This window comes from Miscanthus floridulus, chromosome 9 (genome assembly GCF_019320115.1).
Source record: "Miscanthus floridulus cultivar M001 chromosome 9, ASM1932011v1, whole genome shotgun sequence".
In the NCBI taxonomy this organism is placed as follows: Eukaryota; Viridiplantae; Streptophyta; class Magnoliopsida; order Poales; family Poaceae; genus Miscanthus; species Miscanthus floridulus.
The window spans coordinates 80,833,151-80,905,239 of record NC_089588.1 but is presented as its reverse complement, the minus strand read 5'-3'; the positions used below and the strand labels follow the sequence as shown (position 1 = coordinate 80,905,239).

The 72,089-nt window shown below is 42.6% G+C and overlaps 2 protein-coding genes and 1 pseudogene across 2 annotated transcripts in view; 2 read left to right on the top strand and 1 right to left on the bottom strand.

The window, feature by feature from the left end:
• The window catches only part of LOC136480154 (uncharacterized), a 4,446-nt gene extending 3,778 nt beyond the window's left edge, over positions 1-668 (top strand). Inside the window, exon 3 of the mRNA XM_066477787.1 lies at positions 1-668. This exon is cut by the window's left edge and continues 742 nt beyond it. Coding sequence (XP_066333884.1) covers positions 1-668 — 668 coding nt within the window.
• Positions 669-48,780: 48,112 nt separating this feature from the next.
• Positions 48,781-58,643, top strand: LOC136484369 (uncharacterized). The gene is made up of 7 exons (XM_066481608.1): positions 48,781-49,796; positions 50,203-50,633; positions 57,274-57,607; positions 57,697-57,879; positions 58,162-58,216; positions 58,307-58,426; positions 58,515-58,643. Exons 1-7 carry the CDS (start codon positions 48,781-48,783, stop codon positions 58,641-58,643), a joined length of 2,268 nt encoding a protein of 755 aa, XP_066337705.1.
• A 3,721-nt stretch (positions 58,644-62,364) lies between these two features.
• LOC136482249 (thioredoxin reductase NTRB-like) lies at positions 62,365-64,967 on the bottom strand (annotated as a pseudogene).
• Between the last annotated feature and the right edge of the window lie 7,122 nt (positions 64,968-72,089).

Genomic DNA, 72,089 nt, shown 5'->3' with positions numbered 1-72,089 from the left:
TAGGCTGTACACCTTTAAAAGCCCTCTATGGTTATGATGCTAATCTGGGTGCCATACCAACTCTTACACCAGACACCACTCCTGAGGTTACCGAGGTCATTCAGAACAGGAAGTTCCATCTTCAGTCCCTGCAAGAACATCTAGCCAAGGCTCAAAACAGGATGAAACAAACTGCAGATACTAAAAGAACAGATTTTCAGTTCACAGTGGGGGATCAGGTCCTGCTGAAACTACAGCCCTATACTCAATCATCTGTGGCCAACAGGCCCTTCCCAAAATTGGCTTACAAGTACTATGGCCCTTATACCATTCTTCAGCGTATTGGTCAAGTTACCTACAAGCTACAACTGCTAGAGAACTCCCATATCCATCCAGTGTTTCACATCTCCCAGCTCAAGCCCTACACCTCGGATCACTCCCCTGTTTATGACACTACACCGGTGCTCACAGATCTCGACGCTGCACAAACGATTCCTCGGGCCGTCCTGGAGCGCCGCATGGTGAAGAAGGGCAATGCGGCAGTTCCTCAGGTAAAGATTCAGTGGACAGGGCTACCAGCATCAACATCGACCTGGGAAGACTACTACGTCGTCAAAGCTCGTTTTCCTGATGCTCCAGCTTGGGGACAAGCTGATTCTCGCGCCGGGGGAGGTGTCACAACCGCGTGAAGGCGCCAAGCTGTTCTATTTATGCATTGTTGCTTTTACGTTTTCATAGTAGAGTATGACCAGTTGGGTCCACTGGACAGAATTTGTAAGCAGCATAAGTGCCTGCGTTACTCTGTATGAACACTCATACAGACATTCAGTAATACACACGACGCCAAGGCAGGGGCTTGCCCGTCGGCGCCAGGGTTCCGCCAAATCCCGCTGTTCCGCTCACGTCGTCGGTGACCCGCCACGGCCAGGGGTGTGACACCCGCCCGATCTGGTGTGCCCCCGGGCGGTGACGTGGGCCAACACCCGATCTAGCGAGCCCCTAGCCAGAGACGTGCACCGGCGCCCGATTTGGTGTGTCTGCGGCTAAAGAGGGAGAGGCATCGCGAGAGAGACCAGGGAGGGAGGGTGGCGCGGTGAGGCTCGAGCACAGCCTTGAGAGGAATGAAGGGGATTCCCTGGAGACTATTATATGCTAGGGTTTTCTGATCGGGATCATTTTTAGCCATCAGATCAAGAATCGAGTGGCTGTGGGTGACTGGGCTGATATGGGCCCCAACAAAGTTATTTTATTTTCTTTTTTTTACAGAATTAAGAATATTTAGGGATAGCAAATGATTTCAAACAAAAAGGTCACCAACAATGAAGTTATAAAATTCATCTAGATTTACAACTTTTGTATTGGTCATTTTTCCATCCGACTTTGTATGAATAATTCAAAATTTAAATTACAAAATAAGAGAATTTTGAATAGAATTCTAGGATAGTAATTGATTTCAAATGAAAAAATCGTTAACAAAAAAGTTGTAGAACTAATCGAGGTCTACAACTTTTCTTTTGGTCATATCTTCATCCAATATTGTTTGAACAATTCAAAAGTAGGACTATACATCATTCATTACACATCTCTCACTTAGCCATATAACATTTGAGAGATGTTACATTTGTGAACATCATTCAAATGTGAGAGATGTTACATTTGTGAACAGCGTACAATAGCACTTTGTTAAAATTACATGAAACTTCTATGCAATGATTAGACACCAAAAATATATTGTCATGCAAGTTTGTAGATTTTTCTAACCAATTTTAGACATTACTATATTCATTTTATGGTAATTCAACAAATAATTACAATAATAACTAAATTTGGTCAAATAATTCTGAAAATTGACACACCAACATATTTCGGTCAATAAGCACTCCATAAAAATTTCAAGCAATTTCAATAAAGTGGGACTATACATCCTTCACAAATAAAAACATCTCTCACTTAGTCATATATCTATGTTGAGATGTATTCATTTGTGAACAATATGTAGTATTGTTTTGTTAAAATCGATTGAAATTTTTTATGCAATAATTATACATCAAAGTCATGTTATCACGCAAGTTTGTAGATTTTTTAAGCATTGTATAAAAATTTTAAGCGATTTCAATAAAGTGGGACTATACATTCTTCACAAATAGAAACATCTCTCACTTATCATTTAACTATATGTGAGATGTATCTATTTGTGAATAATGTGTAGTATATCTTCAAATGAGTTGGGATAATAAATGGTTTCAAATGAAAAAGTCATAAATAAAAAAGTTGTAGAATTCATCAAGACGTATAATTTTTATTTTAGTTATTTCCCATCTGACTTGTTTGAATAATTCAAAATTCAAATTTTAAAATATGAGAGATGTATAACTTTTGTTTTGATCATTTCTACACTGTCCAGGCTTCTATCAGGGTGGATCGATCTCTGGTCACTGGTTCGATGTGTTTTTATAAAAGATTTTTCTTCTCATTTCTTTTATTTTTTATAAGCAAAGGATGGCTAATGACGCCATAAAACATTCATGGAATCACAAAGCTGTGGTTTTGGTTGCCGAGAGAGAATCCTATAAATATAGTATTATTATACAATAAATTATCGAATTCCTTTTGTAGGTCAGTAGTAATGCGTGGCTTTGTTGATGGTTTTAGTCAAGGTTCGATCGCTCATGGGCACACAGCGTGTGTTTTTTTAAAAAAATACGGCGCGGCCCGGCTGTTTAAGAAGCCCATCTCCTCTTGGGCTTCGGGTGCGGGATATTTTATTGTTCATCTAATTTTGGTTCAGGAATAAATAAAATTAAACACTAGCATAGACATAAACACATGTTCAGTGTGGTGGTCAAAGCTGTTGGTGGTTAGGTGTGAGGTTCAAGGTTCGATTCTTGAGTGGGGGTGCGGTTTATTTTGTATTTTTTTGTGAATTTGTGTGCGCAGGGCTACTGGGGTCAATTTGTGTGCGTAGGCCTACTCTGCCGCCCCCGCGTGGACACGAGCCTACCTGTTGGCTTGGGCTATCTTCACCTGGTAGAAAATAGATATATACAATAATTTGTATAGAAAATAATTACATGCTGATATCCTGATTCAAATCTTGTCACTGTCTTATTTTTATTTTATTTTCTACAGCTTTTAGCTCTACCTTACGAAAATTATATCTTTTTTATATGACCTAAGAGGAAGATGATTTTTTTGTTCTATTTTCCGAAAATAACTTTACATATAGAGCTTTTTCATATGACGTGAGATGAAGATGATTTTTTTTGTTTTTTTCAAAAATGGCTAGAGCCCATTAAAATACAAATGACAATGGGACCAAATATCTAATTTATAAGTAAATAAAAATAGAAACTAATATTGTCAATAATTTATGACAACTACAAGGTAGCATGTTATGACGGAACATAGATCATCATAAACAAACTACTTCTCTTGGTTATGATGATTTTTATTGCGTCTTAATGACGAACACAAAATTTTTGTCAAAAAGTTATTCTCCTCCTGAAACTCTTCATAAAACAGAATGACTTATTGACGAATTGACTCATCGTCACAAAAAAAATGTCATAGATCCTCAGATTTCTTGTACTGGTGATAGGTACTTCCCCTCCATTTCGACAACCTTGAATGGGACTGGCGTCCCACCGATATGTCGTCTTCGGACACTAAGCAATATTAAAAGGAGAAACATTAGAAAGCGGTATGTGTGACTAGAAAATAGTTATTAGGATCATTTACTAATTCAGCACTGCCACTAGTGCATCTAGATGATGAAATGGTTTTTTCTTCGAGTCCCACACCTCGATCAGATTTTTGGCAAGATTGACACAAATGAAAATGAAATGGTTGCTGCAATCACAGAATCCTAATTATCAAATAATCTTAACGAAAAAAGAAGCATAAAATTAAAAGCCAAAAACACATACTCATAGTTGTAGGCTAGAAGTATGTGGGTTTTCTTTTTCATCGTGAATTCATCGAAAACAGCAATCAATCTCTGTTTCAGGTCTTCCATGTCACATCCATAGAGGCCTAGACATGTCCTCTCATTGACTCGCAAGGGATCCAAGAAGCCTATGTAATCCCATTTGCTTTTTACAATGCAAAATTTTGATATACACCTATATAAAATCATGGGAAGTGCTCAAAAGGTAACAATTTGTCTCGAGAGAGTAGTTAATTGTAATATTGGCATGTAGGGTACGTACATAGTCCATAGCGTCAACATTTGAACATCAAGATCATGTTTCTGGTATAGCTGGAATAAGCACTCCCACTCGACATCGAACTTCTCTTCTTCGGGATAATGAAAAACATGTGGCGAACGGATAATAACCTCAAAACCAAAGTCGTCCGTCTCTGTTGCTTGACCCATGTAATATTCATGCAACTGGCGCATATATGTTGTCAGATTTTTATACTCATCATCGGGAACCAAAAGATTGCCCCTTTCATACTTCATTGCTGGTGTTCCCATCCCTTGTACATCATAATAGATGTTCGCGACCTCTTCCATGGTTAATCATGGGTTGTCTTCGATGTACTTCTGTATGTTCCTTAAATCTTTATTGTGTATTTCTTCATCTCTTGTTGTAGCGTATTAATTCTGTGTTTGCCTTTCGAATTCGGACTTCAACATATACGAAGGCAGTGAGGCATAGAGATTGAAGAAACTAACATAATCTTCCTTCGAGATGTGTGCTGTAAATTTTTCTTTCATCAAGGTGGTAACGCTGCCACTGAACGGCCTTTTTCTTTTTTGTTGGTCCACTTTGGGAGCATTAGCGACCAAATCCAAGGACCTTTTCTGTGACTGCGAGGATATCCTTGATCTTGTTTTGGGTTGAGGTGGAGGAGGTGGATGATGACGAGAATTCTATTTTTCCGGCGCTGATGAAGATGGAGGAGGAGGGGGAGGAGGAGGAGGAGTCTCTTTTCTCGAGGCTGATGAAGATGGAGTCAGACGAGGAGGAATAGAAGGAGACCTCTGTCTTCTTGGGGGTGATGGCTCCGGATGAGGAGGGGAGTGATCTCTGTTGGGAGATGGTGAGTGATCATCGCGGGTGGGCGAAGACTCGCAGTCGTCCTCATCATCAGAGGACAATTGATGGTCAAGCTTAATGAAGCGCTTGCACCAGGCCACTTGAGAGCCCTTGTTTTGACCAAGTTTTGACCTGTCTTCTGCTACGGGGTACTCAATGGGTATCTTGTTAAACTTCTTATCAAATATTCTGTCAATTGTGACACGAGCGTACCCTAGTGGAATTGGGTGGCCATTAACTGTCCTGTCTCTTGTAGGCCAGGCCTGGCCGAGCACCACCTTGTCCTTTGTCCATTCCTGATGGATGTACAACCTAACATTGACGGGTTCAGTGATGTCGTCCACCGGATGAGGTAGATTCACCTCTTCTTCGTCTAGGGGGGTTGATCGGCAGCTGCTGCGATCCCTAAACTGTGGGCTAAAGGTACTAGGAGTAGGGTTTTGTGGGACTACTGACCCCTTGGACAGCAAAATTTGATCGACTCGCGCTTCAACAGTTGCCTCAATCTATGCTTCTATTCTATCTTCCATCTCTTTTAGTCTCCTCAAATACTCTGCCTCATATTCCGCTCTACCCCTCGAGCGGCTCCGGTAAGTGTTAGATTCTTGGGGGAATGCTAGTTTCTAAGGAACAACACTGGTTCCTCTAGTGCGACTAGGGTGCTCCTTGGTTCTGAGTGCTTGGGTGAGCATGTCTTTCTCCCTATTAGAAGTGTGACTCCCTTGCCTCACCTCCTCAGTTACCTAGGAGATCCTCTGGATGAGTTCGCTCATGGGTTGATTTGAGGAGCTAAAGCTCCCGTCCTCGACGTGCCGTACATTTCTCCCCATACAGTATAATATCGGTCTGGGCTCCCAATCGTCGGTCTCAACCTAAACGCCTTCCTCAGCAAGGCGATCCATCTTTTGAAGTTCTGCTTCAAATTCTGGCATCTTTTTGGCGTAGCCACGAGAGCCGAGATGATGAGGATTCATCGCTTTCTACGAATTCTCCTTATTCTTCCTGCTCAGTTCTAAGTACTCCTTGGATAACCTATATTTCTTGAAATCCTACCAGAAGTCCTGCTTGCTAAACTGTCCACCATCGAAATCTGGCTCTTTATTTTGGAGGACAAAATTCTTGTACAATGTCCCCTTGAAATTCTTGAAGCATGTCCCCATGATTTCTTTTGCTTTTTCTTGACTAACTCCCTGTCATACTCGGCTGGGAAAGTGAAATACTCTAGGATCTTGACATCCCATATGTAATCCTTCTCGCTTTTGGGAACCCTCCACCGATCATCATCTTTCCCAATCCACTTGCTGTACTTAATCGGGATGAAGTCCCTAACAAGTAACCCAAGGATAGTCTTGTATTTGGTCAAAGCTATAGGTGGTGAGATTGGATCCCCGAATTCATCGAACTTAGTAATGTGCCAGTGTGCATTCCTACCAATAGGAATCTTTGACACGCTGAAAGGTCCTTGTTTGGTTTTGGTAATTGAGTGACAACTCAGGTGGACTAATTGTGTTTATGTGAGATACACAGGTGATTAGTCCACAGGTACATGTGTGTGAGCAACATATGCCATTGAGGTGAAAATGGCTTGGAGATGTTGCAAAGCTCACACATATGATGGTGAAGGAGCTTAAATGCACATGAGACATGACATTGAGTCATGTGATCAAGGTGGAGAAGATCAAGACAAGACTTGGCTTGATGGACCGGTTGCAAGCGTGAAGGGCAAGTCGAAGGCTTTGGAGTGATGGACCGCGTGGCGGTGAAGCTTGAGCAAGACTTGACGCCGATGGACGATGGCAACGGCGAAGAGCAAGTAGAGTCAAGATCGATGAACCAATATGATCATATGATGATATGAAGTGGATCATATCATTGTTGATCGTGTTGGTGCATGTGTTGCATCAACATTGGAGGAGATGGAATGGAATGCGCAAGGCAAAGGTATAACCTAGGGCATTTCATTTCACCGGTCATAGGTGTGTAGAGAAGTTTATGACCGGGTTTAGGATAGATGGCCGTACTATCAAGAGGGGCAAACTTGTTTGCATATCGGTCATCTAGTGCCACTCGAGTGATCTAACTTTGCATTGTCACTAGGATCGAGTGGCGTGGCAAGTTGAGTGGCTAACATCCTTTGGGAAATGATTGTGAAAATGCTAACACACATACACATGGTGGTGTACATTTGGTGGTGTTGGCACATTTACAAAGGCGCTTTCGGGAAAATGGAATGCCTATTTTCTATTACGCCAGATGCAAATTCTGGTGGTTAGCACATTGGTGCAAGGGTGAAGAAGTTAGAAGTGAAAACAAGTTGGTCGCGAAGATGCCGGCGTCGGTCAACTGACCGGACGCTGGATCTGAATGCACCAGACGCTAGAAGGCTGCGTCCGGTCAGGCTGACGTATGGTGACGCAGTAACTGGAGTGTGACCGGACACTGGCTGCGTCCCATCGCGTTCGATCGGACACGTCCGGTCATGCTCAGGAGCTTACTGGAAACGACCGGACGCTGGGGGTTCAGCGTCCGGTCAGTTGAGAGCTGCTGCGTCCGGTCAAGTCAAATGACCGTTGGAACCGGGACACGTGGTTGTCTGCGAGCGATCGGACGCTGAGGTCCAGCGTCCGGTCAACACGACCGGAGCGTCCGGTCGGCCCGACCGTTGCACAGTGAAGGGGTAACGGCTAGTTTAGCCCTTGGGGCTATAAATAGAAGTGGCCCTCGGCCATGGCTGGTGTAGAGCACCTCAAGGGACTTAGTGTCCATGCTTGTGAGTGCTTGGGAGCCCTCCATCACACACATACTTGATAGTGATCATTCGATTGTGTGAGTGAGCGATTCTAGTGCGATTGCATCGTGAGGTTGCATCGAGTGGCACTAGGTGATCGAGTTGCAAGCCGGTGGTGCTTGTTACTCTTGGAGGTTGCCACCTCCTAGACGGCTTGGTGGTGGTCTCCGTCGAAGCACGCAAGAAGCTTGTGCGGCGCTCCGGAGAAGTGCTTGTGAGGGGCATTGTGCTCGCCCCGCGGGAGCCGCGAAGAGCAACTCTAGTAAAGCGTGTCATTGAGCTACCCTCACTTCCGGGGTAGGTTCTTGCGGCGCCCGACGTGCGGGCTTAGCGGGTGATGCTAATTAGCCGCCGAACCACCAAGTGAGCGGTCGACACAACGGGGACTAGCGTGTTGGCAAACACGTGAACCTCGGGAGAAAAATCATCGTATCAACTTTGTTCTTCCCATTGGTTTGCATCCCCATTACACAAGCTTGCAATTACTTTTATACATATTAAGCTTGTGTAGTTGCTCTTGTAATTAGATAGCTTGTGTAGCTTGCTATTTACCTTCTTGCTTGTGTAGCATAGAAGTAGCTCCCTTGCGTGGCTAATTTGGTTTTAGCAACCTTGTTAGTCACATTGCTTAGTTTGTGTAGCTAAGTATTTGCGCTCTCTAATTAGGCATTGGTTGCCTTGTTATTGAGCATTTCTAGTGAGCTTAGTTAGCTTTGTGCTTTTGCTTACTAGCATGTGTAGGAGCTCCCTTGTTGCTTAAAGTACTAGTGGCATAGGTTTGTGTAACCTTGCTCCTAGAATTGTTTTGGAGAGCTCTAGCTAGCCCGGCACCTTTATTGCATAATTGTTATCTTTGTAAGGTGCTAGTGAACACATATAGTGGGGTATAGTCTTGGCTAGACCGATAGTCTTAATTCTGCATTTATATCGGTTAGCCGACACGATTAAGTTTTAGAAAAGACTATTCACCCGCCATCTCGACCCTTCACACGCCTCGCTTGGATCTGGCCTTCCTGCTACCCGAACCCTCTAGCTCCTCGGCTGGTGGAGGCTCCTACTAGAGACACTAAGTAAGCTATGACCCTCTCAATTGATTAGCATGTGTGGCTACATAGTGACATGATACCAAAGTTACCTAGCCATCTTGGTCATTTTGACCTAGATTGAGCAGGCCGGACGGGGTCCATCGCTGCTCATTCTCACCGACCTGATTGACACCATCATCATTTGTCGGATCATGCGGCTCTTCCATCCCAGCGATATCAGTCGCTTCTTGTTGCCGATTAGTTCTTCGGCGATGGGGTAACAGGCAACGATGAGTCATGGCTATGACACGATCGTGGTTAGTTTTGGCCGCGGACAACTACTAATAGCATATGTTCATATATATAATATGTTTAATGCAAAGTCTAATAATAATTCCACATACAATAAAGTCAAATAATAGGATATGTTCACCTAGAACAAATTCATTGTTTGATTGACCACATACAACAAAGTCCACCTACTCTTCTACGAAACTAAGCCTACATCAACTTCCAAATAAGAAAAGCGATGACCATAGCCATAAATAAAAGCATGACATCTTTCCAAGACCAAGGATCAATTCTCCTAATCTTCACATCTCTGGCGGGTGGCTTCTCTTCGATCTCTAGTGCCAGCGGATGGCCATGGTTTGCATTCATTAGACCATAGTAGGCCGGTTGCCCATGGTTTGCAAGGTAGGCCGGATGACTATATTAGGCCCTCAAAGCTTCAGCTTTTGTGTTGCATTTTTGTGCAAATTACCAGGGTAGCGATTGACTTGAGCATAGCAATCTTCCCAGGTTCGATAAATCCTAGGCATGTGACCAACATGCACTACATACCATACCATGGTTGCCTATACATTTAAGTAAATTAGGTTGTCATTCAAACATGATGTATTCTTATACAATTTAATATATTTATGAATAACACATGACCATTGCATAGATAGGAGTATTTGGAAAATAGCTATTCACGTGCCTTAGTAATAGTTGTTAGATATAGGAAAGATATAAAGAATATTTTTTATTCATTAAAAACCAAATGATGATTTAGAGAGCCAGTTTAAGACTTTTGGATATACTCCTAGAGATGTCTAAGAGTCTTAAGTCTCACTATAAATCCCCCAACCATCGGTGCGAGGTTCTTTCACAAGTATCAGTGAAGGTAAGCATCTTTCCAAATTACTGATACTTTGATCTGAAACTTACATGGTTGGTAGGGGAAAGTATACATCTCATACTATCCTAGGAAAGTGACATGCAAAAACTCATAATAAGATGGGATTGCTAGAAAATATTCCTAGTTTAATGCACAAGGCTACATAACTATGTATTACTTGTAATCTTGCATAAGTTAATAATTATGCATCTTTATGCTGATAGCATGGAGAATTCCATGACAAGTTTGGACATATATTAGTTCTATAGGTCTAAAGTATATATACTCCATCCTCACATCCAAAAACATTGAGCATCAGTGGCATAGTTCCAAAAACATTGAGTACCTGCCTGATGGGAGCGTAGTTGCAATTGCAAGCTACGAGGTGAGGCCAGCCATTGGTTTCACATATGTATCCGGCCAAGCTCCAATGATGCACAAGATGGTTTCATATAGAAAACGTAAGTTTGTTTCACAGAGAAAATGCAAGTACTCTAAAAACAAACTACCATTAATGTTCAGAGAGCAATTTCTGTCAAGTATTATGAGTCCCTGCTATGTTTATCCAGGTAACCAAAAATAAAATTACGCTTTTGTTCTTATCAGTATACTGATGAATAGAGTTGAGCAACATGCTACTAAGTAACAATGTACTACTTACTAGCAATGCGTCCAGAAACATAAAGAAACAGATAGCACACACTGTGTGGCAAACCTAGGTTCTAGCATTCACAGCTGCATGATCAAACTATATGACAGCACACACTGCATGATCAAACTGATTCAAGTAAGCAGCTATGGGACATTTCATTAGACACGTAGCGGGCAGTGAGCCACACACTCATCGTGGGGGGGGGGGGGAGCAGCTATCTATGCGCTCCTGAAGGCCTCAGCGGTGGGATAGACGGCGCGATGCTCCGGACAGTGCAGTGCTTCGGCTTGGCACGGACGTCGCGGTGCTCCGGCTTGGGGCGGTGGATGGCGTGGGGTGGTGCTCCGCATGGGGCGGTGCTCTGGCGTGGGGCGGTGGACAGCATGGGGCGGTGCTCCAGCGTGGGGTGGTGCTCCGGTGGCCACTACAAAAAATCTGGGTTTGTATGACAAACTGAAAATGTCATGGTAAATACAGGATTTGTCATAAAAAGAATCTTATGACAAAAAAGCAGCGTCATGCCGGTCATCATATAACGACTGTCACAAAATGTACCTTGTGACGATAATATAGAAAGCCGTCACAAAATGTGATGACCTTTTGTGATGGTTTTGATGTGTTGTCATATATTATTGTCATTTAATGACGACAGTAACTATTACATATTGGTTGGTCAACTTGTCACCTAATACATGAACCATCACAAATTGTACGCTAGGAGCCCTAATTTAGACTTGTTATTGTGACGATAGGGCAGATCTTATGACATTTACGTTGTGACAAATGTGGCATTACCATATGTAATAATTCAATGACGAATGTCACATAGATGTTTTAGCATTCTCATCGCAGCTCATACATATCAGCCAAGCCATCATCCATATACATTCTAGAGAATAAGACAGAAGACAATTGCTTGCAGGTACCAAGAGATAGCATAAAGGATTTTCCTAATACCAATGGAAGTGCCAAGAGATAGAAGATTCCCTCATCATTGTCTATAGTTGGAATGAATTCATCAATGAGCACATGTGGTCTTGAATCTCCGAGGCCAACTCTTTGTTCCAAATGTTCAAGCAACTCCAATTCAGAAGGATCAAACTTGACTCCAGCAGGCAGCCCAGGCCACTGCATGGCAACCTACAGAATTTGAAATGTAGGAAAAACTTGCTCAGATATGTAACATCTACAACTGAATATGATCTAAAAGCCAAATGCCTATTCTCCAACAACCTAAATAGAATAAATATACTCACATCGCTGTTATCAATAACATAACTGCAGTTTGGGCATTCCCTCCGTGCTTCTACAATCAGTTCACTTATCTGGCAATTAGCGGCAGGAGTTGCGTATCTTATTTTCTTTGCAATTCCCCTTAAAGGTATCAGCCATGACCTATAACAAAAGGAGCATATCGGTGCTGGTCCCTAAAGAAGTACTTGCACAAGATAATTTGAAGACAAACATGCTCAAATAGTTGAAATTTTTTGTAGTTTTAGCTAGTAGTATATGTGTAACAAACATGCTCAAATGTTGTAACCACAGGAAGCAAACCTAGCAAAAATGTTTATAACACATCAGGGCAGAGCATATGCTCTGTTCCTTTGCTCCTTTTCTTTTTTTACTTATATCCCCAATCTGTGCATGAATGCAAAACCGATCATGATAAATTCTGACTCGAAGCAGTGTGCTAGTGCAATTAGAAGTAATTGCAATCCAAGATCTTTTAAAGCTAATCCCAGTTGCGTGCATATTAATCAAATTAATAAAAAACTACATATATAGAATTTATGTGGGAATTGCTTTGCAGGCTGAAAGGAAATTGGACTGGCCCCTGACTTGTGATGCTTAATTTTAATGAGGACTTGTGGGCATGGGCATTTCTCAGACTGAACTGATGCTACTGTACAAAGACAGATCAGAAAGGACATGGTGAGCTCCTGCTCATGCAGAAGACAGAGCTAAAAATAATAATTGTGGTTCAATATAACACTTGTATAGAATAGAAGTGCAATCAACAGTTATGTCCCCTCCAACCGCAGATATTATTTTCAGATGGAGACAAGATGCACAAAACACACCACAGGATGTGAAGCTGTAGTTCTGTTCTGATCAGCAGCTCAGTGCTATCTATTTTTGTGGCATGATTCAGTGTCACCTAATTTAGGTTCTTTCATCTGGTTTAGTGCTAGTCTTTTTTTTAACTAGTGTTATCTAGAAGGAACATATATCCTTCCTTTCAGAGTAGTAGCAAGGGAGATATTGGTCGAGCAAATTACCTTTTGAGCAAATCACCAATTCTCAACCAACGAGATGACCAACTCCTACTAGGGTCCATCAGAGAGATAATCTTGCATAAATAAAAGGCATATCAATTAGCTATTGTGGAAACTGGACTGCATAAATAACATCAGGGGCATCAATGCTTTTTACAAAGGATCATTCATCATTCAACATCAACATCTGTGCATCCCATTGTTCTAATGCTCATACTACTCATAATCCCGTTGTGCCTGAACTAAACTGCAACATCCAAAGACACTGCAACGTGCAATAGGATTCAATGCTACAACGCAAAAACAAAAACATCTAGCACTGACTGGAATCGAGGGTACCTAGTCACAGGCACTCAGCTCGGGGCTCATGGCGACCTGGTTCTTGGCTGCATCTCCGAGGAGCGCTCGCCTGAGGAGCTGCAAGTCTGTGGGGCCAGGCGAATCTGCGCCGCTGGGGAGTCGCTGGGACCGGTCGTGTCTAGGCCGCCGAGGAGTCGTGCGGGCTGAGCGAGTCCACGCCGCCGGGGAGTCGTGGAGGCCGGGCGAGTCTGCACCACGGAGGATTGGCGGCATGCTGCGAACCCTAGACGTTGGAACTTGCAATGCTCACCATGGTGTAGGAAAGATACAGGATGGTGAGCTTCTTAAACTCGAGTGCAAGGACCTATGAGTAGAGGGAGAGGTCAAAGCCACCAGACCTTGTTGAATTGGATGCTGGTGAACTACGACAGATCAATGAGGAAGGCCCGCACAGGCTACCGACGCCGCCGCCTGGGAGATGGATAGGGTCGTGCGCCTACACCGCCAGCCGAGAGGGAGAGGGTCGCATGCCTGTGCCGCCGGTCGAGAGGGGGCGCGAGGAGGCGAGAGAGCGTGGGAAGGGTTTGGAGAGGGGGTGTAGCTTCAGTTGTGACGCAGGTGGATTTTGGGGGCATTGAGAGAAAACAGAGGAGATGAGGACAATTTTGTTGATGTCAAGAAGGGAAAAGCGGGCTAGGAGGGAAGCGGGGCAGACTGGATTGAAAATTTGGAGTTGGGAGGGAGGAAGGGAGGGTGATGAGCTTGTCGGCGAGAGAGACGAAACATTAGGCGGCGGCGCTGATTTGGAATTTTGAGAAGAAACACTGAAACAGAGTCTAGGTTTCACGGGTGAGGTTAAATTGAGTATTTGAGACACTAAACAAATTTAAATAAAAAAATTATCAATTACAAAGTTGTATAACTTTTCAACATCTACAACTTTTGTTTTTGGAGTTTCTCCATCTGAGACCTTTTACAAAATTTGAATTTCAAATTTGAAAAATTTAAACATAGTTTTCATTGACAAGATTTCAAATTAAAAAGTTGTCAACTACAAAGTTGTATAATGTTTTGGGATATGCAACTTTTATCTAGGTTATTTCTCCATCCGAGATCGTTTGAAAAATTCAAATTTCAAATTTGACAAATTTAAACATAGTTTTTCGTGACAAAATGATTTCAAATGAAAAAGTTGTCAACTACAAAGTTCTAGAACTCATCGAGATCTACAACTTTTATTTTGGTCATTTCTCCATCGAACTTTGTTTGAACAATTCAAATTTTAAATTTCAAAAAATGACAACTTCAAACAAGATTTTGAAATAACAAATAATCTCAGCTGAAAAAGAGAGCAACAACAAAGTTGTACAACTCATCAATATCTACAACTTTTATACTAGTTATTTGTTCATCCGACAAAGTTATATTAACATCGTTCACAAATTTTACATATCTCTCTTATAATTTATGAAACTATGAAAATAAAAGTTGTAGAACTGATCAAGATCTACAACTTTTATTTTGGTAATTTGTTCATCCGATAAAGTGATAGTACCATTGTTCACAAATTTCACATATCTCTCTTATAGTTTTATAAACTATAAGAGAGATATGTGAAATTTTTCATCATCTTTTCAGCTGAAATGATTTACTAATTCAAAATGTTGTTTGAAGTTGCTATTTTTTGAAATTCAAAATTTGAATTGATAGAACAAAGTCACATTAAAAAATGACAAAAATAATAGCTATAAGAACACAATAAGTTGATAGAGCATGATTTTAGAAAATTTTAGAAAAAAAGATCATTAAATTTGAAGTTAGTACGAGGAAGAAAGACTAGTTACAAGTTTTAGCTAGAGATTAAAAAGAAAAACTGCACTTGTTCATATGATTTGTGAGAACTTCGGTATATAAGAACTTCGAACAGAATTTTGGGAGAGTAAATGATTTCAAATGAAAAAGTTATAAACAATAAAGTTGTAGATCTCATTGAGACCTACAATTTTGATATTGGTCATTTCTTCATACAAATTCATTTGGGTAATTTTAAATTTGAGTTTCAAAATTTGATAAATTCGAATAGAATTTTGACATAGTAAATTGATTTCAAATGAAAAAGTGAGCAACAACAAAGTTGTACAACTCATTGAGATCTAAAACTTTGGTGTTCGTCATTTCTTCATACAAATTTGTTTGAACAATTTAAAGCTCTTGAATTTGAACTCAAAATGATTTACAAATTAAAAAGAAAAAAGAAAGGAAAAAGAAAAAAATATCTCTCGGCCCAACTCTTTTCGGGCACAACCTGTCTCCCTCCACCCGTGCCCCCTCTTCCTTTTCACCTGGGCCAAGGCCTAGCTCTGAGCCCAACGTTGCCCACGCCATATCCCTCTCTCACGTTGGGCTGTCATGTTTGAAATAACAAACAATGATGCTCCATAGCCGTCACATAAAAACAACACATATCATCATAAAAATGCCACCGTCAACCGCTTCCTGGCTACTTACATTTTGTGACGACACTTGGTACCTTTATGTGACAAAACAAAGAGTATCGTCATAAATAGTTCTGGCTCTCCTGATTTTACGACACTACAAACTTTTGCGTCGTATTATGATACATTATATGACAAAATTTTGCCCCGTCATGAGGATTTTTATCATAGAAAGAAGGATTTCTTGTAGTGGGCGCGAGGGGAGGGGTTGACGCGGGGTTGAAATGAATTGGGATAATTTCAACCCGCGCCACTTTTATATCAGTAGCTCATCACTGCCGGGTCTGCTTGTAAACCGACAGTGATGGGGCACATCACTACTGGGTTACTTCCCAAACCAGCAGTGATGTGCTGTAGCAGTTAGGTGTTAAGTTAGGTGTTAAGTAGGATAAGTTTTCATTTTCTTTTGAACTCCTCCTACTGGCACAATGGTTAAGACCCCTCAACTTAGCCCCCGAGACCCGAGTTCGAGTCCCAGGCGGCCCAAATTTTTTTTCTATTTTATAAATTATTAATTTATTTCGAGAAGTAGCTCATCACTGCTGGTTTTGTTTGCAAACCAATAGTGATGGTGTACATCACTGCCAGGTCATTCCCCAAACCGGCAGTGATGTTGTGTAGCAGGTAGGTTTAACTTAGGTGTTAAGTAGGATAAGATTCTGTTTTCTTTTGAACTCCTACTGGCGCAATGGTTAAGACCTCTCAACTTAGCCCCCGAGACCTGTGTTCGAGTCCCAGGCAGCGGTCTAAAGGTCAAAAAGATAAAATAAATATGTTGCATCCCTAAATTGAATCGAAGCCTACAAGTTCTAGAGCAGCGGACAAACCATTGAGCTATCACCTAATTTTGAAAAGTTTGAAGGAATTTATTCCTTTGAGTGATTATATGTCCCTGCTTTGCGCGTAGGCCCTTCAACTCCCTGGCCACACTAGTCACGTGGTTCCCATATGAAGAGCTGCTATTTTAATTACCCGGTCCATGAAGCGCGGTTCCCATGAAGAGCCCTTCAGTTCCCCACGAAGAGACGCCACATTTACCCATCCATCGGCTGCTCACGCCGGTTCCCAAACGCAGGGACGCTCTGTCTTCCCAATGTAGGTGCGCTCCGTCTTCCCAACGCAGGCGCAATGGTGGTTCAACTACGGTTCCCAATGTAGGCATGCCCCGTCTTCCGAGGGGTGCGAGTTATTGCACCATGATCAGTTCCACCACCGACACACCTATATAAGCTAGGCCCCCATGCACACAGTCGGTCGCCACACCACCACGCGTCAAGAAAGCAAAGCACCGCCCTTCCCACACACACCTCGCCCCGGCCCTCGACCCGCCACCATGCACAATGCCTCACCACTTGAAGACAACATGGGCCAAGCTAAACCCATCATCCTCACGTCGCCCTCCGATGCCTCCACCGATGCCGTCGTCCGAATCGGACCTCGAGGTGAACCTCGAGGATGATCCGGACCGTGAGACTGCATTAGAGGAGGAACCGGAACCTCTTCTGGTGGAGGAGGTCATTTTCAACTCATTGGAGATGGCTCGGAAGGAGGAGGAGGACCGACACCTCCGCACCATCACATAGAAGGAGACCGATGACTGCATCCTAAAGTGCGTCATTGAGATCTCCAAGGAGGAGCAACGCCGCCGCGAGGAGGAGTGCTGCCGCCAGGAGGAGACCGAGCGGCGTCTCATGATGGACGCGGAACAGCGCCGTTGCAGGGCTGAGCGAAAGAAGCGCGAAGAGGACCGGCAGTAGGGGGACGACACATGCGGCAGCACCGGTAGTAATTAGTAGCACTACTGATTAATCAATGCCTTAGGTCGATGTAATAATTTACTGGTGCTAAAAAACCATGTCGTCAAATCCTTTGTTTGATCATCATCACCTTTGGTTGATACTTTACATTGCATATGACCTCTTGTTTTATTTGCTTACATATTAGGTGTTGCGTTTTGTATGACCTTGTTTTGCTTACCTCGTTGTCACGAAGACCGTAGTATATGATATGCTACGTACTGGAGATCGAGGGGGCCAATAGGATTGTTGCTCTTCTAGATAATATCGTGTTGCAGCATGTCTGTCATCTGTCACATCACTACCGGGCCATTCTTTAAACCGGTAGTGATTTTCGTGTGTGGTTACAGCATAAGTAAATTATCTTTTCCACATCTTTCGAACACCTCCTACTGGCTCAACAGTTAAGACCCCGCGACTTAGCCCCCTATACCCGTGTTTGAATCCTGGGCAGCCCAATTTTTTTGGTTTAATTTTATAATTTATTAAGCGGTCTAAAGGTCAAAATGATAAAATAAATAAACCATGGCACACATCCTATACTAGCGCAGCAGTTAAGTGTCTGAACTGTGTAGCTCGAGACCCGAGCTCGAACCCGAGGGCTGGCACAATTTTTTTAATTTTTTATATATCACTGTCGGTTTTCAAAATAAACCGATAGTGATAACAAGCATCACTGTTGGTTTTTTCTCATCACTGCCGGTTTCCTAAAATCGATAGTGATGTTTATATATATTAAAAAATTCTTTTATATACTGAATAAATAGAAGCATATGTATTCCTATGTCAAACTGACTTGAATTTTTTTTGACAAGCGTGTACACACAAATTAAGATTCCACACAGGATCTTAGGTTTTTCTAATCATTTTTTATTAATTATATTTTTCTGTGTGCTGAATGAGACAAAAGAGGGTGAATTTCATCTTGGACCCAATAGATTTTTTCATCCAGCTCCACAAAATTCTTATCCCTAAGGCACATTAGAGCCTGTGTAAAAGTTTGGCACTATTCTGGATCTTTTTGTGGGTAGACTTAGTTCAACCTATAATTAAACGGTCTCGTTGCGTGAAAATTCAATTAAACCTTAAAAAGTAGCAAACCTTCTCCAAAAAATCCAAAACTTGATGTTTCCTTCACACGTGGCACGTGCAAGCCTAAGAAAAAGTTTGAGACCAATACAACACCAGAATGCCTATGAACCACAGAAACCTTGATAACCTACGTGTATAGTCATGGTTCGATGAAAGAGCACATGTACCTCTATGAAGCATGTATACTCCGCCTATGTCGAAATGGCTTGAAATTTTTTTGGCAAGCATGTACACCCAAATTAAGACCCCACATAGGATCTTAGGTTTTTCTGTTCATTTTTTTATTTATTATATTTTTCTCTGTCCAAATGAGACAAAAGAGGGTGAATTTCATCTTGGACCCAATAAATTTTTTCATCAACCTCCACAAAATTCTTATCCCTAGGGCACATTAGAGCCTGTGTAAAAGTTTGGCATCATTCTAGATCTTTTCGTGGATAGACTCAGTTCAACCTATAATTAAACGGTCTCGTCACATGGAAATTTAATTAAACCTCAAAAAGTAGCAAACCATCTCCGAAAAATCCCAAACTTGGTGTTTCCTTCACACATGGCAAGTGCAAGCCTGAGAAAAAGTTTGAGACCAATACGACCCCAGAATGCCTATGAACCATAGAAACCTTCATAACCTATGTGTATAGTCATGGTTCGATGAAAGGGCACATGTACCTCTGTGAAGAATGTATACTCCGCCTATGTCGAAATGGCTTCAAATTTTTTTTGGCAAGGATGTACACCCAAGTTAAGACCCCACACAGGATCTTAGGTTTTTCTGTTCATTTTTTATTTATTATATTTTTCTCTGTGCCAAATGAGATAAAAGAGGGTGAATTTCATCTTGGACCCAATACATTTTTTATCCACCTCCACAAAATTCTTATCCCTAGGGCACATTAGAGCCTATGTAAAAGTTTGGCACCATTCTGGATCTTTTCGTGGGTAGACTCAGTTCAACCTATAATTAAACGGTCTTGTCGCGTGAAAATTTAATTAAACCTCAGAAAGTAGCAAACCATCTCCGAAAAATCCTAAACTTAGTGTTTCCTTCACACGTGGCACGTGTAAGCCTGAGAATAATTTTGAGACAAATATGACACCGGAATGTTACACGAATTGTATGCATGACAATAATTAAACACACAAAGCCGTACATATTAAAATAAGAACCCAATTAAACTAAGACCTTGAAAACCTAGCTAAATAAACATTAATTACTATCAGAATCACTGCCGGGATCGATCGGGCCACGTACACTAACATGCCTTTGTAGCCATATATGGTAATTGATGTCACGGATTATGTATCCGCTTGTATCGATGAAGTCCAATGCCCTAATGAGTGCACTCTCTTGTGCCTCACAATACCGAAAGAATGGTCAGCCATAGATGTAACCTACTAAACGACCACTACCCCTATTAGTAATCCTTATGTAGTACTAGCGTCCTTCTATAGTGAGCGGGCCGAGGTTTCCGTTGTAGAAGTCCCAATCATACCCGAGTTGCTCCGTCGCTTGGTCTAGAACCGCCCACAAGCCACATGCAGCATATGTAAGGTCCTGTAGCGCAATCTGCATGTGGAGAAAAAGAAAAAAATTAGAGAATGTTATTACAATAATAAACAACAAATAACCATGACTCAGGTATAAGTGACCATTTTACCATATCCGTATGGTTGTAGCTCGCAAACCATTCGCTTGCTTGCGGGACGGGAATATCACCAGCATTCAAAGCAAGTGCCTTGAAGTGCGAGAAATCAGGTACATCATAGCAAATACGTCGAAGTGCCTCTAAACAAATGTGCAAGGCACTTAATTGGGCGCTTATCACGTCTGGGCTCTGTATTCCCGTTCCGTGGATATAGTTCCGATGATTTGAACCCCTCACAGGGATGAAAAAACTAAGTTCACACGTCCATAGCCAACCACTTGCATTAGATGCCGTGTTCTTGACGATGTCCGAGATAAAGAACCAGCTAAGTACTATTCGCAGCCAATCTATTGGGGATATAGTCTATGACATATATGCATGCAACAATGATATTAGACTAATTACAGTTATTTGTTAGCATCAAAAAACAAAAGATATTCGAAAATATTTCATATAATAGCTAGAACAAGGAACCGTGGAATGGCCACATTAGGAGCAAATGACTCATCGCTAAGGTGGAAACCTGGTTCTTATGGTGGGGGAGGTCCATTGTTCATACCACCTGATCGATAAAATGCAAAAAAAATTATGAACATAAAATATATGCACAAAAAATTCTTCCAAGTAAAATGTGGCAACATAATTAAATATAGATCGAATGCAAGGAATGAGAATATATATAAATGTAGAATGCAAAGAAACATGAATATAAATATAGATCAAATGAATATAGATAGAATATTGGAGAAGACAACATATCAATACCATTAAAAATGCAGGAGCCATGACCAAATCACATAGAGAGAGAGAGTGGATATCTTGAGAAGTGAGAGTGAAATGTGAGAAATGAGACTGAGAGAGTTCATGGGTAGGTGGGATCGATGTATGTGGCCGATAGTTTGTTTTATATAGGGGGGCATGGACATCACTGTCGGTTTTTAAATAGAACCGATAGTGAAAGTTACTATCACTGCTGGTTTCTAAATAGAACCGATAGTGAAGGTGCATATATGTGAAGAATATATTTATTTAGATACTATAGTGGGAAAGTTTTAACAACAACGATATATTTATTTAGATAGTAATGAAATACATCAAAAATTTACAAAAAATTAGAAATAAGTTACATATACAATAACAAAGACCGTACACTAAAATTCCATATACGATAACAAAAACCTATTTGCATAAAGGTCAATGTTACCATCAATGTGTATCAACACATTACAATTTAACCACCTCAATAGCATTCTTCTAGCACCAACTAGGGTCAAACAACAGCACTGATGTGGTCTACGAGCTATACCGGTTGGAGATGATAAGTGGCATCGATGAATCCATGCCTCTATTGTACATGGCCTTTTTCTTGGTACAGTCTAGAGCACATCGGATTCAGCTCGACACCACAGCGGATGGCTCTGTGAACCTCGTGGCATCTCCAATCTTCGGCGTTGCTCTATCTTCAGTAGCATTCTTCTGGTACCTCATGTGTGCACCATTTTGGTGGACTACGATGCATAATGATATCTGTGGTTTGTTGTGAGAGGAAAACATTATATCATGGCTAATAAGGCCTGGCTGAAACCAACATGCATGGAGAGACTAGCTCCTGGCCGAGGGCCATTTTATAGGGGCTAGCAGTCGTGGTACATTTTTATTTCTGAACTAAAGTTGTCGGGGTAGGTGGGAGCAGTGTTCCAATGGTAGTGGTCATGGGAGCACTATTGGCATATGAGGAGCATCTACATATCACTGTCGGTTTTAGTTTAAAAACCGACAGTGAATGGGGCCTACTGTGTCGGTTTGAGCAACCGACTGTGATAGAAACTATCACTGTCGGTTTTAAAACCAAAACCGACAGTGAAGGGCCCTGCCGCTAACTTTAGGTAAAAAAATATATTAAAAAATAGTGTCGGTTTGGAGCCTGCCATCGCAGCCTTTTGTAAAAAATATAAAAAAGTTTGGCCCGCCTAAGATTCGAGCGCGGGTCATGGGGTCGAGAGTGCATGGCCTTAACCGCTAAGTTAGGATAGGGAGTTCGGTTAGAATGATTTTATTTTTTCTTTTATCCCATTGTAATGCACTACTAAATAATAAATGCAAAATCAAAAAAGTTTGGCCCGTCTAGGATTCGAGCGCGGGTCTCAGAGTACAGAGTGCGCGACCTTAACCGCTGAGCTAGAATAGGGAGTTCACTTATTTTGCTTTTCTTTCTTTATTTATTAATAGAAATAATGCAGTTAGTTTATATTCTAAAATAACACAAAAAATTGTGTCTTGATTAATTAATTCTATGATAATGAATTAATGGTCTATAATTATCAAATAATAGTGTTTGTGAACATCATCTTAATATTTGATTACATAGTCAATAATTGAATTGTAGAGATGCGCACAAAATATAAATTAAATATTCAGTGCGAATTACTGATACAACGTCTGCATAATGATTACATAGTTAACAATAATCTAACTATCTTTAGGTCCATCAACAATGAGGGCCTCATTGTGATCAATTCATACGTAAGCAAGTTCGTCACCCTCTTGAAGGATAGGTAGGGGTATGTTCGCCCCGAATGGAGGCATTTCCTGATAGTCCCTATAGTCTTCTTCATCCGTCACTCCATCGACATCGACAATCTTCCTTTTTTCCTTCTAGGACTTCTTTTATCCTTCCTTTTATCTTGTTGTCCCTTGTATAGAAGACTTGCATAACATCTCTTGCAAAGACAAAGGGGTCGTCTTTGTATGTGGTCTTAGTGAGATCAACGGTAGTGAACCCTTCGCTGTCAGTGTTGATTTCCTCAAGCCAGACCCACTGGCAGCAAAAAAGAGCTGCCTTCAACAGACCATAGGCTAGCTCCCATATCTCCTCTATGAAACCATAGTATGTTGCCTGCACGTTGCCACTCTTGTCGTGAGCATCAAAACAAACACCACAATTTTGGTATGTGCTCTTTTCATCTTGTTTTTTTGTATAAAATGTGAATCCATTGATCTCATACCCTTGGTACTTAAGATATGTACTTGAAGGTCCCTTGGCTAAGGCATCCAGTTGATTACCCAACTTTATTCCAAGCAAGCGACATCGCAACCAGCTGACAAATTCCTCCTTATGTTTTTATCTAGCCAAGCCTATGACCTGCTCGGATATAGAGTTTGCAGCGATTGCCTGTGGTCATCAATGTATGGCATCACACCCTCAGCTTGCTAGAGAATAGCAAACTACGCCCGTCTAAAACAAACAGGGTCGTCTACTGTAACATATTTCTCCCTGATCGTTCCTTTGCCATGTAGTCTTCCCTCATGATGAGATTCTGGAACTCTGACCCTTTTGATGTCTAGATAATATGTGCAGAACTCAATGGCCTCCTCTGTTGACCATCCTTCAACCATGCCCCCTTTTGGCCTGAATCTATTCCTAACATACCTCCTGAAAACTTTCATCAATCTTTCGAAAGGAAACATCTTATGCAGGTACATTGGGCCAAGGGCTCTAATTTGGTCAACAAGATGAATGAGCAGATGCAATGAGATATCAAAGTAAGTTGGCGGGAAATGCATCTCAAGCCTAACGAGAGTTTTGGCTATGTCCTGCTGCAACTGCTCTAGCGTGGACACATCAATGACCTTTTTTGAGATCGCGTTGAAGAACGAGCAAAGCTTTATGATTGGGGAGTGGACATTTGGGGGGAGGATACCACGTAGGGCAACAGGGAGCAGCTAAGTCATAATGACATGACAGTCATGGGCCTTCATAGGGCCATAGTTGAACTTGAGTTCTCTCATGTTCACTAGCCTCTTCGGGTTCGCACAGTAGCCCATCGGGACTTTGAGTTCATTAAAGAAAGAAATAAGCGCACGCTTTTCTTCCTTCTTTAATGTCCATGACACAACCGGAAGTTCGAACTGGCCATTCTCTAGCTCCACGGGATGCAGCTCCTTCCTGATTCTCAAGTGTTGCATGTCTAGGCGTGTGACTAGTGAATCCTTCGATGTCCCCCCGGTGTCCATCAAGGTGTTAAGAGTGTTAGCACACACGTTTTTAGTGATGTGCATGGGATAAAGATAGTGGCGTACACTCAGAAATGGCCAGTAAGGTAGTTTCCAGAAAACCGATTTTTTCTTCCAAACACTCCCATCAGGCGCTGCTACTGCATTGTCCCCCTTCTCAAGGACAACCTCTAGTTTGTTGAGTTCTTGAAGTATCGCAGGCCCGTCTCGATATTTTGGAGCTAAGCGTTTCTCAATAGTACCGTTGAAATCTTTTCTGTTCCTGTGGTAAGGGTGATCCTTAGGTAGGAACCTACGGTGTCCCGTATAAACTATCTTTGAGTTATTTGGCAGATTTACCATATTGGTGTCGTCCAAGCACTCGACACATCCAGTATAGCCTTTTGTCTTCTCTCCGTACAATGAACCTCGACCTAGCAGGTCGGTGATTGTAGCGATAAGTACTCCCTTAATCATGACATGTTCCTTTTTGTACTCGTCCCAAACATCCGGCACACCCTTTTTAAACATCTCCACTAGTTCATCGATCACTGGTTCCAAAAACATATTGATGTCGTTCCTAGGCTGTCTTGGCTCTTGGATCAGTAGTGGCATCTAGATGTATGACCGCTTCATATAAACCCAAGGTGGAAGGTTGTATATACAGAGCGTCACTGGCCAGGTGCTATGATTGCTTCTAACCTAGTTGAAAGGATTCATCCCATCTGTGCTCAAAGCAAACCAAAGGTGCCTTACCTCTCCACCGATGTCCTTATAGAACATAGTATTGACAGTCCTCTAGTCATGCCCATCAGTGGGGTGCCTCATCATTGTATCTTTCTTATGCTCTTCGCCATGCTAGCAAAACAGCTTGGCTGACTTTGCACATGCAAACAGCCTATGCACCCGGGGAGCTATAGGGAAATACCAAATGACCTTTACGGGACCCCCTCTGGTCTTGGTACCCTCATCTGACAGCCCTTCCTTGTACCGTGGAGCTTCACACTTAGGGCACTTGTCCAAGTCTTTGTATTTTTCTCCACGGTACAATATGCAATCATTGGAACACACATGGATTTTTTCAACCTCGAGGCCGATGGGGCAGATCATTTGCTTGGCCAAGTGTGTCTTTTCTGGCTACTCATTTTTTTCTAGGAGCATTTTCCTTATTATACCTAACAACTGATCAAAGCCTTTATCGCTCAATCCATTTGTCGATTTGAACTCTAACAGCATGATGTCGGCTTCTAGTTTGCTCATTGGACAATTCCTATACAATGGTGTTTTGCCATCTTGTCTTATTTTCTCTAGCTTTCTCAGCTGTCTTTCACTAAGACATCCGGTCTCTACATTACATAGCAGCTAAGAAATGCCATCGTTATCCTCGATGTCGTCAGCTAGCGTGTTCCTAAACACATTATTAACTATGGCCATTGGTTCCATGTTGACACCGGGTTCCTCATCAGCATCGTGGATGGCTACGTCAGGCATGTCCACATCATCATCGTTTTCACACAGAACATTCACACCAACCTCGCCATGCATAGTCCATATCGTATAGTTTGGCATGAACCCCCTGGTAATCAAGTGCGATCGTATAGACTCAATTTGATGAAAGTTCCTATGATTCTTGCAATCTTTGCATGGGTAGAAGACATGGTTCCCATTCCCAGCATGGGCTTTGGCATCGGTGATAAACTGGCTAACGCCATCCATGTACCACTTGTCCGTTCGGGACAGATGCATCTACTCTCGATCCATCTCTACACAAAAAAATATTGAGATAGTAATTACAAAGAATTAATAAGAAATCAAGCTTCATGAACAACAATTGTAGCTCGAAAGTACCATTTTTGGAAAATATTATTGTACACTAATTATTGAAAAATTGAAATTGGTAGCCCCGGCCCTGTAAATTGGAAATCGTAGTAAAAAACAATTATTGCACAATATTGAAGAATAGCTATTCTACTCTACTTCTAAGAACTAATTATAGCATCACATACTAACAATGATGATCTTGACCACCATGGAATAATTAGCTAGGAATTTAAATGTGTTCATAGACACCAACCTTTTGGATGATGGATTCACCACAATTTGAGCCTGGCATAAATGTCCAATTGGAAAAGTGCTCTCTAGAATGGAGAAAGAACTAGAATGAGAATCAAGTATTGTAGCCATCAAAACAAAGCTAATTAAGCAACAAAATCAAAGGAGTCGATGTTTGTTACTAACCTTAAAGCAAAAAGATCAAGCCATTCTTCAAAATCCAAGCACTAGCTTCATGGTGAAGAGCAGCCGCAACAATGGAGGGAAGGGTCCAAATGTGCGCCACTGTTCTCGGGATGGAAGAGAGGAGAAAGGAGAGGATGGCTGCCGCCTTTTTGTGTTGTAGGCTTATCACCGTCGGTTCTTGGCTAGAACCCATAGTGATAGAGCCCTATCACTATCGGCTCTTGGCTTAAACCGGCAGTGATGAGTTCCCACCAAAACACTACTGGTTCAAGCCACAAACCGGCAGTGATGTGGTCCTTCACTGCCGGTTTTAGCTCAGCCCTAATTATTTTTTCATTTTCAAGCTCATAACCGACAGTGAAGGTACATCACTGTCGGTTCTCACAAATCCGGCAGTGATGAGGCCAGCAGTGATGTGCAAATCTGGCGTAGTGTTAAGAACAAAACCAGATACGCACCATATGTGAGCCCAGTAAATCAAATCTCACATATAGCTATAAATAAGAGTAATATCAAAAGAAAATGCTCAATATATAACATACTTAGTATAAAGGATATAACCTTTGACAGCAAACAACGGAAAGACAACTCCGATCTTCTGGTGAAGACTCCAATCCATAGGGACAACTGACTGGTCGATCACAAGCCTAACTCCTCTAGACTAGCAATCTGGTACCTATCCGGGATTTTTCCAAAGATTTAAAAAGTAAAGCAAGCGTAAGTACATGTCGTACTCAACAAATATAACACAAGGTTCATGAGGCTCAAAAGGCTAACACTGGTTTAACTATAATTAGCTTTTAATGAGTCATATTTTAGCAATTGGGTGGCAACAAGTTTATTCACAAGCCCATATAAACACATGATCAGGTAAACATGAATAATGAATAGCATAAACAGTGATCATTAGTGAGCATCTTCATCATCAGTATCATCAGTGTTCATCATCTATTCCGTAAGGGTTTCAAGGCCGCTCGTGACCGTGAGCATGGCTGATATACTAGTTTTACACTCTACAGAGATTGTACACTTTCACTATGAGTCGTGATTTACCCTTTCGCCCAAAGTAGCTAATCTCTTGGCCCACTTCCAAGGAAGGTTGGTAGGGTTGACTATTGTTGACACATAATTTCATCCCGTGCTGGTGACACACGTAGCAAGCCGGAAGGGTCTGCTCAATGGAGCAGATTCGCCTAGCTTCAGCGTAGGGGTGGTCGATCCTATGCAATCCTTCCGAGGCATGCATGTCAATTTGACCTTGCAATTGACAAGGAGAGAAAGTTCATCAGTAATTAAGGGTAGAACTTGCCGGTGTTTGCCAGACAGTCCCAAATGTACGGTTGTGAGAGCCGATGTGAAAGGAAATCGGCTAAATAGCCGATTCCAGTATATTCATGAGAATAAGTCAGTTAGAGCTCATGAGGTCGTGTGAAGAGAATCAGTTATCATTCAGGATAAACATCATTTAAACGAATATTAATCAATGGCAATAAGATATCAATGATGATCGGTCCATACTGAGCCAATGATTATGAGTAACCAAACTCCTTTTTATATAAAGAAATAATTCAACATCACTTAATCATTTAATAAAGATGAATCTAATGAACATGTTAGATCTCATCTATCGCCATGACCAGTGGGGCATGAGGTAGAATCATGCAGGCCGTAGAAACGACAATAGACTCGATGACCCTAAATCATTACGAATATCAGTGGGGCATGAGGCAGAATTATGCAGGCCGTAATACAATAACAAGATCATGGGGCTAATACATCTTTCAACTTATCTCTACTTCAACGATCTCATGATGTGAACTATTCGTGAAAGCATTCGATATCGGCTAAATAGCTGATTCAGGCATAGCGCACAGTTAATGTCATGTCTTCTCAGGAACGGGTCTATCAACCAACGATCCCACTCCACAGTGCCAACAGTGGGGTGAGAGGCAAAATCCCACGGGCCGTGATGACGGGCCATGAAACGGTACTCGCTAACCTATAGATCTACTCAAAATCAAACATGCCTTAACCGCATGCTATGCACGATTAAGATTGACGCAAAACAGCCGATAAAAACGTAACTCATCGCTTAAGATGTAGATTAGATCAGTTCTAGATTAGCAAACGATGAGTTAAATAAGATATAAGGCTAATCCAGATTAATCTCAATCGGACAGAGTGATATTGCTATAATTAGATAAATAATGAAAGCAATAAGCAATATCGGTAACTTAATGAATCTATCAAAGACTACCACTCTAAGATAGAGCCGATAACTTGACCTTGATCCAATTCAAGCAGTGGGGTGTGAGGCAGAATCACATAGGCCATACTTGAATTAGGCAAGAGTCGATAACTAGCTTATACCAGAGCCGTAGTGGGGGTCGACCGGTTCGATGCAGCCATATGAACAGAGGTATAAACCATGATGGTACTAACAACAAGCAGTGGAGGTCGACTGGATCGATGCAGCCATACTTGCCGAAGAACTCGCCGAGATCTACTCTACTCCTACTCCTAAGGGGTGGCCGGAGCTGAAAAAAGTAATTGACTTGTGTTTGATTGATTGGTTCCTTTTTACAATAGCCGGGGCTTGGTATTTATACCCGGAGCCTAAACCCCAGTCCTACCCGAGCATGATTTGTTACAATTTTTGGCATAAAATGAAAACATTCCTAATTTAAGATAACTTAGACTCTGATTTTTTCCTTTTTTGTAGAGTCTGGCATGTAATTTCCTGGTGCCAACCGTAGTTCATCATTGCTGTCTGCTGACGTCACCCTAATATATCCGATTCCAGAATTGTAATTTGAATCGGCTGACATCGATCTTTCTTGACTGACACAACCTTGAAAGCCTACGAGTTCCCGCGTTCTTTCTCCCAAATTTTGGTGTAAACAACTATGAAGCATTTCAAAGGTTCATCTAACAAGTTAGGGCCATTCGATTCACTCGGCAAACAGATGTACTACTACAGAATGGACTTGTTGTCCTGGGCGATAACGTCCTTTAGTCCCGGTTACCGTGCCGGGACAACGATCCCGGGACTAAAGGTGGAACCTTCAGTCCCGGGTCATCGAGCCGGGACTAAAGAGGGACCTTTAGTCCCGGTTGGTGTTACCAACCGGGACTAAAGGCCCTCCAGCCGTGCAAACCTGGCGCACCCTTTAGTCCCGGTTGGTAACCCCAACCAGGACTAAAGGTTCACCCTTTACTTCCGGTTGGTAACCCCAACCGGGACTAAAGGTTCCTTTTCTTTTTCTTTTTTTTGTTTAATTTGTTTTCAGTTCAGTTACACATATTTGTTTAATATATAATATGTTTTTATGTACGTATTCTACGCTGCTAATATAAATATACGCATGCATATAATTACATCTAATTCTCATCTCGAGCATTATTATATTCAAATAAAGTATGAAACTATATATATTATAGATATATATGTATATATACAACACTTTCATAATCTTGTTCTCGAAAATAACGATATCAATAAACATTTAATTTACATCATTAGTTCCTTAGATCAAAGTAGAACTCGCCGTTGGGATTTAGCACTTTTTCTAGAAGATATCCTGCTATTGACTCTTGAACTGCTTTCAGATGGTCTTTTTGCATAACCCTTCGTTTCAACCATTCAGTCTTGCATTTGAAATAAAAGGAAAAGTATTAATACATACATATATATATATTCATTTAAAAATAAATAAAAAATTGATATATACGTACTCTGAGGACATCTTCAGGAGTTCTTCTTATGTATGCAGTGATAAATTCACAAACGTAGTATCCACACAAGTTATTACCTGGTTCCTGCCGCAAACACCACTATACGAGAAGAAGATTATTCTCATCATCTCACACGTAAATTGAAGTACGATATAGTAATTAAACACATGAGGAAGTATATATAGTACTACTTACTGGTATTTCAACTATATTAAGTGGTGCCTTGCAATCCTTGCGGTGTTGCCAAATAAACTCTTTCCAAACCCTGTGCGACCAATAATGTACGATCGTTAATAAATTATGGCAAAGTCTATTCAATAATAGTTGTGCGCGAGAGATCGAAATGACCCCTAAATAATGTCTATCATATCTTGGTATTATGCTCGCTCTTTTCTAAATGAGTCCAAGATTACTAACTGACTTGAGTTTAACTCAATGACAATGAGTATCCAGTGAAACCTGCATTGGTTTATACACACATGTACATGCATATAAGTTGTATTGATATTACATAAAATGTGTAGACTACATTATTATTAACACTTACTCAAAGTTGTACGGGAAAAGTATTGTTGTCTTGTCGTGCTGCTTCACGAAGAATTTCATGATATTCATCTGTGCTTCAGATACCCAGTGGTCCTTGACAATAATATCGGTTTTGAATATGATATAAGGATCAATGAAGCCAACACTGGTGTCTTGTATTCTTTGGAGCTCTGACATCTGGAATCTGTATATAAATATAAGTTATATGTGAGGATAATTATATACACGTACGCATGGAAGTGAGTTTATTAAATAAAAGTAAGAATCACTTACAAACAAAAGGAGCTAATGATTGATTTGTCTAGAGCATCCAAGTGGAATAGTTTATGCAATTCTTCGAAACTAATATGTAAGATGTCATCGCCACGGAAGTAATGATGGTCTCTAAATCTGACAAAGATCCACTACTCACCCCTGCCACATGCCTGCATGTACCACTTGTTGAGCAAGTACATTTGTGTACCCAATTCATTCAGAGCCGTAGGGTTGTACAGACTTTTGCCATATTTATAAGTCTTCCAGGTATCAACTTCCAGGTTCTGGATTGGAGCTTTGCCCGTCAATTGATCCAAGGTTAAACCAGTATCTTTAAAAAAAGCATTAAGGGCTTGAACCGACACTTCTCCAGAGTTGTCTGGTCGATAGACTTCTATGTTGGAACCATATTCAGTAGCAACAACAAGATTTTGCATTGGTTGCTTCTGTTGTCTGAGCTGTGGGACATCCTTCCCTGATGCTCTTTTCCTTTTCTTATCTGCATCATGTGACTTCACGAGGGAGCGGTCATAGTCTGATAGTGGCGAAGGCTTACGAAGTTCAATCATCTTTTTCTTGTGAGCATCGACCTTCTGCCTCAGCACATCTCGTGGTATGTAAAAGTACGGCTTCTCCTTAAGCTTCGCTTGACTCTTGTTTTTGATATCTATAAAAAAATCTTTCACTTTTTTGTCTTCTTCAGCTGCTATTTGCTCATCAGTCTTTTCAGGAAGTATTTCTTGAGAAATAACTCTTTTTCTCGGGGTCTTCTTTGCCGCCGGGACCTTAGACGTCTTTGTAGTGCATCGTTGTGGAGGGGGTGGGGGCGGTGTTGGAGACCGGCGTGGAGGCAATGAGGTCGGTGTTGGTGGAGACCAGCATGGAGGCGTTGGAGATCATTGTGGAGGCGTGGGGCCGGTGTAGGAGTTGGAGATCGTTGTGGAGGCGATGGGGCCGGTGTAGGAGTTGGTGATCGCCGTGGGGATGAAGTCGTCTCGCCCCCCGCGACGCTGTGATGAGATGGGGAATGAATGATTAGGCTAGGCTGGGGGGAGACCCTGCTACAAAAACAAGTTGTGTGTCAATTATTTTTGAAGCCAATAGAAAATTAATGGAAAATAATATTTTATTCACTTTCATTCATACCTAGGGTGAGGTAGGGGAAGCGGTGGCGCCCTAGGAATGATGATGAAGCGTTTGCGCCATTGAATAAAAGTCTTCTCTGCTTCTCCTAGTGTCTTCTCCCCATCACTGCCTTCAATGTCAAAGGAACATTGCTGTAACCTTTGAGCACTCTATCGACCGAGACGCTAGCATATTCAGGTTGAATAACTAACCCACGGATTCTTGGTGTCTTCGTTCGGTCTATTGGAGATACAACCCCGACAGCCACCATGATTGATGCATTATTACCATCTGGAATGTGCAGCTCACATGTTGTTAGAGGCTCGGTAATGTCATCAACAGGGAAGCGCAACCCAACGTCGTCTTGAATAACTGGCAGCTCCGTAGAAGCACAACTGCTTTTCATCTGACCAATGGGGCTAATGGTGACTCCCGGTGTTGATTGCGATTGCATTTGACTCATTGCTAGCTGCACTTGCCTCTTGATCTCCTCCTGCATTCTTGCCTCAAGAGATTTTTCTCGTTCACATGATTCAAGCAATGCTTGTCGTGACTCATCAACAAATTGCTCCAATGCATGAATTCGTTCTACCTCCTCATCCTTCTTTCTCTAGCGGCTTTTGTAGGTATCCTTGTCTGCTGGGAATGCGTGTAGCCACGGAACCGCCCCATAGCCTCTTGTTCGACCACCGTGTTCGGGATTCTCTAGGGCATATGTCAATTCATCCTTCTCTCTGTTGGGCTTGAAAACACCACTATCAGCTTCTTCCCTAGCACGAGCTAGTCTCTGTGTTGCTCTCTCAATTTTTTGGCCGAAAATTAGCTTGCCAGTGTCTGGGTCTAGGCTTCCCCATGAGCGTAGAACCAATTCTTCACGCGTTGAGGCCAGTTCTTCTCTATTGTTTCAGGTATGATTCCCTTGGCAGTAATCTCTGCTTCTAGGTTCTGCCACTTGGGAATAGAACTCCTATAACCACCTGATCCCATGCGATGATGGTATTGCTTCTGTCGGGCATTCTGCCAATTCCTCATCACACGTTCCTCACTGTCTTGAGATATCTTGTATTCTATGAAGACATCCCAATGGGACTCCAACTTGACAAACGCCTTAGCATTGAAATCCGGCGTAGCATTCTTCAAGATAAACTTTTTATACAATGTCTTCTTCCAACTCTAGAACAATGTTGCCATCTTCTTCATTGTCCAATCCCTCACTAGCTCCTTCAAAGCATCATCTGCTTGTAATGTGAAATGCTGAGTGATATCTTTCCAAGCTAGGTTCTTGTCACGATCAGATACAAAGCTAACATTAGGAGCAGATATCTTCTGCTTCCATTCACGAGCACTAAATGGGATCCTATCCCTTACAATGAACCCACATTGATTGACATATGTCTGAGCATGTGGTCCTAATGGTTTGCCGGTGTCGGTGTCGAATTATGATATTATGAAACGGTCCTCTAATGGCTTTTTTGGCCCTCGGACTTTCCTACTTTTGTCGGTGGTTGATGTAGATCTAGAGACCAGCTACATGAGTAGAAACACAACGATTAACAACAAATATACGTACGCATGCATCTATAAGAGATGATAGATAATCGAATATATACCTCGCCAGTATTTTCTTGCGCGACAATTTGTTGATCTTCAACCACCGGCATATTCACGATATCCTCATAATCAGCAAAGTACTGACTCGTGTCATCTACATCCACATTGGTGCCGGCGTTGATAATATCCGCCATTATGTCATCACTCAAGTTATCATCCGGAGCAGCCATTTGTATCTTCAAGATAACACATAGATAGAATTAATATGGTACATAACATAAGTACATGTGATAACACATATAGAATTACTAAATCCAATTAAATATAATAACACATAATATTTCATAAGGATAAACAATAATAAGGTATAGGCTTTGGAATCGAATCAAAAACACTTTCGATCCAAAAACATAGAAATAAGTACATGTATATATATACACATAGAATGATACAATATATTTTTTCTCTCTCTCAACACATAGAAATAAGTGCATATGTCTATATCTCTAGATATGCATGTGATAACACATAGAATGTCTCTCTAGATACAATTTTCTCTCTCTCTCAACACATGAAAATAAGTACATGTATATATACATATAGAAATAATTAAGTACATATGTATACATATAGAATCTCTCTCTAGATATATATAGAGAGATAGAATATATAATTACTAAATCCAATTAAATAAATATAACATGAAATTAGATAAACTAGTAATAGATAATACATTTTAATCTAACATATATCAAAAACTATAATAAAAAAACTATCTAAAAAAACTATCTAAATAAAGTACTAATTAAATTTTAATACATTTAAATCTAACATATATCAAAAACTATCTAAAAACTAACTAAAAAACTAACAATAAACTACTAATTAAATTTTAATACATTTTAATCTAACATATATATCAAAAACTATCTAACATTTTAATATTGGCGAGGGCAGGTAACATTAAACTACTAATTAAATCTAACATTTTAATCTAACATATATATGGCTGAGAGCATGCAGCTATAGCTAGCTAGCAGGCTGGGGCAGCGGATGGCGCGGGCCGGGCAGGGCGTGCTGGCCGGCCACGGGGCTGAGCTGAGCACCTCGCGCGAGGACGATGTATGGCGGAGACGGCGGGGCTCGACGACGAGGCCGGGTGGGAAGCGGTCGGCGACGAAGGGCTCGGATGGGGCGGAGAGACGACACGCGATGCGGGCCGGGCGGATGGTGCGGCCAGGCGAGGGTAGAAGACGACGGCGGCGCGGCAGAGACGAGCTCGACGTACGGCTGGGCGGGGCTGGGAGACGGAGGTGAGATCGAAGATGGCGGTGGCGGCGGCGATGATCGACGTGTAGATCGAAAAGTAGAAGATGAAATCGTTCGATATATATAGGCCGGGACCCTTTAGTCCTAGCTGGTAACACCAGCTGGGACTAAAGGACATTTAGTCCCGGCTGGTAAGACCAACCGGGACTAAAGGTCCAACCCTTTAGTCCCGGATCGCCTTACAAGCCGGGACTAAACGCTTTTTAGTCCCGGTTGGTGTTACCAGCCGGGACTAAAAGTATTTTTGGCGGGCACCAAAATTGTCGCCCACCCTTTAGTCCCAGTTCTTGGCCTGGGCCGGGACTGAAGGCCTGAAAATTTTGGCAACCCGCCAGCGTAATTGGAAAGGCCTGGGATTTTGATTTTGTTTAATACTAGGTTAATCAATTAATTCCATAGCAACTTCAATACTTTGCAATATTTATTTTAAAAAATACTATTGATTAACTCATTATTTATTGTAAATAGGAAAATTTTGTAACCTAAAGTTTTTAATTTCTTTTATGAATATAGAATATAATGTTACTAATACTAAGTATTTTGTAAATGCAAAAATATATTTGTAACTTAAAATTAATAAAACTAATATTATTCGATAGGAAATTTATTATCACATTATTGTAACGTCAATGTTTCAATTTTTTCTCAGTTTTTGACCAAAATTGACAGGAAATTTTTGTTGAACCTATAAAATAAAGAAAATATAGTATTTTTTTGTTCTACAACTTTTTCAAATAAAAAAAATGGCCTATATAAGGATTGTAGATATTGATGAGATGAACAAACTTGGTATTCAAAACTTTTCAATTTGAGACAATCTAGGGTTCCAAAAACTAGTTTATAGACGTTGAAATTTAAAAATCACAAATTTGAACCATCCAAACTTTCTCAAATGGAAAGTTGACCAAAACAACAATTGTAGATCCTTTTGAGTTTAACAAACTTGGTATTCAAAACTTTTCAATTTGAAGTCATTTAGAGTTCATAATACTAGAGTCAAAGTGTTGTTTTTTCATTTGACCAAATTTGACTTGGTCAAACTTGCTCAAATGAGACAATAAATGACCTTAGATGAAAAAACTCTGAATACCAAGTTTGATCATCTCAGCAAGATCTACAATTGTAACATAGCTCATTTTCCCATTTGAGAAATTTTTAACAAACACTAGTCACAACTTCTTGAATCTCATATACTTTCTAAAACTGTCACACACTTATGAAATTTGAACTACATTTTGTTCAAGCTTTCTCAAATGAAAAAATGGCCTATATAAGGATTGTAGATATTTATGAGATGAACAAACTTGGTATTCAAAACTTTTCAATTTGAGACAATCTAGGGTTCCGAAAACTAGTTTGTAGGCGTCAAAATTTAAAAATCACAAATTTAAGCCATCCAAACTTTCTCAAATGGAAACTTGACAAAAACAACAATTGTAGATCTTTTTGAGTTTAACAAACTTGGTATTCAAAACTTTTCAATTTGAAGTCATTTAGAGTTCATAATACTAGAGTCAAAGTGTTGTTTTTTCATTTGACCAAATTTGACTTGGTCAAACTTGCTGAAATGAGACACTAAATGACCTTAGATGAAAAGACTCTGAATACCAAGTTTGATCATCTCAGCAAGATCTACAATTGTTACATAGCTTATTTTCCCATTTGAGAAAGTTTTTTCAAACACTAGTCATAAATTCTTGAATCTCATATAAACTTTCTAAAACTATGTCACACACTTGTGAAATTTGAACTACATTTTGTTCAAGCTTTCTCAAATGAAAAAATGGCCTATATAAGAATTGTAGATACTGATGAGATGAACAAACTTGGTATTCAAAACTTTTCAATTTGAGACAATCTAGGGTTCCGAAAACTAGTTTGTAGGCATCGAAATTTAAAAATCACAAATTTAAGCCATCCAAACTTTCTCAAATGGAAAGTTGACCAAAACAACAATTGTAGATCTTTTTGAGTTTAACAAACTTGGTATTCAAAACTTTTCAATTTGAAGTCATTTAGAGTTCATAATACTAGAGTCAAAGTGTTGTTTTTTCATTTGACCAAATTTGACTTGGTCAAACTTGCTGAAATGAGACACTAAATGACCTTAGATGAAAAATCTTTGAATACCAAGTTTGATCATCTCAGCAAGATCTACAATTGTTACATAGCTTATTTTCCCATTTGAGAAAGTTTTTTCAAACACTAGTCATAAATTCTTGAATCTCATATAGACTTTCTAAAACTGTCATAATAGTGCATCGTTGTATCATGCGGGCACAACAGTGAATTTCTTCTTGACGTATGACCCTTGGTTATGATCTTGTCGTAACCATGGAGTGTCTTCATCATTTAACATGATGCTTGGATCTTTCTTCACTATGAAGGGTGGAATTCGGACATTTCTTTTATAATCTTCTGACATGTCTGACTTGTCTTCAATTCCCACTATATTTATTTTCCCAGAAAGAACTATGTGGCGCTTTGGCTCATTGATCATTGAGTTGATGTCTTCATTTTTTCCTCTATTTGATTTTGTAGACATGTCTTTCACATAGAACATCTGACTCACATCGGCAGCAAGGACGAATGGTTCGTCTTTGTACCCAATATTGTTGAGGTCCACTGTTGTCATTCCATACTCTTTGTCGACTGTTACCCCTCCTCCGATCAGCTTCACCCATTGGCACCGGAATAAAGGGACTTTAAAATTAGGTGCATAGTCTAGTTCTCATATATCTTCTATGCGGCCATAATATGTTTGTATATTCCTATTTGGATCTGTGCCATCTATGCGAACACCACTATTTTGATTGGTGCTCATTTTATCTTGGGCAACTGTGTAAAATGTATTCCCATTTATCTCGTACCCTTGGTACGTGAGGATATGCCATGATGGTTGCCTAGCCAACAAATACAGTTGCTCATCAATATTGTCATCGCCTTGACATTATTTTTGCAACCAACCACTAAAACTTTCCATGTGCTGACGCCTAATCCAAGCTTCAGTCTTCCCTAGAAACTTGGATCGTAAGAACTCCTTATGTATCTCGATGTATGGATGCACCAATGACGAGTTCTGAAGAACTGTGTAGTGTGCTTTATTGAAATAATTGTCTTCCATGCCAATATATGTTTTCTTCCCTAAAGTTTCTTTACCACTAAGTCTCCCCTTGTGTCGCGATTCGGGAACGCCAATCGAGGCAAAGTCAGGAATAAAGTCAACACAGAACTCAATGACCTCCTCTGTTCTATAGCCCTAGGCGATGCTTCCTTCAGGCTTAGAACGGACTTTCACATATTTCTTCAAGACTCCCATAAACCTCTCGAAGGGGAACATGTTATGTAAGAACATAGGTCCAAGAATACTAATCTCCTTCACCAAATGAACTAGGAGGTGTGTCATGATATTAAAGAAGGATGGAGGGAACACCAACTCAAAGCTGACAAGACATTGAACCACATCATTCTGTAGAGTAGCTAGTTCCACTAGATTGATTGCCTTCTGAGAAATTGCATTGAGGAATGCACATAGCTTCACGGTGGCTAGACGTACATATGGAGGTAGAATTCCTCTTAAAGCAACTAGAAGCAATTGCATCATAAGCACGTGGCAGTCGTGGGACTTTAAGTTTAGGAATTTCTTCTCTAGCACATTTATTATACCCTTTATATTGGAGGAGAATCTCGATGGGACCTTGATGCTGCTTAGACATTCGAACATGCTGTCCCTCTCTTCTTTGCTAAGCGTGTAGCTAGTAGGACTTAAGTAATGACGTCCATCATCTGTCTTCTCTGGATGAAGGTTGTCTCGTTCTTTCATGCCCTGCAAGTCCTAGCGTGCTTCAAGTGAATCCTTTGGCTTCCCGTACACACCCATGAATCCTAACAGGTTCACACAAAGATTCTTTGTCAGGTGCATCACGTCGATTGCGTTGCGGACCTCTAGGACTTGCCAATAGGGTAGCTCCCAAAAGATGGACTTCTTCTTCCACATGGGTGCGTGTCCCTTAGCATCTTTGGGAATAGATTCGCTGCCTTATCCCTTTCCAAATACTACTTTCACATCCTTGACCATTGCGAGTACATCTTCCCCGGTTCGGTTATGAGGCTTCTTCCGGTGGTCTGGCTTACCTTTAAAATGCTTACCTTTCTTTCTTACTTGGTGATTCAAAGGAAGGAATCGACGATGGCCAAGGTACATGACCTTTCGACATCTTTTCAAATATATACTGTCAAGGTCATCAAAATAATGTGTGCATGCATTATATCCTTTGTTTGTCTAACCTGAAAGATTACTTAAAGCAGGCCAATCATTGATTGTTACGAACAATATTGTCTACCTTACGGTCTTCTTTATGCCACCGCAACAACTTTGCATGGTCTTTATTTCTGAACAAACGTTTTAAGCGTGGTATTATAGGAGCATACCACATAACCATGGCAGGGATTTTCTTTCTAGGACGTTGTTCACCCTCGACGTCACCAGGATCATCACGCCTAATCTTATACTGCGCTGCTTTACATACTGGGTATTCATCCAAATTCTCGTATTCATTGCCATGGTAGAGGATGTAGTCATTAGGACATGCATGTATCTTCTAGATTTTTAATCCCAAAGGGCAGACAACCTTTTTTGCTTCGTACGTAGTGGTGGGCAATTCATTTGGCTTCGGAAGCATCTTCTTTATGAGGTTCAATAAATTCCCAAATGCCTTGTCGCCCAAATGCCTTGTCGGATACACCATTCTTTGCCTTCCACTGTAGCAATTCCAGTGTTGTACCCAGCTTTTTTTGCCCCTCTTCGGCCGTTGGGTATAGCAACTTCCTATGATCCTCAAGCATGCACTCGAACTTAACTTTCTCTTTTTCACTTTCCCATTCTTGTTGTGCATCACGAATGGCATCGCCAAGAGCATCACCAAGATCATCTTCTACCGCTACCTCTTCTTCATCTCCCCCTATTGTAGTATCATCAAAGGCACCATACTGAGCAATAATGTCATCAATGTCTAAATCTTCTCCTTCACCTTCTTCCATCATGACCCCGCTTTCTCCATGCTTAGTCCAACATATATAGTTTGACATGAAACTTGACTTAAGCAAATGTGAATGAAGACTCATTGAGCTTGAATATTCCTTTAAATTCTTACATAGGGCACATGGACAGCACATGAAACCATCTCACTTATTTGCCTCGGCCACACCTAAGAAATAGTGTAAGCCCTCAATAAAGTCTTGGGAGTGGCGATCGGCATTGTACATCCAATGGCGTGACATAATCTGTATTACACGGCAAATTTTGAAAACCTTGAACATAATTAAGTATTTTATTACACAACATAAATGACACACACACGGTTGATTAATTAACTAAGCCTGGCTACAATGTAAGCAATCCCAACTATCACTAAACAAACTAAAACTACAATGCACTTCAGTAACATAATTATTTCATAATCGTACGCATCTAAAATAGACAAATCATTCTTCTGTTGAATATCAATAAGCTTCTCCTGCTGGCTCACTGCCTCATCATCAGCAGCAGCCGCTACCTCAAGCGCACCCAAATTCTGCACGTATGTAGCATAATCTTCCTCCCAGTACCAACCATCGCATCCATTGCCCTCCCACTGAAATTAAAGCAAAAAATATTTAGTCAAAAATATTCAAGAAAAGCAGGTCAATTAGCCATAATTATAAAATGCGTAAGAAACTCACATCGCGATCCGGGCACTTGTAGAAAACACGACCCTTGTTGGGTCCCAGTCTCTTAACCCGGTACTCCATCACAATCTTCTGCTTACACTTGCCGCAGATAATGAGAGGGAGTTCTGGCCTCAGTCGTTTCGCAACCGAACGAGAGGCTGAGGATCCGGTACCAGTTGTCATCTACTTTCTATATTTATTTTTGCAAACTAGTGTAAATTTTATATTTTCTAAAATGATATATTTAAACAAAACTAGTACGAATTTCACATATTTCAATAAATAACCATCCGTACTAGTTGACCTTGCTTACGTGATCATCTCGGCCAGCATTTCTCCACCGGACGGTACCGTACTTGGCCAAGGAAGAGCTCCGATTCTACGAGAAAGGGAACATGGTCTTTCACGACCGTTGCCGCTCTCCCTCGTAGAATCAAAGTTCCTCCTTGACGTCCGTTACCGCTCGGTAGAGAACTTGTTGGCCGAGCTGAACACGGTCCGCAAGTTCAACTAGTATGGATTTTCTATAATTTTCTAACTATTTACTAAGTTTTTCATTTCATGGAAAATTTAATTCTAAAAAAAAGGCATGATTTCTAAGTAGTTCATTTCATGAAAAAAATAATTCCCAGTGACCTGCTCGATATCGGCGAGCTCGCGGACGTTTAGGTTGCCGAGGATAGTAACATTTGTAGATGACATTTGTAGGTCTGAAGTTATCAAATATCCATCAAATTATAGCTCAAAAACATGTTTCAATAAATAACCATCCGTACTAGTTGACCTTGCTTACGTGATCAACTCGGCGAGCATTTCTCCACCGGACGGCACCGTACTTGACCAAGGAAGAGCTCCGATTCTACAAGGAAGGCAACACAGTCTTCCATGACCATTGCCGCTCTCCCTCGTAGAATCAAAGCTCCTCCTTGACGTCCGTTATCGCTCGGCAGAGAACATGCTCGCCAAAATAAACACGGTCCGCAAGTTCAACTAGTACGGATTTTCTATAATTTTCTAACTATTCTCTAAGTTTTTCATTTCATGGAAAATTTAATTCTAAAAAATAAAAGGCATGATTTCTAAGTATTTTATTTCATGGAAAAAATAATTCTAAGTGACCTGCTCGATATCGGTGAGCTCGCGGGCGTTTAGGTTGCCGAGGATAGTAACATTTGTAGATGACATTTGTAGGTCTGAAGTTATCAAATATCCATCAAATTATAGCTCAAAAACATGTTTCAATAAATAACCATCCGTACTAGTTGACCTTGCTTACGTGATCATCTCGTGAGCATTTCTCCACCGGATGGCACCGTACTTGGCCTAGGAAGAGCTCCGATTCTACGAGAAAGGGAACACGGTCTTCCACGACTGTTGCCGCTCTCCCTCGTAGAATCAAAGCTCCTCCTTGACGTCCGTTACCGCTCGGCAGAGAACATGCTCGCCGAGATGAACACGGTCCGCAAGTTCAACTAGTACGGATTTTCTACCATTTTCTAACAATTTTCTAAGTTTTTCATTTCATGGAAAAATTAATTCTAAGATCACGTAAGCCACTGGGGACGAGGATGGCGCGTGCTCCAGCGAGGATGAGCGAGGCGTGATTTTGATGAACTAATTTAACTTTTGTTTATCCAAACATATATGCAAATCATCATGTGATTTTGAGCTAAAAATGACATATATAATCATAATAAAGTCCAACATATAAAGTTACACGTGCATCTATATCGCAAAATGAGATAAGCTACTGACAAAACATAAGAGGATTAAGTTTGTTACCTCCAAAATCGAAGAGCAACACCAATGGAGGGGGAGAGAGCAAGAACAACAGCAAGCTGAAGAACAGAGGCAGTGAGTTTGAATGGAATGGCTCGGGCTCGGGGAGAAAGAAATGAGCTGAATTATAGGCTGGGATAATTAGTCCCGGTTAAGGGTCCAAACCGGGACTAAAGATTAATTTTTATTCCCGGGGCGTCACCCAAACCGGGACTAAAAGCTTTAGTCCCGGTTGTTATTACCAACTGGGACTAAAGGTAAACCTTTAGTCCCGGTTGGTAATACCAGCCGGGACTAAAGATCCCTGCCCCGCGGACGACCATTGGGCAGGGACCTTTAGTCCCGGTTGGTATTACCAACTGGGACTAAAGGTTAACCTTTAGTCCCGGAGGCAAAAAATGCCGAGGCTAATGCTAAATTGGGACATCGTTCTAAAGTCTGTTCTCTAGTAGTGAGACCCCATTCCCAATGGCACAATGACACGCAGCCTATACACAAGGGGACAGAGGCCGCACTATACCCGATTCGTCAAGACATTCTTATGCCAATAAAGGTAACCACTAACAAGCTAGAAAAGGTCCTCATACTGAGCTAAAGCCAGAGCCATGTAGTTCACACAGCTGTACTGTAAGTCCCGGATGATCACATACAGATAAGTCCTTAGAGAGAGTAATCTAGAGCACCATCAAAACAGCCTAATGCTCTAGCCCCCTTGTTGCATGTTGCTAAAAAGCATCTTTTCGTTTGGTTGGCATTCTGGATGCCGATTAAAAATCATTTAAATAAAAATATATTAAAAAATTCTAAAATTTTTGTGGATGGAGAACAACTTAAATAAAAACCATTTTAGCTTGTCGCACTAAAAAAGAATTAACTGAAAAAATGAAGCAAAAAAGTAAGAAGCAATGAGATGAAAATATATGCGAAACTAGCCTCTAGCCATTTCTCATGTGTACGTAGAAACGGTGAAATGTTTTGGTTTCGAATCACTTGCTGAAAATACCGTTTGGAAGTGATTCTAGAGATTCTCATCATAAACTGAAACATTTCTCCTATCAAACGGGCCCTTATTTGTAAACACAAAGTAAGCCATGTGGCATTAAGAACTTCTGCAAAAACAAAAGAACTCCATCTTGTTAGACTATGACTGTGACAAGGATTATTTTCCTTGCTTCCCAAGTCTTCTTAGTCAATATATACCTAACTAACCCTTATCCTAGCGTAGGTAATCAATCTACATCTTCTACGTTTATTTTTTACCTGTTCCCTGCCAATGTACGTACAATGGAAGTTTCCTGCCAGTTTGATAGATACGGAACTCCGGTTAAAAAAAAGATCTTCTACGTTTAGTCCACCGTTGACTTAACTGCTCTCGGTCCCTGTGCGTGTAATTCTGGCTCACGACGGCACATTCCCACTGCTCTCGGTACCTATGGCTTTTCTATATATCACTTCGCTCGGCAGGATAGATCCTCAAAATGTTTGCTGCGACCCTGTTCGACCTCTCCAGGTTCTGGTTTCCCCTACTCTAGCAGGTCGCTCGTCTTGTCCATCTTTTTTTTTTTGTATATTGATGAGTACCTTGCTTTCTTTCCAAGCTCGCAGGACAATAGATTCTACAGGTCGCATTGCTTTGATCGATCCTAATGGCAGCAGAGATTGTCACTTCTGCAGTTGCTCAGGAGGCTGTCAATCAGGTCCTATCAAGATTCAAGGACAGGTGTGAGCAGAACTCAGAAGCGAAGGACCGAATCGAGAGGATGGAGATGGCACACATCAAGCTAGAGGCTGCCCTCGAGACATCCAACAAGTGGAACATCACCACCAGAGCTCCATTGCTGCGATGGCAGAGCAAGCTCAAGCGCGCTGTGCAGGAGTGCGACCACACTCTTCGCAGGTGCAGGCAGCGCCTGCAGGAAGAGGAAGAGATGCAAAACAGTGTAAGGAGCTCCTCCTTTCCTAAGCAGATTGCTTATGCTGCCAGGTCGTTCGTCTCGTCCATCTTTAGCCGTGGCAGCGAGGATGAGCTGAGAAGCTCTGCTGCCGTCCGGCGGTTCGAGAGGTATGCAGATGGTGCGAGTGAGTTCTTGAGGTATGTGGAGCTTGGTGGCACACCACGTAGATATATGTTCTTTGACCCTCTTATACGACATCTTCTCGCTGGCAAAGGAACAAAGTTTTGCTTTGTTCGCGGGAGTCAACATCTGTCGTTTCTTTTACAGCCTTTTAGAACACATAACCTAGTATTGTTACTTAAAGATAGCAATGCATCAGAGAACAATTTTCTTCTTGCCCTCAATTTACGGCTTTCCGAGAGTATCGACATAGTTGGTGTTGCAGTAAGCTGCCTACAGCTATTCATACCTCACTTGAGCTCAATGGTCGAGGCCGTGAAGACAAAGCTCACCCAGCTACCAACACAAGACTTGTGCTGGGTATCATCTGTTTGTGAACGCCAAAACAATCTTTACAGCATCTGTTCAAAATGGCTTCAACTGAACCCGCTTTGTTGTCAGCAACAAGATCATTACTATGCCCAGAGCTACAATGCCACAAGCTCATCATCAGAATCATTGCTCTGTGATATATACTTGGAACCAGTTATGCATGTGTACTTGTCGGCCCATGTATCACTCTCAGTTGAGAAGAACAAGCAAAGAGCGGTCATCGATGAAGAAAGTGAAACAAGTCGCACGAGAGACTTTCCTTATCTGAAATTTGGAATGCACTTCTTTCCCCATACCTCCTTTCAAGATTTGTCGCCGAGAGTTGAGGGTTCAGCAACAGAGATAATCAACGGGGAGGCCGTGCAGCATGGCAGCTTTTGTGCGAACATTTCCTGCTTTGAACAACTGTGCAAGATGATGCTACCAAAGGCGGTAGATTGCCTTCATGGGAATGTTGCAGCTACTTCATATCAGATGCTGTGGAAGTCCAAGCATGGTGGCGCAATTCTTCGGGTTCAGAAGATCCCATGGAGACTAACCACTCAGAAAGACATGGGTGGAAAACGTTCTGAACGACAGCAGTTCAAGAAGGTACAGGGATGGGCAAGTGCGAATAATGAGTTCAACAACTCGTGGATTGCGCACGTACCTGCCAAGTTTCTGGGCTCAGCCATGGACTGGATTCAGGCAGAGAAGCGACTGCCCCAACCGTTATTATTCATAACTAATTCCTGCGTTCATGATTGTCCAATCAAGTTGCTCTCTTTGCAATTTTACAGATCTTTTGCAAGTAAGATAAAGTCATTCAGAATGTTCAATGCCTAAAGGATTTCATGGTACCAGGCGTGTGCCATTCGAGCATTGAGTTCTACTTGAGGAAGCTCGTCATGATGGACAGCTAAGATAGATATGTCGACTGTCACAATCAAGCGTGTTCCTGATGGTGTGCATGTGTGTAAGCCTTCTTTTCTAACTACGTAATATTGTAGAGACTAAAAGGAGAAAATTGAAAAGAGATAAATAAAAGAACAGAGAGTGGAGATCTAGAAGAAGGATAGTTGGAGAGTTCCCCCAACTTGTGTCCATGGGTTCTTGTCTGCACTTTCCATTTAATCTTCAATATGGTATCAAAAGTGGGTTGATTTTGTTTGTTCCACTCAATTCCCATGGATTTCTACACTACTAGAGAACAGACTTTAGAACGATGTCCTAAATTAGCATTAGCCTCGGCATTTTTTGCCCCCGGGACTAAAGGACCCTTTAGTCCCGGTTGGTAATACCAACCGGGACTAAAGGTCCCTGCCCAACGGTCGTCCGCGGGGCAGGGATCTTTAGTCCCGGCTGGTATTACCAACCGGGACTAAAGGTTACCTTTAGTCCGGTTCGTAATACCAACCGAGACTAAAGCTTTTAGTCCCGATTTGGGTAATTCCCCTGGGAATAAAGATTAATCTTTAGTCCCGGTTTGGACCCCTAACCGGGACTAATTATCCCGGCCTATAATCCAGCTCATTTCTTCCTCCCGAGCCCGAGCCATTCCATTCAAACTCACTGCCTCTGTTCTTCAGCTTGCTGTTGTTCTTGCTCTCTCCCCCTCCATTGGTGTTGCTCTTCGATTTTGGAGGTAACAAACTTAATCATCTTATGTTTTATCAGTAGCTTATCTCATTTTGCGATGTAGATGCATGTGTAACTTTATATGTTGGACTTTATTATGATTTTATATGTCATTTTTAGCTCAAAATCACATGATGATTTGCATATATGTTTGGATAAACAAAAGTTAAATTAGTTCATCAAAATCACGCCTCGCTCGTCCTCGCTGGAGCACGCGCCATCCTCGTCCCCGGTGGCTTACGTGATCTTAGAATTAATTTTTCCATGAAATGAAAAACTTAGAAAATAGTTAGAAAATTGTAGAAAATCCGTACTAGTTGAACTTGCGGACCGTGTTCAGCTCGGCAAGCATGTTCTCTGCCGAGCGGTAACGGACGTCAAGGAGGAGCTTTGATTCTACGAGGGAGAGCGGCAACGGTCGTAGAAGACCGTGTTCCCTTTCTCAGTAGAATCGGAGCTCTTCCTTAGCAAGTACGGTGCCGTCCGGTGGAGAAATGCTCGCCGAGATGATCACGTAAGCAAGGTCAACTAGTACGGATGGTTATTTATTGAAACATGTTTTTGAGCTATAATTTGATGGATATTTGATAACTTCGGACCTACAAATGTCATCTACAAATGTTACTATCCTCGGCAACCTAAACGCCCACGAGCTCGCCGATATCGAGCAGGTCACTTAGAATTATTTTTTCATGAAATGAAATACTTAGAAATCATGCCTTTTATTTTTTAGAATTAAATTTTCCATGAAATGAAAAACTTAGAAAATAGTTAGAAAATTGTAGAAAATTCGTACTAGTTGAACTTGCGGACCGTGTTCAGGTCGGCGAGCATGTTCTCTGCCGAGCGGTAACGGACGTCAAGGAGGAGCTTTGATTCTACGAGGGAGAGCGGCAACTGTCGTGGAAGACCGTGTTCCCTTTCTCGTAGAATCGGAGCTCTTCCTTGGCCAAGTACGGTGCTGTCCGGTGGAGAAATGCTCGCCGAGTTGATCACGTAAGCAAGGTCAACTAGTACGGATGGTCATTTATTGAAACATGTTTTTGAGCTATAATTTGATGGATATTTGATAACTTCAGATCTACAAATGTTACTATCCTCGGCAACCTAAACGTCCGCGAGCTCGCCGATATCGAGCAGGTCACTTAGAATTATTTTTTCCATGAAATGAAGCTACTTAGAAATCATGCCTTTTTTTAGAATTAAATTTTCCATGAAATGAAAAACTTAGTAAATAGTTAGAAAATTATAGAAAATCCGTACTAGTTGAACTTGCGGACCGTGTTCAGCTCGGCCAACATGTTCTCTGCCGAGCGGTAACGGACGTCAAGGAGGAACTTTGATGCTACGAGGGAGAGCGGCAACGGTCGTGGAAGACCGTGTTCCCTTTCTCGTAGAATCGGAGCTCTTCCTTGGCCAAGTACGGTGCCGTCCGGTGGAGAAATGCTGGCCGAGATGATCACGTAAGCAAGGTCAACTAGTACGGATGGTTATTTATTGAAACATGTGAAATCCGTACTAGTTTTGTTTAAATATATCATTTTAGAAAATATGAAATTTACACTAGTTTGCAAAAATAAGTATAGAAAGTAGATGACAACTGGTACCGGATCATCGGCCTCTCGTTCGGTTGCGAAACGACTGAGGCCAGAACTCCCTCTCATTATCTGCGGCAAGTGTAAGCAGAAGATTGTGATGGAGTACCGAGTCAAGAGACAGGGACCCAACAAGGGTCGTGTTTTCTACAAGTGCCCGGATCGCGATGTGAGTTTCTTACGCATTTTATCTGTATGGCTAATTGACCTGCTTTTCTTGAATATTTTTGACTAAATAATTTTTGGCTTTAATTACAGTGGGAGGGCAATGGATGCGATGGTTGGTACTGGGAGGAAGATTATGCTACATACGTGCAGAATTTGGGTGCGCTTGAGGTAGCGGCTGCTGCTGATGAGGCAGTGAGCCAGCAGGAGAAGCTTATTGATATTCAACAGAAGAATGATTTGTCTGTTTTAGTTGCGTACGATCACGAAATAATTATGTTACTGAAGTGCATTGTAGTTTTAGTTTGTTTAGTGATAGTTGGGATTGCTTACGTTGTAGCCAGACTTAGTTAATTAATCAACCGTGTGTGTGTCATTTATGTTGTGTAATAAAATACTAAATTATGTTCAAGGTTTTCATAATTTGTCGTGTAATACAGATTATGTCACGCCATTGGATGTACAATGCCGATCGCCGCTCCCAAGACTTTATTGAGGGCTTGCACTATTTCTTAGGTGTGGCCGAGGCAAATAAGCGGGATGGTTTCATGTGCTGTCCATGTGCCCTATGTAAGAATTTAAAGGAATATTCAAGCTCAATGAGTCTTCATTCACATTTGCTTAAGTCAGGTTTCATGTCAAACTATATATGTTGGACTAAGCATGGAGAAAGCGGGATCATGATGGAAGAAGGTGAAGGGGAAGATTTAGACATTGATGACATTATTGCTCAGTATGGTGCCTTTGATGATACTACAATGGGGGGAGATGAAGAAGAGGTAGCGGTAGAAGATGATCTCGGTGATGCTCTTGGCGATGCCATTCGTGATGCACAACAAGAATGGGAAAGTGAAAAAGAGAAAGTTAAGTTCGAGCGCATGCTTGAGGATCATAGGAAGTTGCTATACCCGACGGCCGAAGAGGGGCAAAAAAAGCTGGGTACAACACTGGAATTGCTACAGTGGAAGGCAAAGAATGGTATATCCGACAAGGCATTTGGGAATTTATTGAACCTCATAAAGAAGATGCTTCCGAAGCCAAATGAATTGCCCACCACTACGTACGAAGCAAAAAAGGTTGTCTGCCCATTGGGATTAAAAATCCAGAAGATACATGCATGTCCTAATGACTGCATCCTCTACCATGGCAATGAATACGAGAATTTGGATGAATGCCCGGTATGTAAAGCATCGCGGTATAAGATCAGGCGCGATGATCCTGGTGACGTCGAGGGTGAACAACGTCCTAGAAAGAAAATCCCTGCCAAGGTTATGTGGTATGCTCCTATAATACCACGCTTAAAACGTTTGTTCAGAAATAAAGACCATGCAAAGTTGTTGCGGTGGTATAAAGAAGACCGTAAGGTAGACAATATGCTGAGACACCCAGCTGATGGGTCCCAGTGGAGAGCGATAGACAGGGAATTTCCAGAGTTTGCAAATGAGGCTAGAAACTTAAGGTTCGCCTTAAGTACAGATGGTATGAATCCTTTTGGAGAGCAGAGCACTAGTCATAGCACTTGGCCAGTTACTCTATGTATCTACAACCTTCCTCCATGGTTATGTATGAAGCGGAAGTTCATTATGATGCCGATCCTCATCCAAGGTCCGAGGCAACCTGGCAACGATATTGATGTCTATCTGAAGCCATTAGTTGAAGAACTTCTAGTTTTATGGAACAAACCAGGTGTACGTGTCTGGGATGAGTACAAACAAGAACACTTTGACCTACGAGCAATGTTGTTCGTAACAATCAATGATTGGCCTGCTTTAAGTAATCTTTCAGGTCAGACAAACAAAGGATATAATGCATGCACACATTGTTTTGATGACCTTGACAGTATATATTTGAAAAGATGTCGAAAGGTCAGTGTACCTTGGCCATCGTCGATTCCTTCCGTTGAATCACCAAGTAAGAAAGAAAGGGAAGCATTTTAAAGGTAAGCCAGACCATCGGAAGAAGCCTCATAACCGAACCGGGGAAGATGTACTCGCAATGGTCAAGGATGTGAAAGTAGTATTTGGAAAGGGACAAGGCAGTGAATCTGTTCCCAAAGATGCTAAGGGACACGCACCCATGTGGAAGAAGAAGTCCATCTTTTGGGAGCTACCCTATTGGCAAGTCCTAGAGGTCCGCAACGCAATCGACGTGATGCACCTAACAAAGAATCTTTGTGTGAACCTGTTAGGATTCATGGGTGTGTACGGGAAGCCAAAGGATTCACTTGAAGCACGCCAGGACTTGCAGGGCATGAAAGAACGAGACAATCTTCATCCAGAGAAGACAGATGATGGACGTCATTACTTAAGTCCTGCTAGCTACACGCTTAGCAAAGAAGAGAGGGACAGCATGTTCGAATGTCTAAGCAGCATCAAGGTCCCATCGGGATTCTCCTCCAATATAAAGGGTATAATAAATGTGCCAGATAAGAAATTCCTAAACTTAAAGTCCCATGACTGCCACGTGCTTATGACGCAATTGCTTCCAGTTGCTTTAAGAGGAATTCTACCTCCACATGTACGTCTAGCCACCGTGAAGCTATGTGCATTCCTCAATGCAATTTCTCAGAAGGCAATCAATCCAGTGGAACTAGCTACTCTACAGAATGATGTGGTTCAATGTCTTGTCAGCTTTGAGTTGGTGTTCCCTCCATCCTTCTTTAATATCATGACACACATCCTAGTTCATTTGGTGAAGGAGATTAGTATTCTTGGACCTGTGTTCTTACATAACATGTTCCCCTTCGAGAGGTTTATGGGAGTCTTGAAGAAATATGTGAAAGTCCGTTCTAAGCCTGAAGGAAGCATCGCCCAGGGCTATGGAACAGAGGAGGTCATTGAGTTCTGTGTTGACTTTATTCCTGACCTTGCCCCGATTGGTGTTCCCGAATCACGACACGAGGGGCGACTCAGTGGTAAAGGAACTTTAGGGAAGAAAACATATATCGGCATGGAAGACGATTATTTCAATAAAGCACACTACACAGTTCTTCAGAACTCGTCATTGGTGCATCCGTACATCGAGATACATAAGGAGTTCTTACGATCCAAATTTCCAGGGAAGACTGAAGCTTGGATTAGGCGTCAGCACATGGAAAGTTTCAGTGGTTGGTTGCGAAAAGAATGTCAAGGCGATGACAATATTGATGAGCAACTGTATTTGTTGGCTAGGCAGCCATCGTGGCATATCCTCACGTACCAAGGGTACGAGATAAATGGGAATACATTTTACACAGTTGCCCAAGATAAAAGGAGCACCAATCAAAATAGTGGTGTTCGCATAGATGGAACAGATCCAAATGGGAATATACAAACATATTATGGCCGCATAGAAGAGATATGGGAACTAGACTACGCACCTAATTTTAAAGTCCCTTTGTTCCGGTGCCAATGGGTGAAGCTGACCGGAGGAGGGGTAACAGTCGACAAAGAGTATGGAATGACAACAGTGGACCTCAACAATATTGGGTACAAAGAGGAACCATTCGTCCTTGCTGCCGATGTGAGTCAGGTGTTCTATGTGAAAGACATGTCTACAAAATCAAAGAGAGGAAAAAACGAAGACATCAACTCAATGATCAATGAGCCAAAGCGCCACATAATTCTTTCTGGGAAAATAAATATAGTGGAATTGAAGACAAGTCAGACATGTCAGAAGATTACGAAAGAAATGTCCGAATTCCACCCTTCATAGTGAAGAAAGATCCAAGCATCATGTTAAATGATGAAGACACTCCATGGTTACGACAAGATCATAACCAAGGGTCATACGTCAAGAAGAAATTCACTGTTGTGCCCGCATGATACAACGATGCATGTTTAATATATTATGTTTTAGAGACGGATATTATGTAATATGTTATGACTTCACAATTGTAGATCTTGCTGAGATGATCAAACTTGGTATTCAGAGTTTTTTCATCTGAGGTCATTTAGTGTCTCATTTGAGCAAGTTTGACCAAGTCAAATTTGGTCAAATAAAAAAACAACACTTTGACTCTAGTATTATGAACTCTAAATGACTTCAAATTGAAAAGTTTTGAATACCAAGTTTGTTAAACTCAAAAAGATCTACAATTGTTGTTTTGGTCAACTTTCCATTTGAGAAAGTTTGGATGGTTCAAATTTGTGATTTTTAAATTTCGACGCCTACAAACTAGTTTTCGGGACCCTAGATTGTCTCAAATTGAAAAGTTTTGAATACCGAGTTTGTTAAGCTCATCAATATATACAATCCTTATATAGGCCATTTTTTCATTTGAGAAAGCTTGAACAAAATGTAGTTCAAATTTCACAAGTGTGTGACATAGTTTTAGAAAGTATATATGAGATTCAAGAAGTTGTGACTAGTGTTTGATAAAAATTTCTCAAATGGGAAAATGAGCTATGTAACAATTGTAGATCTTGCTGAGATGATCAAACTTGGTATTCAGAGTTTTTTCATCTGAGGTCATTTAGTGTCTCATTTGAGCAAGTTTGACCAAGTCAAATTTGGTCAAATAAAAAAACAACACTTTGACTCTAGTATTATGAACTCTAAATGACTTCAAATTGAAAAGTTTTGAATACCAAGTTTGTTAAACTCAAAAAGATCTACAATTGTTGTTTTGGTCAACTTTCCATTTGAGAAAGTTTGGACGGTTCAAATTTGTGATTTTTAAATTTCGACGCCTACAAACTAGTTTTCGGGACCCTAGATTGTCTCAAATTGAAAAGTTTTGAATACCGAGTTTGTTAAGCTCATCAATATATACAATCCTTATATAGGCCATTTTTTCATTTGAGAAAGCTTGTAGAACAAAAAATACTACATTTTCTCTATTTTTATAGGTTCAACAAAAAATTCCTGTCAATTTTGGTCAAAAACCGAGAAAAAATTGAAACATTGACGTTACAATAATGTGATAATAAATTTCCTATCGAATAATATTAGTTTTATTAATTTTAAGTTAGAAATATATTTTTGCATTAACAAAATACTTAGTATTAGTAACATTTATATTCTATATTCATAAAAGAAATTAAAAACTTTAGGTTACAAAATTTTCCTATTTACAATAAATAATTAGTTAATCAATAGTATTTTTTAAAATAAATATTGCAAAGTATTGAAGTTGCTATGGAATTAATTGATTAACCTAGTATTAAACAAAAATCAAAATCCCAGGCCTTTCCAATTACGCTGGCGGGTTGGCAAATTTTTCAGGGCTTCAGTCCCAGGCCCAGACCAAGAACCGGGACTAAAGGGTGGGCGGCAATTTCGGTGCCCGCCAAAAAATACCTTTAGTCCCGGCTGGTAACACCGAGCCGGGACTAAAGGACATTTAATCCTGGCTGGTAAGACCAACCGGGACTAAAGGGTTGGACCTTTAGTCCCGGTTGGTATTACCAGCCGGGACTAAATGTCCTTTAGTCCCGGCTGGTGTTACCAGCCGGGACTAAAGGGTCGCGGGCTATATATATCGAACGTCTGTTCTGTTCATCTTCGATCTCGCCTCCGTCGCTCAGCCCCGCCTGGCCGCGCCATCCGCCGTCGTCGAGCTCGTCTCTGCCGCGCCGCCGTCGTCGTCTACCCCCGCCCGGCCGCGCCATTCTCCAGGCCCGCATCGCCGCATCCCGTCTCCGCCGCCGCACCCGACCCCACCCTCCGTCGCCGACTGCTTCCCGCGCGCCCACGCCGTACGGCCTCCGTCGAACTCGATCTTGATCTGCTGCTCTCGATCGGCCATGTTTTTTAGATTTTTTTACAAAGTCTCGGCTGTATGTTAGATTAAAATGTATTAAATTTAATTAGTAGTTTATTGTTAGTTTTTTAGTTATTTTTAGATAGTTTTTGATATATTAGATTTAAATGTATTAAAATTTAATTAGTATTTTATTTAGATAGTTTTTTAGATAGTTTTTTATTATAGTTTTTGATATATGTTAGATTAAAATGTATTATCTTACTAGTTTATCTAATTTCATGTTAGATTTATTTAATTGGATTTAGTAATTATATATTCTATCTCTCTATATATATTATATCTAGAGAGAGATTCTATATGTATACATATGTACTTAATTATTTCTATATGTATATATACATGTACTTATTTTCATGTGTTGAGAGAGAGAGAAAATTGTATCTAGAGAGACATTCTATGTGTATCACATGCATATCTAGAGATATAGACATATGCACTTATTTCTATGTGTTGAGAGAGAGAGAAAATATATTGTATCATTCTATGTGTATATATATACATGTACTTATTTCCATGTTGATGAAATATTATGTGTTATTATATTTAATTGGATTTAGTAATTCTATATGTGTTATCACATGTACTTATGTTATGTACCATAGTAATTCTATCTATGTGTTATCTTGAAGATACAAATGGCTGCTCCGAATGATAACTTGAGTGATGACATAATGGCGGATATTATCAACGCCGGCACCAATGTGGATGTAGATGACACGAGTCAGTACTTTGCTGATTATGAGGATATCCTGAATATGCCGGTGGTTGAAGATCAACAAATTGTCGCGCAAGAAAATACTGGCGAGGTATATTCGATTATCTATCATCTCTTATAGATGCATGCGTACGTATATTTGTTGTTAATCGTTGTGTTTCTACTCATGTAGCCGGTCTCTGGATCTACATCAACCACCGACAAAAGTAGGAAAGTCCGAGGGCCAAAAAAGCCATTAGAGGGCCGTTTCATAATATCAGAATTCGACACCGACACCGGCAAACCATTGGGACCACATGCTCAGACATATGTCAATCAATGTGGGTTCGTTGTAAGGGATAGGATCCCAGTTAGTGCTCGTGAATGGAAGCAGAAGATATCCGCTCCTAATGTTAGTTTTGTATCTGATCGTGACAAGAACCTAGCTTGGAGAGATATCACTCAGCATTTCACATTACAAGCAGATGATGCTTTGAAGGAGCTAGTGAGGGATTGGACAATGAAGAAGATGGCAACATTGTTCCAGAGTTGGAAGAAGACATTGTATAAAAAGTTTATCTTGAAGAATGCTACGCCGAATTTCAATGCTAAGGCGTTTGTCAAGTTGGAGTCCCATTGGGATGCCTTCGTAGAATACAAGACATCCCAAGACAGTGAGGAACGTGTGATGAGGAATCGGCAGAATGCCCGACAGAAGCAATACCATCATCGCATGGGATCAGGTGGTTATAAGAGTGCTATTCCCAAGTGGCAGAACCTAGAAGCAGAGATTACTGCCAAGGGAATCATACCTGAAACAATAGAGAAGAACTGGCCTCAACGCGCGAAGAATTGGTTCTACGCTCATGGGGGAAGCCTAGACCCAGACACTGGCAAGCTAATTTTCGGCCAAAAAATTGAGAGAGCAACACAGAGACTAGCTCGTGCTAGGGAAGAAGCTGATAGTGGTGTTTTCAAGCCCAACAGAGAGAAGGATGAATTGACATATGCCCTAGAGAATCCCGAACACGGTGGTCGAACAAGAGGCTATGGGGCGGTTCCGTGGCTACACGCATTCCCAGCAGACAAGGATACCTACAGAAGCCGCCAAAGAAAGAAGGATGAGGAGGCAGAACGAATCCGTGCATTGGAGCAATTTGTTGATGAGTCACGACAAGCATTGCTTGAATCACGTGAACGAGAAAAATCTCTTGAGGCAAGAATGCAGGAGGAGATCAAGAGGCAAGTGCAGCTAGCAATGAGTCAAATGCAATCGCAATCAACGCCGGGAGTCACCATTAGCCCCGTTGGTCAGATGAAAAGCAGTTGTGCTTCTACGGAGCTGCCAGTTATTCAAGACGACGCTGGGTTGCGCTTCCCTGTTGATGACATTACCGAGCCTCTAACAACATGTGAGCTGCACATTCCAGATGGTAATAATGCATCAATCATGGTGGCTGTCGGGGTTGTATCTCCAATAGACCGAACGAAGACACCAAGAATCCATGGGTCAGTTATTCAACCTGGATATGCTAGCGTCTCGGTCGATAGAGTGCTCAAAGGTTACAGCAATGTTCCTCTTGACATTGAAGGCGGTGATGGGGAGAAGACACTAGGAGAAGCAGAGAAGACATTTATTCAATGGCGCAAACGCTTCATCATCATTCCTGGGGCGCCACCGCTTCCCCTACCTCACCCTAGGTACGAATGAAAGTGAATGAAATATTATTTTCCATTAATTTTCTATTGGCTTAAAAAATAATTGACACACAACTTGTTTTTGTAGCAGGGTCTCCCCCCAGCCTAGCCTAATCATTCATTCCCCATCTCATCACAGCGTCGCGGGGGGCGAGACGACTTCATCCCCACGGCGATCGCCAACTCCTACACCGGCCCCATCGCCTCCACAACGATCTCCAACTCCTACACCGGCCCCACCGCCTCCACAACGATCTCCAACGCCTCCACGCCGGTCTCCACCAACACCGGCCACATCGCCTCCACGCCGGTCTCCAACACCGCCCCCACCCCCTCCACAGCGACGCACTACAAAGACGTCTAAGGTCCCGGCGGCAAAGAAGACCCCGAGAAAAAGAGTTATTTCTCAAGAAATACTTTCTGAAAAGACTGATGAGCAAATAGCAGCTGAAGAAGACAAAAAAGTGAAAGATTTTTTTATAGATACCAAAAAGAAGAGTCAAGCGAAGCTTAAGGAGAAGCCGTACTTTTACCTACCACGAGAGGTGCTGAGGCAGAAGGTCGATGCTCACAAGAAAAAGATGATTGAACTTCGTAAGCCTTCGCCACTATCAGACTATGACCGCTCCCTCGTGAAGTCACATGATGCAGATAAGAAAAGGAAAAGAGCATCAGGGAAGGATGTCCCACAGCTCGGACAACAGAAGCAACCAATGCAAAATCTTGTTGTTGCTAATCAATATGGTTCCAACATAGAAGTCTATCGACCAGACAACTCTGGAGAAGTGTCGGTTCAAGCCCTTAATGCTTTTTTTCAAGATACTGGTTTAACCTTGGATCAATTGACGGGCAAAGCTCCAATCCAGAACCTGGAAGTTGATACCTGGAAGACTTATAAATATGGCAAAAGTCTGTACAACCCTGCGGCTCTGAATGAATTGGGTACGCAAATGTACTTGCTCAACAAGTGGTACATGCAGGCGTGTGGCAGGGGTGAGCAGTGGATCTTTGTCAGATTTAGAGACCATCATTACTTCCGTGGCGATGACATCTTACATATTAGTTTCGAAGAATTGCATCAACTATACCACATGGACGCTCTGGACAAATCAATCATTAGCTCCTTTTGTTTGTAAGTGATTCTTACTTTTATTTAATAAACTCACTTCCATGCGTACGTGTATATAATTATCCTCACATGTAACTTATATTTATATACAGATTCCAGATGTCAGAGCTCCAAAGAATACAAGACACCAGTGTTGGCTTCATTGATCCTTATATCGTATTCAAAACCGGTATTATTGTCAAGGAGCGATGGGTATCTGAAGCACAGGAGAATATCATGATGTTCTTCGTGAAGCAGCACGACAAGACAACAATACTTTTCCCGTACAACTTTGAGTAAGTGTTAATAATAATGTAGTCTACACATTTTATGTAATATCAATACAACTTATATGCATGTACGTGTGTGTATAAACCAATGCAGTTTTCACTGGATACTCATTGTCATTGAGTTAAACTCAAGTCGGTTACTAATCTTTGACTCGTTGAGAAAAGAACGGGCACTATACCAAGATATGATAGACATTATCCAGGGGTAATTTCGATCTCTCGCGCACAACTATTATTGAATAGACTTTGCCATAATTTATTAACGATCGTACATTATTGGTCGCACAGGGTTTGGAAAGAGTTTATTCGGCAACATCGCAAGGATTGCAAGGCACCACTTAATGTAGTTGAAATACCAGTAAGTTGTACTATATACACTTCCCCACGTGTTTAATTACTATATCGTACTTCAATTTACGTGTGAGATGATGAGAATAATCTTCTTCTCGTACAGTGGTGTTTGCGGCAGGAACCAGGTAATAACTTGTGTGGATACTACGTTTGTGAATTTATCACTGCGCACATAAGAAGAACTCCTGAAGATGTCCTCAGAGTACGTATATATCAATTTTTATTTATTTTTAAATGAATATATATACATATATGTGTATTAATACTTTTCCTTTTATTTCAAATGCAAGACTGAATGGTTGAAACGAAGGGTCATGCAAAAAGACCATCTGAAAGCAGTTCAAGAGTCAATAGCAGGATATCTTCTAGAAAAAGTGCTAAATCCCAACGGCGAGTTCTACTTTGATCCTAAGGAATAAATGATGTAAATTAAATGTTTATTGATATCGTTATTTTCGAGAACAAGATTATGAAAGTGTTGTATATATACATATATATATATATCTATAATATATATAGTTTCATACTTTATTCGAATATAATAATGCTCAAGATGAGAATTAGATGTAATTATACGCATGCGTGTATTTATATTAGCAGCGTAGAATACGTACATAAAAACATATTATATATTAAACAAATACGTGTAACTGAACTGAAAACAAATTAAACAAAAAAAAAGAAAAAGAAAAGGAACCTTTAGTCCCGGTTGGGGTTACCAACCGGGACTAAAGGGTGAACCGTTAGTCCCGGTTGGTGTTACCAACCGGGACTAAAGGGTGCGCCAGGTTTGCTCGGCTGGAGGGCCTTTAGTCCCGGTTGGTGTTACCAACCGGGACTAAAGGTCCCTCTTTAGTCCCGGCTCGATGACCCGGGACTGAAGGTTCCACCTTTAGTCCCGGGATCGTTGTCCCGGCGCGGTAACCGGGACTAAAGGCTGTTACCGCCCGGGACAACAAGTCCATTCTGTAGTAGTGTAGCTGCTTGCGGTGTTAGGCACGCAGCTACAATTTGGTTGTCCTCATGCATATGGCCGGCTGCAGCTCGCTCTTGTTGCTGGTTGAGGTGGTTGTTGATTGCAGATGGATCCAACCAAAAGGAAGATTTGGAGGCATTATAGTGGGAATCAAGGTTGACCATCTTAGAGTTTTATATCCACATGGCTATAAGAAATAGAGTAACTACTTTAGGGTGGGAGATTGTAACTTTTTATGGTTGCTATCCATGAGCCTCTAACGACATTTTGGATGACTTGGTGAAATGTTCAACAATAGGATGCAGTTGGCACTACCGGAATCCTCTATTGCCGAGTGTTTTTATGTTTGCCTAGCGTATTCCCTCGGGCACTCGATGATAAGTTCTTTGTCGAGTGCCGCGCTAAAAACACTCGGCAAACAGGATGTTTTGCCGAGTGTCAAACAAAACACTCGCCAAATAGGTTGTTTGCCGAGTGTTAAAAAAATACACTCAGCAAACAAAAAAAAACCTTTTTTCTGAAAAGAAAGAGAAGAAAAAAAATGAAAAAAAACTTTGTCGAGTGCTTAGATCTAAAACACTCGGCAAAAAAAGTAGAGAAGAAAAAAATTTAAAAAAAACTTTGCCGAGTGCCCCATCTAGGACACTTGGCAAACAACGAAAATATCTACTTAACCTAACCGCGTCCAGCACCCTACCCGCCCTCCTGGCCCCACCCCTTCTCTTTCCTCCCGCCCCAGCGCCCCCTCCCCTTCTCCGCGCACGCCACCCCCCTCCCTCTTCGGCGCCGGCGCAGCCTGCCCTCCCCTCCCCCTCGCTGGAGCGGCCCGCCCTCCCCTCCTCCCTCATCGACGTGGCCCACCCTCCCCTCCTCCCTCGTCGGCGCGGCCCGCCCTCCCTCTCCCGGATCCGGCTGTGCCACCACCCTCCAGCCCTCCCTCTCTAGATCCGGTGGTGCCTCCCTCCCCTCCTCTCTCGGCCGCTCCCTTCTTCCCCGCCCCTCCCTTCTTCCCCGTCCCTCTTCTTCCCCGGCGCGGCCTCCCCACCGGCGAGATCCGACGGCCTTTGCTGCCCCCCTCCCTCCCTCCCCCAACAGCGAGATCTAGGGAGGGCCCCGGCGGCGCACCCAGGCGGTGGTGGAGGGGGTGGCCCGGCATTGCGAGCGTGGCACGGATCCATGGCATGGGCTCTCTCCCCTCCGGCAGCGCTCCCTCCCTCCGGTGGTGGCGTGGCACAGGGAGGCCAGACCCGGTGGCAGCGCAGCGCGGGAAGGCCGGATCCGACGGCGGTGTGGCACGGGGAGGGCGGATCCGGTGGTGCCATTTCTCCCTCCTATGGCGCCCTCTCTTCTATCTCCCTCCAATGGTGGCGCCGCGCGGGGAGGCCAGATCCGGTGACGGCGTGGCGCGGGGAGGCTGGATCCGGTGGTGGCGCGGCGGGGGAGGCTGGATCTGGTGGCGGAGCGGCGCGGGGAGGCCGGATCCAACGGCGCCCTTTCTTCCTCCAGCGACACCCTCTCTTCTCTCTCCCTCCGGTGGTGGCACGGCGCGGGGAGGCTTGATCCGGTGGCGGCACGGCGCGGGGAGGCTTGATCCGGTGGCGGCCGGGCGGGCCAGCGCCGGTGCGAGCTGGGTGGCCGGATCCGGCGGTGCCCTTTCTTCCTCCGGTGGCTGATGCTTTTTTTATTTTTTCAAAAAATGTTTGCCGAGTGTTTTTGGGGTACTCGGCAAAGTCTTCGCGAGTGCCCGACGAAAAACACTCGGCAAAGCAGTGTTTGCCGATAAAATCATTTGCGAGTGTCGTTTGCCGAGTGTAACACTCGGCAAATGGTTTGCCAAGTGTATTTGGGGGCTTTGCTAAGTGCCCCTGGCACTCGGCAAAGCTCGTGTAATCTGGTAGTGTGGGTACCCAATAGTGTTTTTTGGGCCAGCTAACTAGTTACAGTCAAATGTCATTCTAGTTCCCTTGTCCCCTCACTCAAATTACGTGAAATCCCAATCTAGTTTCATGATCTTGGCATGTAAATTGACCACAAAATAGCTTCATATCACTTAAATCATTTGCAAACATATTTAAATGAAATTTCGCTGAAAGTTAAGGTGTGAATGGGAGCTTTTAGTTCCAAGGTCCTGCGGTTGGATATGGGACAAACAGATTGATCTTCACACATAAATTGGCTTAACATTAAGTAACAGTAAATTTCGCTAAATTTTTAAGGTGTGAGCGTGAGCTTTTAGTCTGTGGGTCCTCCTTTTTACGTGGGGCCCACAAGTTGATCTTGGTGCACAAATCGGCACATGTAGCTTCATACACTTCAAATTTCGAACACGAGCTTTTTGGTTCATATCATTTTGAATCATTTCTAACAAATTTCAGTTAATTTCGCTAAAATTTTAAGATGTGAACGTGAGCTTTTGGTCCGAGATCCGACTTTTGATGATGGGGGTTCACATGCAGATCCTGCTACACTTGAACTATGCATCATGCGGGTCAAGCTAGACTGGACCAACAAAATGGTGGATTCAGTCCAGGGATAAAATATGCACCGACCGCTTTGGGCTGAGTTCGGGTTGGGCCTCAGTAGGCCGCCTACTATTTTTCAATTTTAAAATAAAAAATAAAAGGAATGTTTTGTGTCAACCTCGGGCTGAGCTGATATTTTTTAATGTAAAACTAAAACAGAGCTATGCCTAGGTCCTATCCAATAAGGTTCACGAACCAGGGCACGCTTGGTGGGTTGAGTCGGGCCGGGCCAACTTTGATTGTCCATACGTGATGGAGATCGTGGGCTAACCGAAGGCCGGTTGGCCAGTGTGTGTCTTCAGGCTGCTTGACTGAATGTCCGAATGACTGAATATGTATAAGCATGTAACCGAAGGCCGGTTGGCCAGTGTGTGTCTTCAAACTGAGCGGAAGCTGAAAGGCTGCTAGACATTTGATGGGTATGAGCTCAGCGTAGCAACACGAATAACATAGCGACCATATTGACAATGAAGATATCTAAAAGGATAAGTTCATAGCCGGTGAACATGACGGTTTGCAGTACATAACTATAAGTTTAAAGTTCTGGATCATAATGAGAAGAATTATAGTGTGCTACTAAGCAGCGTGATTATTCAGGTTTTATTTTCAATCATGACAACCCATGGCATACCGCTCATAAGACTGCGGCTTATATTATATTACGGCACCGTCAACTGATCTAGTCAATCAGACACTCGATCATCAGACTTGCCCTCCTGTGCACCGACCCCGACCTCCTGCAGATAGTGCTCAGCATCCAAAGCGGCCATGCACCCTGCAACATCCACAAGTAAATAATAGATAAATTACATATTGGTCACGTGCATCCACAAGTATATATATGCTATGCTGATGAAACCACCAATGCCAGTTTCCTAGATTGATTGATCTTATAAAGAGACAATGAGACCAACCACCATTCTGACTACTATTGCAAAAAAGAGATTGTTCAAAGCAGATGCATCTTGTATGCAGATTTTCATGATAAAACAGGTAATTGTTAACTCTTTCTAATCAAGGATGAAGTAGGCACAATCACCATTTATGCAGTTTATGAGAATTTACTTTGCCAAGTAGAATTTATCATAATTAATTTCAATACTTTCGGTAAAAACATTTCAAATGATCCAGTATATGTTGATTGAAGCATCTTCTAGATAAACGGTTTTTTAAAAGCTAAAGTCAGGACTCTACTTGCTATTGTTTAATAAACTCTTAATCTTATTATCATGGTTCTAAATAACCTGCTATAGTCTAGCTATATCTTTGTTATAGCCCACCTGTAGCTTTGCTATAGTCTTTTCATAGGGTCTATCGCCACAATATTGTCAATCACTACTACAGAAAGCATTTTCATCAATGGATCATTAAAAACGCTTATGAAAATATAACACTGCCGTTTCATGATACAAACTAGCATTGAATATCATTTTCACCAATGCTTCCTTCATGATACGAGCCCACGGTGAAATTGATTTCACAACTATAAAAGGACCATGAGCTCCAAATACCTTAATTCCGATCCCAATCCTCTAGCCGCCCCATCCTCAGTTGCCCACTCCTCACCTATCCCCTCCTCACCCACCCACCTCTCTTACTTACCCAAATCTCTCTCCACCAAAGCGGCATGGCATGTAGACCCGATGGCATAGCTTGCGTATGCCAGTGGGGCACCTGTTCCTCTCCCCTACTCCACTCCAAGCACACCATGGCGGCCTCGGACGCACCCCATGTTGTCACCCACACACCACTACACGAAGGACATAGTCGAGCCCTGCACGAAGGGATGCCCCCGATCTGGTGGAGGATGCTCCTCCCTCTCTCTCTTCCCCCTCACTCTTGCTCCCTTCCCTCATTCATAGATCTGGATTGTGGAGGCATCGTGATTCACGCCGTGACGATGCTGTAGATCCTTGGTGGTAGGGGGGTTGCCCGGCTCAGGAGTGACTTTCATATATCAGACCTAGGAGGGGCTCACCGACGGTGTCTCGCAGTGGGCCCTGCATCCTCTTCACTTCTCCTCTCTCCTCTCTCTTCTCTCTCTCCTCGATCTCCACGATAGGTCCATATGGTGGGCCTGAACATGCTAGCAAGCTCGTCAGCAAGTTCGGTGCCAAACCATTACACAAGGTGGGCATGCACCCCCGCCTCTCAAAAAAATAGTTTTTTGGCCATATGTGTTCATCTGTTTCGTAGCAGTGAAGTTCCTCTAATCGATATGTTGCATATTGACCACTTGCAATTGCAAATAGGAGCGAACGAATATTCGTAAAAGAATATATCATAGAGCTGTAGAGTACCTGATCCAGCGGCAGTTATGGCCTGGCGATACTTCTTGTCCTGCACGTCGCCAGCAGCGAAGACTCCCTTCACACTGGTGTGGGTGGAGCCCGGCTTGGTGACCACCGTATCCCTCCGGCGAGTCCAAGCTCGAGCTGCCCACCCAGGAACTCCGTCGCCGGCGTGTGCCCGATGGCGAAGAAGAGACCAGCCACCTGAAGATCCTTGACCTCACCACTCACCAGGTTCTTGACCTTGATGCCAGCCAACCGACGGCCGCCACCGCCGCCTTCTGCGTCACCAAACGCCTGGACAACCACCGAGTTCCAGACGACCTGGATCTTGGGGTTCTTGAGCACCCTGTCCTGCATGATCTTTGAAGCCCGGAAGGTGCTCCGGCGGTGGACGATGTAGACGCGGGAGCCGTACTTGGTGAGGAAGCTGGACTCCTCCATGGCGGAGTCGCCGCCACCTACGACGGCGAGCGGCCTGTCACGGAAGATGGTGGCCGGGCCGTCGCAGACGGCGCAGGCAGAGATGCCGTGGTTCCAGTACGCGTCGGACCCGGGGAAGTGCAGGCGGCGCGCGACGGCGCCCGTGGCGACGATGACGGCATCGGCGAGGACGGTCGTGGACTTATCCGAGACGACGCGGAAGGTGCGGGCGGAGAGGTCGACGGCGGTGACGGTCTCGTTGACGAATCTGGTGCCGAAGCGCAGGGACTGGTCGCGGCAGCGCTTCATCAGGTCGCCGCCCATGATGCCCGCAGGGAAGCCCGGGAAGTTCTCGACGACGGTGGTGGTGGTGAGCTGCCCGCCCGCGGCCACGCCGTTGGCCATCCAGCCCTCGAAGAGAACGGGCTTGAGGTCCGCGCGGGCCGCGTAGATCGCCGCCGTGTGCGCCGCGGGGCCGCTCCCGATGATGCACACGCGTGTGCGGAGCGGCGCAGCGGCGGATCCCTCCATTGCGGCTGCTTACTTGTGCTGGCTTGGCTTCGCGGCGGCGATCTGTCTCAATTCAGCTCGCGCAGAGTCTGCATGGTCACTGGTCGGCTGAAGTCCCTTTAAAGACGCCCGCGGTGTGGACGTGTCAATCATGGTCGCCCTCGCCCCCCAATGCTTTATGGATAAAAAAAAACTTTAATTTTAATAAAAATATAAAATAACCTGTGGCAAAAGAAAATTTTAATAAAACTAATACTTTCATTAAAATAATGGAAATGGTTGTGTTGGATGACTCAAGAATTTTCAATTTTATTTTTTTAAAAATGGTTAGCAATTTTTGAGACCACTAAATAAATAACAAAAACCTACTCAGCTTTGATGAGGACTCTAACATAGCAGAAGAATGTGGTGTGGACAATCGATTTTGTTAATATGTAGAATGCCATCTTGTACATTTTAAATTGTTTAGCTCAAATATCTTAAGTGACATACTGATACTAGAGAGCTAAGTGAGTTCCAAAGTGACATTCTACCTTCTTCTTGAGAAATTACTACCTTATATATACTGACACAATTAACCTCATAAAAATGGCACTAAAATCGTGCAAGTTGAGAATTGAAGGTAACTTCGAAAGCGACTCATCTAGCAAGTCCAAGTAGGTCATTTTCAAAAGTGGCTAACTCTAGTAGGTCACTTAGCACATTTAGCAATGAAGCAAGAAGGTATACAATTGGCATTGTGTGTACTAGCAAAATGGAATATTCAAATCTACACCTAATATTCATGTTTTTAAACTTAATAACAAACAGTTAGCAATTTCCAAGACCACTACATAGATGAAGAATAATGTGGTGTGGATAATCCATTTTGGTAACCATTCAAATATCTTAAGTGGCATACAGGAGAGCTAGGTCGTCACTTCCAAAGTGGCATTCTACCATTGTGGAGAAATTATATTAGTAACACCTTATACTGACACAACCTCTTCAAAATGGCACTAAATTGGTACAAGTTAGGAATTGAAGGTCTGTTCGAAAGCGACTGTTCTAGTGAGTCCATGTTAGGTCATTTTCAAAGTGACTAACACTAGTAGGTCACTTATTAGCACATTTAGGAATGAAGCAAATTTGAAGGTAGACAATTGGTGTTGTGTGTATTAGCAAAATGGAATATTCAAATATACACCAACTTTTCAAATGTAAGGTGACTTCCAAAGCAACTCTTCTAGTACATATATAGTCGTGTCACTTTCATTGTGACTGACTCTAGTATGTCACCTAGCACATTTTGGAATTGAGCAATTCTAAAGATATACAGGTTGTGTCACATTCATAGTGACTAACCTCCTCAAAATGCAAACCTGGCCGGGCTCCTTCCGCATAGCTGCTGTCCATGCACTGGGCAGTGGACAGACATGTATGCGTGCACGCTGCGGCCTCTGCTTAATCTGTATACGTACTATAAGGTAAAACCTACCTGTATTGAGTAGTGTTGTGATTTGTCCAAGTTGCATGTAGGTGACACTGAAGTTTTATAAGGTGACACTGAAGTTTTATAGGAGTATAGCTGTGTCGATAAAAAGCATGGGGTTAAGGATCCATCGAGACATGGGGACAAACTGTGGGATGATGTGCTTGTTTTTGCAACCACCTATGGGCCGTGCAGTGCAGCACCCTGTTGCAGACAATGCACAATTCGATTTGCCGATGCTGCCCTTGCTGTCACGTGTCCTAGCTGGCGAGAGCTGCAGAGTAGGCGAGTGGGTCATTGCCTAAGCAATATATGTGCCATTTTTTTACCATCAGCCTAAGGATACCGTCTTGTCACCATATCTTTCATATCTAAATTCAAAATTAAGCAATATATATGTGCCATTTTTTATCATCTGATGAGGTCTTCGTGAGGGTGAACTTCGGTAAGCAATTTGGCCTAATCTTGCTGCTGACTTGAACACGCTGCCTTTTCACAACTGGATTCAGGCGCTTTGCCGAGTGCCTAATGCACTCGGCAAAGGCTACTTTGCCTTCGGCAAAGCCTTTGCCGAGGGCAGCACTCGGCAAAGAGCCTCCGGTAAAAAATCCGTCGGCAAAGAATTCTTTGCCGAACGCCTTTTATCGGGCACTCGGCAAAGTCTTTGCCGAGTGCAATCTCGGCACTTGGCAAAGAAAAGTGACCGTCACGGCCCCGGTTGCGTTAGCACATGCTTTGCCGAGTGTCATGTCAGAGGCGCTCGACAAAGATTTTTTAATTTTTTTTCAATTTTTTTTTGCCGAGTGCCCTACTGGGGAGGCACTCGGCAAAGATTTTTTTATTTATTTTTAATAATTTCTTTGCCGAGTGCCCTGCCAGGTCGGCGCTCGGCAAATATTTTTTATTTTTTTTTTCATAATTTCTTTGCCGAGTGCCCTGTCAGGGCGGCACTTAAAAAAAATCTTTGCCGAGTGCCCTGGCCCTGGCACTCGGCAAAGAGGCTAATTTTTTTGATTCTATATTCACAAACACAACATATAAGAGATATATATAACATCTGTGACATCACAAACACAATATAGCACATATATATCACATCCATCTCATCACAAAGGCAATACCACATATATAACACATGTCGATCACACAATATCTCACATACACGACATCACAAGCATAATAGGTCCAATATCCATCGAAACAAGTCGATAGTTGATCACAGTGCATCACATGTCCATCAAGCGGTGAAAAAGAGATACAAACTACCGGTGGGGAGGAAACTGAGTGCTTGGTGAAGGAAAAGTGTCGTCGCCTGCTTGCGCCTGAGATGGGTTATTCGAACCCGCCGATGGAGGCTGCATAAAGGACAAGAGATTGCATCTGTTAGAGTGGTCATCTAATGAAAGCACTAGTCGAAGCAATTTGGTTTCATACTCACAGGACTAGCTATAACTGGCGGCGACGGTGGAGCGAACTGCGGCACAGCTACACCGTGCATTTGCCCAAAGTTCTTCAGGAATGTCGTAATCTCCGCCAGCTGCTTGGCCTACCTTTCTCGCTTGGCCCACTCGGCCTGTCTTTCCCGCTTGGCCTGCTCGGTCCTCACCGCCAGGTCCTGCAGCTCCTGAGCCATCCTCTCGTTATCGGCCTACAACATTTTAATCGAATGTTTCAGTAATGTAAAGGTAACTAAGTTATTTAAAGATCAATGTACGAAGAGTTAAACGGGACTAACCTGGAGTGCGTCGACCCGCTGCTGTGAAGGGGACGACCGTTGGCGTATGGCCGGGCCTCCGCTCGGGGTCTGTGCTCGGATCTAGGAGAGGGAGGGAATCTCGCTGGGCTCGAGGGTGCCATCGCCTATCCAGTACCGCCCATGCTTCTTGCCTTGTCCGAGCCTCATGACCATCGTCCCATCGATGTCGTCGGTGCTCGGATCCCAGTCTGGCCCATGGACCGACCTTGCCTCCGACGCGTACGAACTGATGCGGGTGTGGACGCTCGGGTTGCTGTAGGACTCGGGCGGGTCATCCGGGGTGAAGGTGACAGCGGACGTCGCCTTACCCTTGCGGGCCAGACCATATGCCATGAAATTGGAGATGGACTGCCCACCATGTGACGCCGACTGCGAGAAAGACAACAAGATGATTAGAAGAAACATGCAGAATGGAGCGTAGAATACTAAAAATTCACGTACCCATGCTTGCTTGTACGCGCCGAGGCTGCGGCTGCCTTGATGGTGTGTGGGGCCTAGTCGCTGCCATACGCCGCTCCCGCCCCGCCTCGTGGTCCTAGATATAACCCTCCGTGAACCACCTATCCACGATCATCTCCCAGCAGTCCCGATACGACTCGCACCACCATGGAATTGTCTACATGTCATAAAGAAATTTGAGATGTAAGAAGACCAAATTAAAGCTACTTAATCTCAAAATGAATCAGTATTATTCTTCTTCATTTACCTCAAGGTACTGTTCCCTGGGTCAGCGTCCTCTGTCTTGCCTGTGTCTTGGTGATCTTCTCACCAAGGTGCAGTGGCAGTAGTACTTGACGATGCAAGTGAGGCGCTCCTCGTAGTGCATGTCGGTGATTCATTTCCTGGCACTTTTCACCATCACCTTCTCCGCCCTATCCTCCTGTCCCTCTTCACATCTGAAAAAAGTCTGCAGACAGACACAATGTATCAATTCATTATGTCAAAAAAAGTCAAATGAATGCGATGTATTGATCAAAGTTGTGCGAGCGAGACTTACCCAGAACTCTCTCCTCACCCGCTCCTGCTTATCTCCACATGCGTCGGGGGCATCTTTGTAGTGGTCCCACGATTTGGCCGGCTCAGTGTTCCCCTTGTGCGTGACAATGCCAGGGTAAAAGTGCCTGCACACAAGACCCAGGATGTGGTTGGGGTTGCGTGAGTCACCAGGCGACACAACCAGCCAGTGCCTGCACAAGTCATTAACAAACATTATTAGTTTCTCTAACAATTTTCAACAGGTTATATGAAGTAGCTGTGATAAAATCTAAAGTTACTTACCTGTCCCCCTGGGGGCGGATCACTGGGCGTAGGGGAAGAAGCGGAGGCCCAGGGAGTTTCGAGGGACCTCGCAAGTAGATCCTGGCCACAGCAGAGGAGTCCGAACCAGCTGTGCCTCTAGCCTTGCCGCCCTACTGTGCCTCATCTCCATCGTCGTCCGTCTGCTGAACCAGCTCCTCCTTGTCCGAGGAGTCCAGGGTATGACACTCCTCCTCTAGCACATCACACGGCCTGACTAGAGGAGGCCGGCCCCTCCTGCTGCCGTTGCCGCTACCGCTGCTCCTGGCCCTCTGCCTCCTCTCGTCCGACGACCCCTCTTCTGCATCCGGATCTGCATCGTGTGCCCTCATGAACCTCGAGTTCACGTTCCTTAGCACACGACTGCCCGCCATCTTTGTTCAATCACCTGCAATTAAAAAGAAACAAACAAGACATATTAGTACATGTGTTAAAAATAGATGCTAAATAAATAAACAAAACACGATTACAAAATAACATAGTATTACATGTATTAGAAGTAATCATCATTATTGGGATTATCTGGATCATATGTCTTCGTCATCACTATCAAAATTGTCCAAATAAACAACACTGTCCGAAGGTTCAATGTTGCCTTCATCGTCATCGTCTAAATGTAATCGCTCAAGCATTTCTATGTCCTTGGCATTTTGCACCTCATCTCCTTCTTCCTCGTCATCGACCCTTTCATTGTCTACTTCCATTCCGATCGCCTCGGTTAAGTCTATCACCAACCTCCCTAGTAGCCCATCTTCTTGATAGAACTCTCCTTCATATGTGTTTGGGTTGAAGTTGTAATCTTCATCGTTTGGGACAGCTAGTCTACCATGTGGCGATACCTGGTGCACAATAGCCCAACCCTTAAGAGCCTTGTTGCCTTGGCACGCGTATGGCAAATAATAAACCTGCACGGCCTGGTGAGCCACAATAAAGACATCTTTTCCTTGATAGACGGAATCTTGTCTAATCTCGACTTGACCAATATTAGGGCTCCGTTTCGTTAGTCGAGGATTGAACCAGTGGCATTTGAACATGACGAGACGAAGAGGTTTCGAACCATAAAATGAAAGTTCATAGATTTCTTCGATTATGCCATGATACTCGAGGCCATCAGTGCCGGGAGTACAAACTCCGCTTGTTTGTGGTTTTTCGATGGGGCCGAGCTCGCTCGTAGCTTGCTGTGTGAAAGCGATATCCATTCACATCATAACCTGAATAAGCTTTCACCTTATTGTCGAAGCCATTTGCAACCTATCTCAACTCCTTACTCATAGTTGCATCGGTTTGGGCCTGCAAGCGCAAGAATGAAAGATTGCCGGACTAAGTACGCGAAACTCGAAATCTCGAACTAGGTATGAGGTAAATTGGACAATACCTTTGTTTTGAACCAAGAAATGAAATTAGGCCTCCCTGCTCCCGGACCCTGTGAAAGAAGGGTATCGGTTTGCCGTGGGGTAGGACCCCTTGGTTGATGCCAGGATACATGAATAAATTCCCTGTGCAAACGAGAAAGAATCAGTTGGATGCAGAATAGTGACGGCGTATTGAAACAAGTTCGTTGAGAACTTACTCAATGAACGGCTTCACCTCGGTTAGGTTCTGCAACACATATAGCATGATACTGCGCCACTCTTCATTATCCAACCTCTTATTGGTCGATCCACTTGCGCTTCCGAGTTGCCCTTGGAAAAGGCTAAGGTTGGATTCATTCTCGTCAGCATTGTAGCGAGGGAGTGGATTATGCACGCTAGGAAGGTTCATTGTGTAGTATAGCTGTGTGAAGTTTGTCACCTCCTCCAGAATGGAAGCCTCTGCAATGGAAGCCTCAATTTTGGCTTTATTTCTACATTTTTTGCGAACGGCCTTCAGACATCTCTCGATTGGATAGCACCAACGGGCCTGCACAGGCCCCCCCATACGTGCCTCATACAGGAGGTGCACAATCAAATGCTGCATCGACAAGAAGAAGCTGGGTCAAAAGATCTTCTCCAACTTACAAAGCAACTCAGGTGCCACTTTCTCCAAGTTTGAAACCACTGTCCGAGATAGCTCCTTGGCACAAAGCTTGCGGAAGAAATAGCTCAACTCTGCAAGCACTAGCCAGACATGCTCAGGAACATAGCCTCATACCATCGCTAGAAGAAGTCACTCAATCCATACTGTGGTAGTCATGACTCTTCATCCCGTTGACTCGCATAGTGCCTAAGTTCACTCCCCTGCTTAGGTTCGCTGCATACCCATCAGGGAACATTAACGCCTTGATCCATCATAGTACTTCCCTCCTTTGTTTGGGTTTCAAGACGAAATCGGCCTTAGGCCTTTTCTAGTTCTTGCCGTTTGCAGGAGGCCGCATCTCTTGCTGTGGTCTATCGCACAACGTCGCCAGGTCCACTCTAGCCTTAGGGTTGTCCTTAGACTTGTCAGTGTCCATGAGTGTTGCCCAAAGTGCCTCGGCGATATTCTTTTCAGTGTGCATTACATCAATGTTATGGGGCAGTAGGAGGTCATCGAAATAGGGGAGCCTCGTCAAGCCGGACTTATGAGTCCACATGTGTTGCTCACCATATCCCACAAAACCACCTTCTTCATTGGGCACGAGAGCATCTATCTGAGCATGAAC

Excerpts from the sequence above, each read along its gene's own strand:
- LOC136484369 (XM_066481608.1), top strand. The coding sequence starts at position 48,781 with ATGTCACGCCATTGGATGTACAATGCCGATCGCCGCTCCCAAGACTTT. Across the intron at positions 50,634-57,273 it reads AGAGAAGACAGATGATGGAC|CCCTTAATGCTTTTTTTCAA; the intron begins GTCATTACTTAA and ends TGTCGGTTCAAG. Across the intron at positions 57,608-57,696 it reads ATCATTAGCTCCTTTTGTTT|ATTCCAGATGTCAGAGCTCC; the intron begins GTAAGTGATTCT and ends ATTTATATACAG.